Below are 61,171 nucleotides of genomic sequence, written 5' to 3'. Positions count from 1 at the left end.
GTAAAGGTTTAGTTTGTCATATCAGGTATTATATAGGATGTTGTATGGGGTGTTTGGCCATTAATAAAAAAACTAGTTACATATTCCGTTAGTAAATAGCAAGACGAATTTATCAAGCCTAATTAATCTGTTATTAGCACATTTTACGGTAGCATCACATTATCAAATTATGGAGCAATCAGGCTTAAAAGATTCGTCTCGTAAATTACTCGTAATTTGTATAATTAGTTATTTTTTAGCCTATATTTAATATTTTATGTAGGTGTTTACATGTTCGATGTGACATGGTGAAAAATTCTGAGGTGGGATATGAACGGGGCCTCAGTGAGCGAGTGCATGTATGGATGGTGGATTTGTGGTGGCATGATGAGATTAGTTGACTTTTGCCAGTATCAAGAACAGTAGGAGTATATATGTGTTTGTGTGTGATGCTTTCAGGGCAATGCAGCAGAATGATGCTTTTGATTGACATACAGAAAGTGCAAGCTACCTATTGGCATTTTAGCTGTAGTAATCTTGGCCGGTGTTTTTTTTTTCTTTTTGATTAATAAATCGACACAGATGGCATAGTTTGGAAAAAAAATATCCTCTAAGGGAAATGAAAATGGGTTGCCGAAGGTGGCCTATACGAGTATACAACTTCCCCAGGCCGGTGATATTTTGGTTGGGTTCGAAACTCATGATGATAAAGATAAAGTTAAAACAAGAAAAAGTTATGAACATATTATTAATTAAGTTTTAATTATTACAAACTTCATAAATAAATATATTTGATATTTTAAAATAACTTTTTTATAGAAAGTTTTCGCACGAAATATACCGTTTAGTAGTAATGGAAACCGAGGTAAAATCTTAATCTTTATGAGAAAATAACAGGACCAAAGTTTATGGCTAAACTAGTGGATTAGACTAGTTAATTTTTCTTGGAAGAGAATCGATCGTGGTAGATTTGCCGTTGAGACGTAGGGAAATAATTATTCCTTAGTTCGTTGTGCTAGAAAACAAGCGTGCTTTCCACATGTGAGTATAGTTGATTTGATCACAAGCGAATAAGAGACTTGGGGTTGGTTGGCCCATGTACTACAGTAAAGAGTCATGCCGTACCATGTGCTTAATAATTATTAATTTTTAAACTAATTTTAGCGCTAAATTACATCTCATTCTACGCATATGTAAAAACAACACCTACCGCAGGATTGCGAATTTTTTTTATTGAGTATCATATTTTACAATAAAGTTATAAGCCACTAAATTCTAAAACTCAAGATACCACATCATAATTCATTAACAATTGTTATATTTTAAACATTATACAAGCATGATATATTATTTATAATTCTATAATTTGTTAAATTTCAGAGCTTTAAAATACAAGCATGTTAAATCATCGTCACACATAATTCACACAATATGTCAATATATCTTTTCATTATCACTTAGTTAATGATATTTCTCTCTTCTCCCATTAAACCATATCATATTAATTATTTTTAGCCCTTAGATGATTAATCTATGGTCCAAACTATCTCTCTTTTTTCTTCTCCCATTAAACCATATCATATTAATTATTTTTAGCCCAAACTATCTCTCTTTTTTCTTCTCTTATTAAGACATATCATCTCAATTGTTTTAGCCCTTAGATAATTAATTTGTGGTCTAAATTATCTTCATCCTTTTCTCATCTCATAAAACCATATCATCACAATTATTTTTAGCTCTTAGATGATTAATGTATGATCCAAACTACCGTTCTCTTTTTTTTCTCATAAAGCCACGTCACTTTACTTTTACATTTGAGCAACATTCTATATACTTTTTAAATTATTGTAAATTACATCGACTTATGTCAACTTATGTCGTCTAGTTCTCCCATATTATTTGTATTTATTGCTATTATACTAAACTCTCATAATAACACGTGGGTTTTATCTAGTTATGTAGTATAAACTATATAAATCGAATTAGAGATGTATGGAGTACACGGTAGTCGTGTCGTCCCTGCTAATATATCCTTTTGTCCACGTGTAGGCTAGTAACGTCATGACTAGCACAAGGATGTGATCAACCGTGTCGTAGTTCCGATGACGGCTATTAAAGGTTACCATAGGGATGCGGGGTCCATGCGGCAACGAGATAACCAAAACTCAACATAACATATATCTATTTATGACGTGCAAATTAACCTTTTATGGTTACGAAGAAAATACATAACAATAAAAAAAGAAAATTTAATTAGGACACAATCGAGACCCAGAGATAACACGCGAAACAATAGATGACATGACAAAAAAAAAACAACACATCGCTCGTACACCCAAATACATAAAGCGCGCCCATTTACACCATTTCGTGACGTCAGCGACACACATTACACATATATCACCTTTTTGTCACACGAATAAGCAAAAAACAATGGATGTCATAGCACATAAAAACAACACATGGCCTCTACTACACACAAACACACAGCCCGCTCGCTCGTGTCCACTATTTCCATGATGCCAGCGACATGCATCACACATATATCACTCTTTCGGTCACGCGAATAGGATAGTCCCAAACATATAACATGGATTATGGATACCTCGACGTAATTATCACATAACTCACCTCCTCCACACCCCACACTCAATTGCCATAAAACATCCTAGCAAAAAGCAAATGAAGCTTAATATAACTCCAACCGTTACCGCCTCCATCCCCCCCACATTTATGCAACGAAGAAAGAGGAAAAAAAATCACCATCAATCCCCACATGTGAAGTGAGTGATAGATCCACCCCTTCATCAGGCGTGGTCCTTTGCACCCCCATCCCAACTCCCATTAAATTTAAAAGAAAAACAAAAAAAAGATACTCACCATTTCAGGTTATAAGACGTTTTGAACTATTTTAAATTTAACTAAGTTTGAAAAATAAAAACAATAACATTTTCAACCTAAGATAAATTTATTATGAAAATATATTTAATTATTAATTTAAGGTATTATAAGTATTATTATATTTATATATAAAATTAGTTAAACCTAAAGTAGTTTAACTTTGACCAAAGTTAAAACGTTTTTTAACCTTAAAAGGAGAGAGTAGTATATATACTAATAAAAAGTGAATTCTTTTTTTTAAGAAAGAAAAAGAGAAAAACAGAAGAAACCAACCCCGTGTGAAACCCGGACAGGTGCTGCAAAAAACCAGCGGAAAAAAAGGCAAGGAAAGGGAGGAAAAAAAACGAGGAGAGAGAGAGAAAAGAGCAGTAGCCACACCACACCAGAGTGGTGGTGGAAGGAAAGGAAAGGAAACGCGAGAGAGAGAGAGAGAGAGGTGAGAGAATAAGAGGAAACAAAACCTCACCCCCGATCTCCTCCTCCTCCCACTCCGATCGCTCCCCGCCCCGATCGCCGCCGCCGACGCCGACGAAGGCATGGAGCAGCCGCACGCCGCCGCCGCCGCAGCTGGTGGAGGGGAGGGGGAGGGCGGGGCTAGCCCCGACACCGGCCTGGAAGGTGCGTGCGTGCGTGCTCGTTGTGTGCTTTTTTGTGTTTGGAGCTCGAGGATGTAGATCTCGGCGTCCGTACGGGGGTGGCGCGGGATCTGTGTGGCGGGGGTGGTGGATGAGCAGCTGCGTTTTGGTTTTGGTTTTGTTGGTTGTGGTTGCAGGGCCGATGTGGAGGATGGGGCTGGGAGGAGGAGGCGGGGGAGGTGGAGGTGGAGGAGGAGGGGATGGGGACGCGGCGGGGAGGCTGCCGGAGCGGCCCGGGGAGGAGGACTGCGTCTACTACCTCCGCACCGGCGCGTGCGGCTTCGGTGACCGCTGCCGCTACAACCACCCGCGCGATCGCGGCGGCACTGAGGTGAGTCTCCTAATTCGCGCTTCCCTTCCCGATCTGGTTCGTTGCGGCTTGCGCGCGCGCGCGTGCGTGGATGAGGCAGCTCTAGGGTGGATGGATTAACCATGTGATCAGCTTAGTGCCCAAGTGAGGATCGTGCCATGGGGAACATTGATTCGGCCAATGTAAATGTAGTTCTTCTGTAGCTTGAAAATTGGGCATGCCACTACCTAGATCTTGTCCGGCGCATCGGTAGCACTCATCGGGTAGCAGCATTAGAGTTTGGGTTCGCGGTGGAGGTGCACCTCTGCAAGTTAAAGCACTTGGATATCCCTTTGAAAGCAGAAAGCTGTAGGTTGCCTGCTTTATTGGCCGCTTCATGTTTACTTATTCTGCTTTTTTGGGTGTTTTGTGTTTGCTAATTTTGCTTAATTGGATTGTATTGTACTGGGTCAGACTACATGCATCTGCAGATGGCAAACTTCTGTGCTCAATCTTTCTTTAAGTAAGATCAGTTGTTGATTCTGATAACATAATAAAAAATATCCTTCTTTTCCCATTCCGTTGTCATTAATTTGGTTGATTAAATCAAATGTGTCAACAAAGACATCTAGGATCAATGATTATTGACATGAAAATCTTTCTTGCCTGTTTTCTTACCGTTGGTTAGCAAAGTCCTTTGTTTAGTATATTTGGCTTTTGGCTGATAGTTTACCCTCTATCCTGATTTTGTGAATTTCTCACTTGTTGGGTTTGCAAAAGATATAGCAACTATTCAGTAGTTCTTGTTATAAGTTTACATTCTTCTGTTGCAACTGTGATCTTTCTAAATGATTTATGAAACTGTCTATTGATAGCCTATCTACTTTCCATGTTTCTGTTTTCGTTAAGAAATTGATTAGTTTGTCTGTGCGCATGGGATGCCATATTTGCCTATGCTAGTCTATAGGTAGTAAAGCTTCGCTTGAATTTGGAACATCAAAAATTAAGTAGTTGCTATTTTTTCAAAATGTAGTTTGGTGGAGGTGCAAGGAATGCAGCAGCATTGGATTATCCAGAAAGGGTGGGTCAACCTATATGCGAGGTACTCAAACTAAACAGCTTGGTGCTTGAATTCAATTATCTTTTATGCAACGAAAAAGGCACCCGCCATCACTTAAGCTTGCATTAACACCATGTGTTCTTTGCTTGCTAACTGGCAGGCAGGCAGGGCATGCAACATAATACTCAAATAATAATTGGCTGAGATTGTTAAGCACATAACAATTTTAATGTCATGTCATATGACATGTAAATGTTGGTCCTAATTCTTTTTCCTTGTTTTACAGTATTACATGAAGACTGGGACTTGCAAATTTGGTACCAATTGCAAATATCACCATCCTAAGCAAGATGGAGCTGTGCTACCTGTTATGTTAAACAACAGTGGATTCCCTATACGCCTGGTGTGAAATCTCTCGTAAAATATTGCTTATTCATACACTTGTTTTTCCTGTTTTGAAAAAGAGATGTTGGTACAAATAAAATGCAGGGTGAGAAGGAGTGCTCCTACTACATGAAAACTGGGCAATGTAAATTTGGAACTACATGTAAATTCCATCATCCGGAATTCGGTGGTGTTCCGATGACCCCTGGAATATACCCACCATTACAGTCTCCATCTATAGCTTCCCCTCATCCATATGCTTCTCTTGCAAATTGGCAAATGGGGAGACCACCTGTAGTTCCTGGATCATATATACCAGGCTCATACACCCCAATGATGCTCTCATCTGGAATGATCCCATTGCAAGGATGGAGCCCTTATCCGGTAATTGATTTGAATTACATGTTCTATTGTGGAAAAATAAACAGCATACCTATAAATGCAAAACTGATAAACAAATTGGACATGACAGCCAACTTATACTATGAAATGCAAAGTGAATCAACAAATGAGGCACGACAGCATACTTGTGTCATGATTTGTGAAGCAGGTTCTTTGTAATCTAGACTGAAAGATGTAGAATGTGCTTATTGTCTTTTAAGCAAGAGCTGGAAGGCACTCACTGATGTGCTGCCTGAATAACCAGCCAGTGTTTAAGTGTTAAGCAAACAATCAGATGGGACAAAATAATTGACACATGCCATGATGGAGTCTTCTCATTGTGGTTTTAACTCTTCTATTTTATACAGGCTTCGGTAAACCCTGTAGTGTCAGGTGGAGCTCAACAAAATGTTCAAGCTGGACCTGTGTACGGCATGGGGCACCATGGATCTTCCTCTACAATTGCTTATGGTGGTCCTTACGTTCCATATGCTTCCTCAACTGGACAATCAAGCAACAATCAACAAGAACATGGATTCCCTGAGCGGCCAGGGCAGCCTGATTGTCAATATTATATGAGAACAGGAGATTGCAAATTTGGAGCTACATGTAAATATCATCACCCCCGAGAGTTGAGTGCACCTAAATCAGGCTATATGGTCAACTCCCTTTGTCTTCCACTTCGTCCGGTGAGTACCCTGAAACCTCTAATACGTACCGTAGCATCAATGTCCTTGGGAGTGGGGTTGAACTTCCATAGTCCTAATGTCCATGTTTTTTCTTTTTTTTTTAAAAAAAAGGCTGCACATATATTTTTGTTTTGAAAAACAGGTTGTAGGAACTAGTCATATGATTATGTCCACTACTCGTTGAAGCCTCCTAACGATAATGTTCTCTATGTGCACTTTCACTAGGAATTTTATTGAGGTTCATGGATTTATCCTTGGCCTGTGTGTTTGAGTATGTGTTAAAAGGAGGCGCACTTATGCACGTGCTCATGTTTCTGTGTGTGTGCACATGTGCATCTTTCTTGTAATCGCAAAAAGAAGAAGCAGATTATTGGGCAATTAGGCATTGTAAGCTTTCTTATGCTGAGTATTTAGGGATTATGAGATCATGGAACATAGTTGATTACTTAATAATTTTGGTTAGCTGATAAATATTAACTGTGTTATATTGTCATCTACTAGTATATAACTTTTATGGGCCAAAGATTGGTTGAAACTTGAATGTATCAAGTAAGATACATTGTTCAAACTTAGCTCCTGAGTTTTGAAGCTATTTGCAGCTTAAATTGTTATTGGATGAAGCATTCATAATATTTTTTTTTGACTTAATAAGCATTTATAATATTTCAGAGGGAAAACTTACTCAATAACACTGAGGATATATAAATTGAAAATAACATTGAATGTGAGGATGAGCCATGTTTGGCCCATACGTCAGTGTAACTCAGCAAGTTATAGAAACAGGGGCTCCCAAATATTCCCATAAATCAGAGATCACTATCTGAGTGAAGCGCAAACTTCAACAGATACATGGACTTTAAATAGCCTAATACGCATAATTTCAAATGCTAGTGTCTGATTTAACTTGCTTTGTAGGGAAATATGTCCTATATTGTTAAAAATATCCATTGGTGATATTACTTTCTTTTCTATACTGTGCAAACTAATTGTTTTTCAGTGTGATATCCTGAATTAGTTTGCACTGCCCAAAAGGTTTACACAGTTCTTAAAATTTATGCTAGGAGACAGCACATTCGTGCATTAATCATCTATAGTGTCAGGCTTGCATAGTATGTTTGGAAGAAGTTGATTGGTGATTGCACATAGACCTATGTTTTTGTCTTTGCTTTTTTGTAGAGAAAATGCTCCTTGGTTTCTTGCTAAGCTGCTTGTGTTATCTCAACTTGCAGGGGGCTCAGCCTTGTGCATACTATGCCCAAAATGGGTATTGCAGATATGGAGTTGCATGCAAGTATGATCACCCAATGGGCACGCTTGGCTACAGTCCGTCTGCTTTGCCCCTCTCTGATATGCCAATTGCCCCATATCCTATTGGCTTCTCTATTGCCACATTGGCTCCGTCTTCGCCTTCCCCGGATTTAAGGCCAGAATACATTTCGACCAAAGACCAATCTGTCAACCAAGTAACATCGCCAGTGGCAGCATCCGAGCCTGTTGGATCAATATTGCCGAAAGGGGTTTTCCCAGCAGACACCATGATGCGTGCTCAGACTAACACAACATCTGGTGGTAGCTCGAGTCCTGGCGGTGGTCGCTGATTTTTCTGAGCTGAGAGATCTCAGCACAATTTTTCAATCACTTGACACAGGTTGGTTTGAATTCTCCTTGATTTCCCCCTTATTATACTATATGTGGCGCCGCTAAAGTGCTAATGCAATCTATTCTGCACATTTCCACATCAGTTCTGATAGGCCCCTCCAATGTGAATAAAAAGCTGTGGCCTCTGTAGAGAAGGCTCGGCGAGGGTGGTGTTTCTCTGCCATCTCAATAAAGCATTCATAGGTTACAGGCAAGCTCGATTCACTTGCAATTTTTGCGTTCTTCTGTTCTCTGAAACGGGAAAGAAAAGGAAGGTTTTTGAATGTCAGGCTCGATAGTTCTCATCGGCAGTTCGCGGCACTGGGAGACTCGGATCCATTCCCTCGGTAAATAATTCTCAGGCAAGGAGGTTTATACATGCAGAAGCTACTGGATTTTGCTCGTCCAGCTTCCGGAGTTCGTCTTTTTCCCTTTTTTTTTTTTTGGTTCTGTATATTGTCATATATTATATATCTATATATTCAACGGACATGAGACTCGAAACTACATAAGTACATATGTGTCTATACTGGGAGCAAGGCACATTGTAACGGACAAGAGATGCTTATTTAATGAAAGTCTTGCTGGAATACTGAAATGGTAGTATAGATGAAGTCATTTTCATGCTTCTGTTATCCTTCATTTAATTACTGCGAATTGTCCGTTGTTGCTTGAGATCAAGGGTCTGTTTGGCACAACTTCAGCTCCATCTTAACCTTTCCTGTAGCTGGAGCTCAGCTAAACAGTTTTAGCTTCACCTAAAATGAGAGCAGAGCTGGGTGGAACGCTCTCATAAAATAAACAACACTTTAGACTTAAGCTAAATTTAGAAGTTGGAGTTCTACCAAACAGGTCTTTGAAGCTGAAGCTAAATTTAGGCTGTGTTTAGATTCAAAGTTTGGATCCAAACTTCAGTCCTTTTCCATCACATCAATCTGTCATACACAACTTTAGTCACATCATCTTCAATTTCAACCAAAATCCAAACTTTGCGCTGAACTAAACACAGCCGGAGGAGCTAAATTTAGAAGTTGGAGCTCTACCAAATAGTTCCTTGAAGCTGAAGCTAAATTTAGGAGAAGTGGAGAGTGCATTTGGCAGCTCTCCTGTAGAAATAGTCTAGTAGTAGCGAGTAGTGACACTGGGAGATGCTGCTGGCTTAGTGCAAACTGCTTCTTCATTGCCAGTGTGTCCTGATATGTGAAGCATTAATCAGTGAAGCTAATCTGGACGTGACGCTTGAAAAGCTTCAATGTTCTGCTGTAATGCACACAGTTTCATAATGTTTAGAATCTAGTACAGTTCTGTTTTATAATCGCAGTTTTGTTTTCATGAGGCATGCGTCTCTAGCTGCCCTTTGTTTTGATCTATAGGATCCATTTTTGTTGAAAAGAAAAATGTTTTTCTATTTTTTTAGATAAAAATCGGACATTCTATTCATTAGCAGGCAAGTTTACATTCATAATCAGAGTACGGGAAGGAATTGAGAACCCCCAAAAATGTTTACTAGCGTAGATACGCTGGAGGCTTCCTCATACAGATATCAAAATCTTTTGTTTGAGCAGAGAGCACACTTCATAACTTTGTAGGCCAAATGATTTTTGATATTTCCATCAGAGCATGTAACTACCACTGTCCACACAATCAATTAATTCGTACAACTGATAATGCAAACAGAAATGGCTCATTCCGTAACACCGTTATTTCTGATATTTCCTGTTACACCATACTGTTATGCTAGCATTCAAAATGAAACCAGAAATGTAGATGTAAGGCAGTGTCATACATTAGAAAGGATAGTTTTACTTTGTCTGGGAATCAAAAGATAATCAGAACCAATATAGCTAAGATTATTTCTGAGATGCAGCTTTAGCAGCTGAACACGAGCAAGGAGAACTCTTCAGAGGTAGCAATCAAATCATTTGCCCATTTCCCAGACAATGGCACTGTCCTCTGCATCAGCAAGTAAGAAGAGTAAGTATATGTACAAAAATATACAGGCAACAAACAAAAAGGTGTTACATGCTTTCAATTGTTCAACCCAACATTATCCAAGACAAAAGAAGAGTAATGCTTTCAATTGTATAATACAACATCATAAGTTTTCAAGAAAACAGTTACTTTGCAAGAGGGATGGATTCCATGGTCTTAGAGGGATGGCCTGGGAGGCAGAGGACCGGCGGCGGCGGCGGCGGAGGGGCGGGGCGAGGGGATGTGGAGGAGGAGGAGGAGGAGGAGGCGCGGAGCTGACCTGGATCGCCTCACCGTCGGGGAGGTCGAGCTCGTCGGCGTCGTCAGGAAGGTCGCCAGCGTTGTTGCGTTTTTTTCTCGCTGTGTGGCGTTGGAGAAGCGAGAGAGAAAGAGAGAGGAGGAATGTGGGCCGTGGGCCTGGGCCGTCTCAGCAGCAGCGCTGACAAACTGTAACAAAGAAGGCATAAGTTCACTTTAGGTCCCTCTATTTGTCTCTTAGTCCGATTTTCGTCCCTGCAGCACAAAACCAGATACAACGCATCCCCCAACTTATAGAATCGGTGCTAAGATCCCTCGGCAGTATAGTCCCTGGTTTTTGGCTGACGTGGTGTTTGACGTGGCAAAAAAACCTAGGACCCACATGTAAGTGACTGTTTGATTAAAAATAAATTATTTATAGTGGGACCCACGTCTCCTCCCCAATCTCGCTGTCTCTTGCCGTCTCCTCCTTCTCCCAATGCGGCGACCCAGCGGCGGGATCCATGCGGCGGCGGCCAACCTGGCGGCGGGACGATGAGCAGTGGCCGGCGGGGAAAAGGGGCAGAGCGCGCCGACTTGGAGACGCTTCGGCGACATCGTCCACCTCGACACGAGCGGTGGACGCGGCGGATACTCCTCTTCCTCCTCCCCTCTCTTGGTCACTGGCCAGTGGTCACCGCTCGCCGGAGAGGAAGACAAACTTGTGGTGGTCGTCGGCCGATTGGCAATCATTCGGCAACGACGACCGATGCTGGTTCAGCCGCCGAACGCCGACGCCCAGCACACTGACATCCCCGACGGCCGCTCCTTCCTCGGCGTCCCCCGCTACTACCGCCACAGCCTCACCGTCCTCCAGAGACAGAGAGCCGTCCGCTCCTGGAATGCCCACAACCACAAGCATCCAATGACGGCGGCGGTGGCGCCGTCCGCTTTTGTATCAACTTCGGTGACATCGTCGACGGCTTCTGCCCCAAGGACAGGTCGCTGCTGGCCGTCCAGGCCGTCGTCGCCGAGTTTGACCGCTTCCTCGACGCGTACGACTTCAACGCCGTGGGATGGTCGCGCGACCACCCGATGGCCGCGGCAGCGGGGAGATTCTTGGACAAGAGGAACCCGAACACGGACAAGAACAACCCGAGCGGCCTTGCCGGCGTGGACAGGCGGTTCGTGATGTTCAACGGTGCCGTCTGTGAGGTGCAGCTGCGGTGGCTCGACGGCGTGCTGCGGGGTCGGTGCTGTGGCGGGAAACTGCGGTGGTGTGCAGGCACCTGCCGCTACACCTCGGCGCGGCATCACTGTCAGGGCTGATGTGGAACTATGAGGAGGTGATGCGCGTGGTGCACCGGTACGGCCGCCGCTCCGCCCACGTTCCGCCGCCGCTCCGGCCGCCGCCCGCCCCGCTTCGCCCCTCTCCTCCTCCATCCCTCTGCTCTGCCGCCGCTCCGGCCGCCGCCCACCACGCTCCGCCGGCTGGAGAAAGAGAGAGGGAGAGAGAGAGAGGGGATAGAGAGTAGTGAGGATGACGTTTGGGCCCACGTGGGTCACACCATGTTTTATTATTTTGTATGTGTAACTGACATGTGGGTCCCGTAGGTTTTATTATTTTTTCGGATCTAATTGACACGTAAGCGCCACGTCAACGACATGTCAGATGAAGACCGAATCAAATTAGCCACGTATGCGCCATGTCAGCTAAAACCGCTATCAAAACCGCCGAGGGACCTCGTTTGCTCGGTTTTTATAAGTTGAGGGACGTGTCGTACCCGGTTTTGCGGTTCAGGGACGAAAATCAGACTGGACGACAAATAGAGAGACCTAAAGTGAACTTATTCCAACAAAGAAAGGGGAGAATCTATATAAATTGGCAAAGTTTGCTACAGGACATCTAAAAAAACGTGTAATTAGTTAGAAGACACCGCAAGAACGCGTTTTTGCTGTAGGCACCAAAAAAACTGGTAATTAGCTAATGGACACCCGTGTGATTATTTTATTATATCGGGAAGAATTGGAGAGAGAAATAACTGTGTAATTATGTTTCTACCCTTTGATTTTTTTTCTTTTCCTTTTTTTCTTCATTATGTTTTTCTCCCTCTCTCATTCTTTCTTTCTCTTTTTCTCTCTCTACACCCAACCACTACTACGTTCTCTCCTTCCGCTCCTTCCGGGAGGACGAGGTCAGGCGCCTCATCCGCTCCATCTCCGCCGAGAGCAGTGGCGGCACCGCCGCCTTCAACCTTGCCCGTCGTCGCCGCCGCTTCGCCCATTGTCGCGGGGCTCCAAATCCACCTGTGTAGCTCAAAACCAAGGCCGGTCCTGGGGTTTTGGGGGCCTATGGTAAAAACTTATATGGAGTCCCCTATATATACATAAACTAATATATATATATATATATATATATATATATATATATTTATATAGTCTTATAAAGAGAAAAAAAAGATAGAGAAATTCATCAGATAAGATGAATTGGACTTGGAGGAGTGTAGGACCTTGAAATCTGATGAATTGGAGGAGTGTAGTGCAGGCAGCAGGTGGCAGGGGCAGCGAGCAATGAGCAGTAGCGTGCATGATGTGATCGAGGCGAAGCGACGGGAGTAAGATGAAGATCGCTTCGGCTTCGCTGAAACAAACCTGGCGATGGACTAAAATTCATTTTCTGTGTTGGGCTATTTAGCTGTCTAACTTAATATAGGCCCATGTCCCAAGAACTAAAATTATACAATACATAGTATATATACTATATGTGTACGTATAAGGGCCCCTAGATTTTGAGGGCCTCGAGCGGCCGCACAGCCTGACCCCCCCTAGGGTCGGCCCTGCTCAAAACGACGCACAGGCAGAGCAGCTAGCAACCAAAAGCAAAGCAAACAATGGAGCTGCGACTGCGAGCAAGAGGGGACATGATGCGGTGTAGCTGCCGCCTCCTTTGCAGCCTCTTCCTCGCCATCGCAGCGCTGTGCAGTGTCGCGTCGGCCGCGGCGACGACTGGGACATCAGCTACCAGTTCACATCCTGGACTACGTCCGCAAGCTGGCCGTCACCATCAACGGCCACACGTTGGGCCCCACCATCCACACCGTCCAGGGGGACACCATCGTTGTCAACGTCAAGAACTCGTTGCTGACGGAGAACGTCGCCATCCACTAGCACGACATCCGGCAGATCGGCACGCCGTGGGCGGATGGCACGGAGGGCGTCACCCAGTGCCCCATCCTCCCCGGCGACACCTTCACCTACACCTTCATCGTCGACCGCCCCGTGACGTACATGTACCACGCCCACTACGGATGTAGCGCTCGGCGGGTCTCAAAGGCATGATCGCCGTTGAGGCTGCCCAGCACACCGTGCTGCTCAACGACTGGTGGCACCGGAGCACGTATGAGCAGGCGGCGGGGCTCGCCTCCGTGCCCATTGTCTGGGTTGGCGAGCCGCAGTCGCTGCTCATTAACGGGCGCAGCCGGTTCATGAACTGCTCGTCCTCGCCAGCGACGGTGGCGGCGTCATGCAACATGGCGCACCCATACTGCGCGCCGGCGGTGTTCGCCGTGGTGCCCGGGAAGATGTGCCGCTTCCGCATCGCCAGCGTCACCTCCCTCTTCGTGGTCCGTTCGCGCTCGTCGGGCTCATCGACATGTTCAACGCCGGCGACGCCATCGAGGAGTGCGCCATCGACGCCACCGCAGCTGTCGTGCCGCCCAGGGTGTGCGGTTGCGGCCGTTTTGGCGCCTACTTCTCATGGAGGCCAGCGAGGTGCACGCTCGACGGCGCCGATGTGGGGTTCACCTATGACAGCGACACGAGGAGGACATGCTCACAGTGGGGCCCACATTGGATTAATTTGAGCCAAGGGCAAACTGGTCTTTAATGATTGTTTCTCTCTCCTATTTCTCCAAAAATAATAAAATAATCCTGCCTATGTCCAGCAGCTAATTACCAGATTTTTGTGATGCCCTAGAGCAAATACACATTCTTACGATGTCCCTAGCAAATTTTGCCATATAAATTTGGACAATTTTTTTGGATGAAAAATGTCTAAATCTAGGTGAATTGACTTATATTTTATTACAATGTAAGTTCTACTTAACTCGTATAAAATCTTTATCTATTATAAAAATTTAAGATGATTTTTATTAATCTTCTCTTTCGTCCGTTTTCTGAACCGCGAGACGAATTTATTAAGCCTAATTAATCCATCATTAGCAAATGTTTACTGTAGCACCACATTATCAAATTATGGAGCAATTAGACTTAAAAGATTCGTCTTGCAATTTCCTGATGAACTGTATAATTGGTTTTTTTATATATTTAATACTTTATATATGTGTCCAAATATTTAATGTGACAAGATGAAAATTTTTGTTTTAGAAACTAAACATGGCCTTAGTTGGAGTACCCGCCAAATAAAAAGCACCCACTGTCAAACTGCTGCCACCAAATCAGGCAGTCTGCCACTTACCACTACTAGTAATCGTGCACGTGCAATGCACGTTTTCACAATTTACATTCTTTCAATGCAAAATTTCTCAATTGTCAAAATATATCTAGTAATCGTGTACGTGCAATGCACGTTTTCACAATTTACATTCTTTCAATGCAAAATTTCTCAATTGTATCAAAATATATTCTCGAGAGCCACGTGAAATTGGTTGTTTCTGTTTCCATCTAAAAGGATAAATTGAGTTTCATTTTCACTTTCATGGTTTCTAATTCATTCATTTCAACACGCCAGAAAGATTAAAAAATAATTGAGAGATGTCTATTACAACCTCATTTTGTGAGACAAGATGCAGAAGTTCATGAGAATATCATGGAGATAAATTTAAGGATAAATTCCTTAATGCCGGATCTATTATCCCACGGTTCTTCAAATGACATGGGCAAAATCTCTTATATTCTTAGATGGAGTTAATAAAATATAATCCATTTGAAACAATATTTTTCTTTTCCTAAGTGTAAAAAAACATGGCCAAATATTCCTTTAGAATCATCCAAAGCATGTGGTGGCACAATTCAATATTAGGAATTGCTATTTGTGGCAGCAAAATCTCAATCAAAAGAGTAAAAAAAAATGCTGCTAATCTCATCCCTTTCCTAAAAGGATTATATTGAGAAGCCTGATCGGACATGATTGCTATTATAATTACTTGCATCACTTTCATATCCTACTTGCCTGCTTGGGTTCTTTTCCAATTCCCATCGTTGATTCATCGTCACATACAACTTGGATTTTAGCCCCTTGGTTCATCACTTCATCACCAATGTACTTCTATAGCAAGTCCATCACCAATAACATGTCGAAGGGCACTTAGCAGTAGAATAAATCGAGGATGACAACATGGGAAAGGATAAGGCACTCTGGGATCATGGATGGATTGCTTACCGTAATGGCTAATTGTGTCAACCATTAAAAAGCAAAAAAAAAAGTAAAATTGGTTGTCTGAGAAAGTGTAGTTGTTCAAGATCAAGTACATGACCATCTAAGCTGATTAGGCACTACAAGCATTTGGGCATAACTACAGAGTTTAGTTTTCTAAGATTCCCTAACAAGTATAAATTGGCACAATAGTAACATATATACAGGAAAGCTTAGAAGACTTCATAACTTGGTTTTGCATACCTAGTTAAAAGTAGTACCAACTATTTGGAGGCAATACCTCTGAGTCCAATTTTGTATTTTTCATTTGCCCAAACCAATCATGTTTAGAAGATTCCTAATGCTTATAGCCCTTGGAAGATGACGATGTTCTACAAAAATGAAAGGAAAAGTTGAGTTCCTGTTAATGACAACGATACCTTGTTGCCTTGAATCACAAATAATTTATGAAACTTTATGAAACCTCATAATCACATAGGTGACTCCGAACAGTAGCATAGCCATGACCATTGACCATATTAAAACACTGTTGAAGTGTGTAGCAACAGGAAGAGCAATTGTCAAAGCCTGAAAACATTAATATGCTGAAGTATTATGCTCCTTATGGAAGCACCTCTGCAAGTGAGCATGATACACGCTATAGAGATAAGCGGTTAAGATGAACTTACCTCCTTTGTAGTCCATGCAAATTTTAATCCTGTAGGTCAGCAATATACACGCATCAGGTAATAATAATTAATACATACACCCAGCACCAGCAGACCATTAAAACAAATATGTGCCTGAAGTAATTATAAATCTGCACAACTGTTCTTCCATGTTGTTTCCAATAAAAAGTATTTAGGTTGCACTCAACATATATTGAACTACAAAGGGGAAAATTTTCTAACCCAGATCATGTAAAAATATGAGCGACACCATGTTCTAGCAGATTGGAATATAAACCATCGTGATTCGTGAAAGGTCACAAATTACCAATTGGAAAGACTCATTCTTACCCCCATAACGAATTTATCACATGACATTACTACTGCATATTCATGGTTTCTAACTGGCTTATATTAGATTACTTAAACCCCGTGGGATCTTTGGAAGGTTAGGGGCGCCACGTCATCAGTTTGGTTCGGATAATTAAAGCGCATATGCATTTAGCAATTAGGAGCGATAGTGCACAGCGATATATTAGATTATGTTTTAATCGGTTTTAGTAGCACAGGATTAGATGCGTTCCTATTGGGCCATTTTCCTGTGCCGGCCCTTCCTTGCACATGGGCTTTTCCCTTTCTCATTGCTCAGCCCACGTTCTGTTTCCGTGTTTCCGTGCTTCTGTTCCACATGGAGCGGCGCTAGAAACACCGCTTGCCGTGTACAGCGCACGCCAGATTGGCCACCGTCTCCTGCCGCCGTACGTGGTAGTGGAGGATGCTTGGTGAAGTCTCTTCTCGGCTGCTGCGCACATCCCTCCTCTCCCCATTCTCTCCTCTTCGATTTCTCCTCCTTTCTTTTTCCTCTTTCTTCCTGCCGAGTAGCAGTCTAATCCAGTGATTTCTCCCTTTTTTTTCTTCTTCCCCAGGGTTTCCTTCACCGTTCGGCTGCGCATTGCCTTCCCGTCGGAGCTACTTGCCTCAACAGTTTGGTCGGCCGCGTGCGCTCGGTCGGGAGGCCCTAGGGCCTCCACTTTATCTGCGAAGGTGATCCAATGAAAGCCTTCTAGATTACCTCCGATCCCATTGCTCCAATCCCTATTTCCGTCCGACCTCTCTCATCTAGCCTTCGCCTCCTCCAAAATCCACAATATGGTGTGCCGCTGATATGATTTTCCCCTCCCTCCTCACTAGAAATCCTTTCTTCCATTGGTGACCATGGTAATCCTCACCTCCTCCACCCTTAGGTACCTTCCTGGACGCTATCCTCGCATCTTTGACCAATAGCCACGACCAGGGTCTGCATCACGGCACGGGGACCTAGCCTCACAATCTGAGGTGAAGCAACAGCCATGGCTGCTATTATGCGAGAGGACCATAGGTCAGTACGAGTGGGGCTTCTCTCCCTTCTGCTTGTGCCATGCTGATTAGGTCTTTGTTCTGTTTTGGTCGTATGCTACCCTCACCCATCCTACTTTTGTTGGCATCCTATTCTATCTCTTTGTTAGTTATCTTTAATGTTCTATGTTTACTATGCTAATTTGTGTGTGCATGATTTTATTCTTAATTGTAGCTGTAACTGCTGAATACATCACTGCCTTGCCTTTTCTGGTATGGTAACTGCTCTGGTAATCAGGTATAATATTCAAATCAATGATTCTATAGTGTGTTCGCGTTTCCTGCTTTTTTCTGTCTCAATTAGCCATATCTTTTAGTGAGATCTGCTTCCCCCTCCATTGTTTAGTTTGGCATGGAATACATTTGGTTCTAGCTTCTCATACACTATTTCCTTTTGTTAGAGAAAATAGGATGCAGACAGACTCAGAACGCCATCTTCTCGAGCACATGATCTACACAAGTAGCCAATTCTGCACAAAGTTAAGTAAACTCTAAACTATATACATTGAATTTTGCTTCCCAATAGCAGTGTAGAAGATAATAGATTTTCTAATTGCTTTTCTTTGTATATGCTCATTACTGTCCTTGGTTTGTGCTTATTCATAACAAGATTGTTTGCCCATCCTTTTTCTCTACAAGATGGGCACATTTAAATGAACTATTTATCATTAATCCATGATGGAGATAATGCGTTGAAAGCTCAGTTAGTCTGTTGCTTATTAATTTAAGTTAACCATTTTTCTTAGGTCAATTATTATCTTACATTAACATAATAGAGAAAAATTTTCACTTTTGAGAGGATTCAACACAATGTTTCATTCAAACAAGCGCCTTCAGCAACTGTTCATAGAAGTGCATTCTTCTTCCAGAGCAATGTACAATTATTTAGGATTTGACAAAGTAATTTTCAATTTATCAGAACTGATTTCTCATAATTACATCTTCATTTCATATTGGCCAGAGCATTGCCAGTGAGCGCGCTATAACTGTGGTATCCCAATCAGTGGCACTAAGTTTTAGGTTGACTGCAATGCTTTTTCTCTACAGTTGCTCCTAACTGCAATTTCTTTTTGTCAAACCTCATTGATGTATTCAACAAGTATCAGTCGCTGAAGCAAGTTCTGCTGCAGCACAAATCTAACAGTGTTAGGTTCTCATGTTCTTCTGGTTATACTTAGCATTCTTTAGTGTCAATTTATCACATTTCTGGTTATAGTTTCTTACTCTTTTTTTACAGCATCTGTATGAAACAACAATAGTCATTTCAGCATTCTTTCCTGCTGGTAGGAAAAATGTGGACTCATAACAAATGTCCAAAATTGGCGTGTTTCATTTGACCTAAATAGTAAAAAGATAGGCATTAGTACAGTTAGACATGGCTTGTGGGTAATTAGGCTTACCTACATGGTCATTAACTTAGCTATAAAGTTGTTGTTACTTGACAAGATCAGTTAACAGTTAATTGCCAGAACTAAGGCTTACAACTAGTACATCACTTCAGAGAACATACTTACTTAAACCCGCAATTGGCATGTACTTTATTCTTCAGATACGCTGGTTGCCCGTATAAAATGGGGTCTTAATTCCTTTACATGCAATAATTCATAAAGTCTGAATTCATCTTCAACAGTGCTTTGGTCACAACCAATTGAAGCAGTAGTTGTAGATATTTCTTACCACACACATTTTTTATTGTAGTGTTCAAATAAAATAAATTCACTCTAAATATTTGCTTGACTAAAACTCAGTTACCTTTATTGCATTTCAGGATTCTGTTATAACCTGAAACATATTTATTCAACCCTTTATAAAGTTACATGTCCATATTATATATTCATATTAATATTAGTTTATTCCAAACTGCACTACAAATAAAGAATTTAACCATTTGGTAGTAATCAGTTGTTGAGCAAAGCTCCCAAATAGCATGTGTAATCAAGTTCTATTGTGTTGTATTCATGCTCTCAAATGGTGGTTACATCTTTATGCCACATTAACTTAGCTAAGCATTGACATTTGACAAGTGAAGTCCTTACATGATTACATATGATTTAATCTTTGTATAGATAAGTTATATAGCATATCCATAGGTTTTAGTTTTGACTTACACAAAGAAACTGCTATATTTAGTCACTGATTAATTCATTTATTTGTTGAGTTATTTCTCTCCTATTGACTGCACTAATAATTGGTGCTTTATTCACTAGCTCAACATCTTCTCTGTTTATATATACCTTACCTTACCCATCTTTACGGAATCAGTCACTGCATTGCATCTTTCCCTTTTCTCCATTGATACTATCCTCAATCTATTAGTGTGGTAACACTGGTATATGTTCTATCGAATTGTATGATAGGTGATGCCTTGCTGAATGATATTGGCACGATTGGAAGGATAATAGAGCAAATATTTACCTTTTGTTTTTATGGTGTCCTGGCCATGGCCAAACACGGGAGCTCTCCATACATTAGTTAATTCTGCCTAATTCTAATACCAACGTAATTGCAAGTTGACATTGATTTCAGACACCACTTTGTGTAAAGATATTTTGTAGAAGTTCTTTTATCCTACTTCAACCATTACATGCCGAAGCAAACATGTTTATGTTCTTGTGCGATCGATGTGATTCGGGTGAATGAAATTCAGACATTTGTCGGACCAATTACTTATAATGGGTATTCCTTCAAAGTCAATGGGAACGTCAACCGGGCGCCGCGTAGCGCGCCAATATTTCTAGTTGTATTTAAATATATAGGAGAATAGGGGTATTTTGGCCTGTAATTTTGCATGTGCATGATTTCTTACTGGTTTCTCTGTTTAAATCAAAGAAAATAAGCTTTTCTGTTTAAATCAGAAAATACGGTTGTTTTGGCCTAAAACTGAAGTTCTTGGTATTATCATTGCTGCAAACGTTAATAGGTACATGAAGTCTTGAACAAAAAATAGTCTCCAAACCTAAACCATCCTACCATGTTCATTTCGGAGTTAATAGGTACAGACATCTGAACAAATAGAAAATTTGATTAGATAGGGTATTCAATTGAACCTGGCTTTCTAGCAGCAAAATGAAAAGGAAATGACATTTAATTGAATATGTACTTGCAGCTCTAGAATGAAAATATATTCAATTGAACATGTCTTTTAGCAGCAAAATCGAATCGTTGCATCAAGTGCAAGTTGGGTGAGCTGTTCAAAAGCAAAATGGAACAGCTGGCCTCCTTGATTTTACATCCTTACTTTCCTGAAGAAAAAAAAATGATCCTTTTATTTTACTATATATTCATAGATCAAGCCAAAATTTGGTTAAATCAAAATCTACCTTTTTAGCACACAGAATTAGACCTGCAGTTGTACTCTCTCCAACAGAATTGTACAGAAATACTCGGTGAAAAGTGGGATGTCCAGGCTTTTACAGCAATTGTAGAGTAAAAAGATCACCAGGATAGTGAAATTTTATACTTCACTATATATTCAGATAAAAAGCTATATTTACAGCAATTGTATGTATGTATGTACGTATGTATCAACCCAAGTACTGACTCATGGGCATCCAGTTCATGAATAGAAAAGATTAATGTTCCAGTTAAAGGATTGGAAGAAATTATGCTAGTTACCTTTCGAAGCAAAAGGACCAACTTTGGGATTGAATCTGATGCCTTTACTTATAGGCATCCCTCCTTTTAAAATTGAAGGTAACAAAATGAATCATTGAAGCATCAAAAGAACCACTTACTCCATGTACAGACAAAATAGAGAGCATTTGATATTTATTTGATGTATTCTTCCATAGCTGGCCAAAACATGTCCAGCTGGATACTATATTACAAAGCAAAATAACAACGTGGAATATCACCAACATGATTTGAACCCCAAGGAGTTCGAAACCAATACCAATCTGTCCTTGGGAATGCTCCCAATCATCACGATGTGGTCGATCCACATTCCAGCCTGCAACTGCACCAAAACACATAAACACAAGAATGAGAGCAGAAACATACATCTTGAATCATGCCGGACCAAACCAAAACCAAAAGTAAAGATTTCCAATAGTTGTACAAAATCAGTCGCACGGTGCAAAGATACCGGCCGCAGGTTGCTGGCTGCTGGGTACCTGGCATCGGGCACTGGACAGAGGCCGCAGCAAGAGGTCGAGCCATCTACACTAGATGTCTTCTCCCAGAGTCAGCACCACGCCAGGCTCGGCTACAGAGGCAGAAGTGCACGCTGACCTCAGGTCGTGTATCCCGGGCTTCGGGCTCAGGCGGAGAGGGTATGGACAACAGCGCGGAGGTGGCGTGGCCACAATTCCATGGCAGGGAGTCACACAATGACGGCGGCGGCATGAGCGTAGATCTGAGGCTTCGGGCTCGGGCAGAGAGGATGTTGACGACGGCGACAAAAGTGGCAGGGGTGTGGGGATTGCCGGCTTGCCGCGGAGGATCCGAGGAGGCGCGGATCGAGGACTTGCTATAGAGGATTGAGGAGCACGGGGTATAGGGAGAAGGCGGCGGTGGAGGCATCCGACGGCGATCCGCCTCTCACACCCGCGGCGCGAGTACGGCGGAGGCGAGCGCGCGAGGAGGCGAGGTAGGGCGAGCGGTAGAGAGGGAGAAGGCGGCGACAACGGTAGAGGCGGCCGACGGCGACCTCGTCTCTCCGGCCTCTCACGCCCGCGGTGCGAGTACAGGGGAGGCGAGCGCGTGAGGAGGCGGCAGCGGCGGGGTAGGGCAAGCGGTGGAGAAGAGGGAGAAGGCGGCGGCGGATTACGGCTCGTCGCACATGAGGGATGGGGCCGGCCGCGACGGATGGTAGGATCCAACGGCGGCGGAATGGGACCTGCTCCGGCGGCGGACGGAGAAGAAGCGGCTCCGGCGAGGATGCGGCGGCAGTAATCCGGAGAGAGGAGGATGCGTGGCGGCAGTAATCCGGAGTGAGGAGGAGGAGCGCCGGCCGCAGCGTATGGAGCTGGCCACGGCGGATGGTAGGATCCGGCGGCGGCGGAAGGGGACCTCGGATACAGTACAGAGGAGCGAGGAGTGAGCGAGAGAGGAGGAGGAGCGATGTCTTCGCGCAATCGCGCGTGGATGGAGAGTAGTCTTCGCGACAGTAAATCGGGCGGTAGTGAAATCGTGCGTGCGGATGGACGGTAGGGATTGATCCGAATGATTTCACATGTAGGATTGGAGAGGTGCAACTCCTCCTTTTTATATTAGTATAGATGATTCCTTACGCGTGTCCTTCAATTCCGAAATTTTCACCAGCCATAAGCTGTAAGGCATTTACATTTAATTTAATTAAACAGCTAATTACTTGGTTTTTATATATACCTAATAAAAAATACGCAAAGCTTTATGTTTATTTTTGTCTGTTCGGTTTTTTTATGGCGCCGGTATTTTTTCCTATCATTTTTTTACACGCGAAAGAGTTTCTTTTGTGCGCACGCTCTAAAGCTTTTTATTGGAATTTAATTTTATTTTAATGATAATTTTTAGTAATTATGTGTGGTTTTTGGGTGTTTTCTGTTTTTAGATCCGATCCGATTTGTTGAACCCCGCGCCTCCCACGGGCCGAACCCTAGTGCCGCACTGCCGTCATGTCAATCGTGCATTTCCTCCTCCAATTGATTATAAAAATCGATTCCCCATTCGTCCCTCATCATTTTCTAAATGATTTCCCCTTTCGATTCAGTTTTAATTCACTGGATTTAATCTTCATTTTAACAGTCGCGATGATGACCGATGGGCAATCTTCCTCGATCGTTTTTATCCCAAGTTTTACGCTCTGATTTTGGGAAGAACGGAAAGAGGATATCGAAGGGATCAAAAGCCCTCAACCAATTTTTGGAGATCGAGAAAGGTTCGACCGGATTTGATGGGGAAGATCTGCTTTGGCATCATACAGGCATGGGACCATGTTCGAGAGGTTGAAGACGGTTGTCGGCTGTGCAAGTTGGACCTGCAACTCCACTTGTGAGCTGGGCGGAAGGGAGGCAGGCCGAGCAAAGGGAGGTAAAGGTCTGGCTTAGGGCTGAAAAGGAAACATTGAATGGGTTTTCGGTCCAAAACCAAGGATGAATTCTTATTAACTTTTTTAATTGTAATGTATAGCAATCCCAGTTTTAGGATTTTTATTAAATGTTTCAATTCTAATGTATATCGATCCCAATATTTCAATTTATTGCTCGGCTTCTAATAGTTGTTGTATCGCTGAAAAAATGACTTTTCCCATTGCAACGCATGGGCATTTTTCTAGTTTGAGCCAATCATAACCGTCATTTCTTTCAAATGGACTTGATATTTCTTCCTCGTATCACTAGTTGACCACTCGAGCAAGAGCATCCCAATGTCCGATGCAACCTGATACACTTTGTGGTATCATCATTCTCGATCTCATCGTGTAGATCATTGGCAAAGCACATCTCATAGATGCGACACATGGCCATAGCCCCCGTACCAGTGGGTTGGTCTAATGGGCAAGCCCAGCAGCCCAGCCCAACTCTCTCTCTCTCTCCACCTTATCTCCTACTCTCGTTGTCTCGCACCTTCCTTTTTCTCTCGACCGCGAGCGACAACGGCGGCTGCAATGACAACAACCCTCCGGCGAGGTCACTCCACATCCTTCGGCAAGCCCCCTCCTCCGGTGAGCTCCCTCCAATGAAAAAGAAGGCACACAGTGGAGCGGTGCTCCTCTGGTGATGACGATGGCGAAGGCCTCTCTCTACCGAGCTCCCTCTTCCTCCCTCCGGCGAGCTTCCTCTAATGAGATTGTCAAGCAACAAGGTCAGCTCCTTTTCCACTGCCACCCCCTACCGTGTTGCCCTTCGACCTCATCAGTCCTGAAAGGCAACTTACCAGAGCGGCCCCACTTGGCCAGCCTCCTTGCTCTCCTCATCGCCTCGCTATGCCCCGGCCACCAACGTCGGCCCACCGCCTGCTACCGACCTCGTGGCGCCGTCGCCGCCTCGCCCTCCACCCTTGTTCACCACCCATTGTCAGTCCGCTGCCCCTAGCCAATCCCTCTAAGTCTGATTCCCCACTGTCCCCTCCCTAGTTCCACTCACTCCACCACCAAAGTTCTAACGCTAATCTTAAGTTGGGGCTTGTCGTTATGTGGATGGGACGCGTTTGTGAGATGGACATCTCGCGAGTGTTTGCGAACTAGTGTTTCCGCATGCCAACAATTCAGTAGAAGGCAGAAGTAAGAGGCAAAGTGAGAGTATTTGCTGCTACCCAGTGGTCACTAGCTAATCGATCAATCGGTTGTGCCTAATTTCTAAATAATGAATATGAATTCAAATGATGATGGAGGCTTCAAATAAGAAAAGCAGTGATGCGCTACCCGATACGTTCCTTCATGCTTCAAGCTTGGCCAGTGTTTTTTTTTCTTGGCAAGTTGTCTATGACTCTGTGTGCTACGCCGACGGCTATGATGATTGGTCGTCTAGGTCATCGTTGACCCCCACTAGTAGAGGATAACTTTTTCCATGGAGCTATTGATGGGATGAAAACAGATATAGCAAAGATAGTGATGTTTGATTATATCTAGACCGTAGATAAAAGACAATGGTTGATATTGGCTCAAATCCACATTGTGAAGTTACCAACTCTAGGGGATCCGCACCTATAGTATTACTCTCGGCTGATGGAAACACGTGGTCTGTGGCCTCGATTGCATCAATTATGAGTGGATTGTCTATCTAGCCATTTGATTTTGTTTAAAAAAATTACTTTTTGAAATTTGAATGGTTAGAAATTCTTTAAAATTTTGGGAAACTCTTATAAACTAAGGGTGCACCCATACTATAAACCTAACCTAATCCCTCCTTTATCAGTTGGCCACTCCCTTTGCCTGATCCGTCACTGCCGCCGCCGGCCTCTCTCCCATCTTTGCACCCCTTTGCCTAATTCATCGCTACCCCTTTCTAACCTCCTCACTTCCCTATGCCCGATCTGCTTCCCTCCTCTCTTCCCACCATGCTAATGCACACCGTTGCCATATGTTTCGTCTCCTCCTTCCCGCCTCCCCTATCTCTTGTCCTGCCCTCATTTTCCACTCTAGCACGATTCTCCCTATCCCGCATCTCCCCCATCTCTAGCGGCTCCTATCATCAGGCTTGCTATGATCACCAGTCCAACACCCTCCTCCCTCATGGTTGAGGTGATCTCTGCCTCACTGCGGTGTGTAGTCGGAGAGACGCCAGAACTATGGAGGGCGACAAAAGCATGAATCTTGTGCATGGTTCGATGGTGAGTATATTCGACCGGTGTTTTTAATATTTTCAGTCACCTGATGAGTAGCAAAATGATTATCAATTATTGTGGCTTGTATTATTGTATTTACTTAACATAAACTACCTATATAGGCTCTAAGTTTCCTAGTATGAAAAGATACACTCTAATTTTGCTAGTCTGAAAAGACACTTTCTACAAATTTAATATGTCTAAAAAATGTATCTACGAGATAATTTTTCACATATTTTTAATCCGATTCAAAAAGCGCCCCTCAAATATGGTTTTTTAGTATATATGGATTGCAAGCCAGTATTAGATTTACTCACAAAAATAGAAAGCATATGGAAAATTGATTGTGCGGTGGTATCATGACACAAGGTAGTTCTTATATATGCAACTACAACACAAACATCATGTAGAAGCATTTTTCTATAACAGTAGGGGTGTGTGTGTGTGTGTGTGTGTGTGTGTGTGTGTGTGTGTGTGTGTGTGTGTGTGTGTGTGTGTGTGTGTCAGTGTGTGTGTGTGTGGTGTTGTGATGTGTTGTGTTGTGTGTATAGTGTTCTATAGTCATTTCCAGTACTATCACATAGATATCTTTTCTTGCATCGTTGGTACAACCAGAGAGACAAAATGCCTAAATACTCTTTGTTTTCTAGTTTCCAAGGAGTGGAAGCATTTTATAATAACACTAGATTAATTGTGCTACTACTGTAATAAAAGATCATGATGAAACTGAGATAAATAATAATCATGTGTCTATCTTGGTATGACCAATACTTAAACTCAATACTTTTTTTTCCTAAAAAACCACTACCTTCTTTTGAACAGATAAAGAACACAATCTTGGTATTCACCGGACTTATTAACCATTTTATCCTCACATCATGGTTAATCTTCATGTGTTTTACATTATCCCTAATTTACCCATGGCATGTTGACCTACATACCATCGAGAGAATGAGGGACAAATAAGGGACATGGTAAACTTTTAAAGGCAAACAAAGATATATCCTTAGCTGCTTACTCAACATAAATCGACCCTCTAAACAATGCCTCTAGAGAGACAAAAATGTATCGAGAAAAATGTCTGTACACATATAGAAAAAAATTAGAAATTGTCTAAAAAATGTCTACCACATAATTTTGCACATGTCTATAAAACCATCTCTACAATGTGTTCTATACTACAAATATTTAGGTGATTTCATAGTGTTTCTAGGGAGTGCCTCTACACTAGGGGCTTTTTTTTTCTTGAGACAATTAGATCTTCTTTACATAAACTTAAACTTGCGAAGGATTGTGTCAGTGGTAGCTAGGACTATGTGGTTAGCTCTAATGCTCTATCTCGTTACATCTTTCCTTATTCCATCTTATGTGTGTTAAAGAGTAGGGTTTCAACTTTTTCACACTGCCTAAAATAATAATAGAGGACATTGCATGACCATTGAGTCTCCCCAACACAATGTACAACAAGGTGTCATAAGTGATTTTGTGCAATGACTTTACAAATAAGACCATGGATTACTACACATAAAAAGAACAGATACTAGAAAGAAAGAAGACAAACAAATTAATGAGTCCTTATCAATACTCCACGGGGATGGTGGATTCTATGTGAACCCAAGTCACACAAGTACTAACCATACACCATGTATGGCTATGTGGCTCATGTCATTGGTCAGCTTGTCAACAGGGTTCCAGTTCCATCCGACAGACGAGGAATCGATTGTCAATTACCTAAGAGGAATGGCACAGGGTTGTCATTCCTCATACACATCACCACCGATATTGACATTTACAACTTTGACCCATGGGAGATTCCTTAGGCTTTCAGTTCCACCCAAGAAATGAGGAATAAGGAATTGGTTGTCATTCCTCATACACATCATCACCGATATTGACATTTACAAATTTGACCCACGGGAGGTTCCTCAGGCTTTCGGTTCCACCTAACAGACGAGGAATTGCTTATCTCAATTACCTAAGAGGAGTGACACGGGTTTGTCATCCCTTGTACACATCATCACCAATATTGACATTTACAAATTTGACCCATGGGAGATTCCTCAGGCTTTCGGTTCCATCTAACAGACTAGGAATTGCTTGTCAATTACTCCACTAACAAGAGCGACACAGGGTTGTCATCCCTCATACACATCATCACCAATATTGACATTTACAACTTTGATCCATGGGAGATTCCTCAGGGTTCCAATTCCACCTGACAGACGAGGAATTGGTTTTCAATTACCTAAGATGAGCGACATAGGGTTGTCATTCCTCATACACATCATCTCCGATATTGACATTTTACAACTTTGATCCATGGGAGATTCCTCAGGGTTCCAATTCCACCCGACAGACGAGGAATTGGTTTTCAATTACCTAAGAGGAGTGACATGGGGTTGCCATTCCCTCATAAACATCATCACCGATATTGACATTTACAAATTTAACCAATGGAAGATTCCTCGGGCTTTCGGTTCCACCCAACAGACGAGGAATTGCTTGTCAATTACCTAACAAGAGTGACATAGGGTTGTCATCCCTTATACATACCATCACCAATATTGACATTTACAACTTTGATCCATGGGAGATTCCTCAGGGTTTCAATTCCACACGACGGACGAGGAATTGGTTGTCTCCCAAAATGTATCGAGAAAATGCCTTTACACATAGAAATATTAGATAATGTCTCCCAAAATGTCTTTGCCACACAATTTTGCACATATTTCTAAAATCACCTCAAGCCATATCTAAAATGTCCCTATGCTACAAATATTAAGGTGATCTTTATCATGTTTCTAGGCGAGGCGTCTAGATTATGAGACTTCTTTTAGACCATTTGAAATTGTCTCAGCATGGAGAGTTGCCCTTTTTGTGTGTTTCCTTGTGTGTTTGTCCTACCAAAGCTCACATTTCTTGGTGGCACACTGTGGCACACTTAACATTGTAGCACACATGCACACCTTTTTGCCACCCCTTGAATAGGCCACTACTTGACAGCCTCATTGGTTGGCTGTTGCTAAGGCTGATTTTCAGCAACAGCCCATCGGTTGGCTCCTTGGACTGTAGCATCAGATGATAGAAAAACTTATGTTGATAAGCATCAGCCTGGTTGTGCTGATATACAACAGCATATGCCAACCGATGGTGGCTTGAATAGGCCGCTATAAAAGACCATCCATCCTTGACCACCATCACACTAAAGGAACTCAACAATAGTGAGGATTCTATCATATTCTCACTTATGGTGATGTGGCTCATTTTCTTGGCCAGCTTGCCAATGGATTTCTAGTTTCATCCGACAGATATCGTCGATGTTGCCAAAAGATTGCTGATCACGACGGGAGTGTTGTCATCTCATTAACATCATCATCGATATTGACATATACAACTTTGACCCACGTTTTTTATTGAATATCCATGTTTTGGTCATACATACTTTATTATTGACTGGACAGATCCACCGGTTGTTGACCTTGAACCACTGGCAATGGAAAATTCTATTATTGATGACATTAATGTTGCCTTTATCAATGAGGCAACGACCAAGGCTATCCTAACGAGGATGATGTTAGCCACAAAATTGATACAAAAATTCTAAACAATAAACAACATGTGTAACCAAGAGATTGATGCTCATGGATCGTAGCTTCATTTGCGGCCAGAATCAACACCGAGCATCAGGAGTGAATTGGTGGATGGTTTTCATTTCCTTTAAAAATTAAAAATAATTTATTCATCGTAGAGAGGATGGCCAAAGGCTTTTCACTCTCTTTTTGTTTGTGGAGTGGCATAACAAACTAAGTTGGGTTAACCAGTATAGCTTAATCGACAAAACCATAATAAATCAGTTTTAAGTTTGTGGTTTCCTTGTTTGCATTTATTATAAGGCTATCAATTTGTACTTATGTGCATGTAGTTTATGTGTATGTAGTATACCGCACAAACTCAGAAGATAAATCAAAATTCAACATGTAAACAAAGTTGGAGAACAAAGGAGGTGATGCTTGAATTTATGTAAAGAACACGGCCCTGTTCTTTTCTCCAACAAAAGTTGGATTAAATTTTGGATACTCGGGGCACATTTTTCAAACTGCTAAACGGTGTGTTTCGTGCGAAAGTTTTCTATATAAAAGTTGTTCTAAAATATTATATTAATCTATTTTTAAAGTTTGGAATAATTAAAACTCAATTAATCACAGGTTATTATAACCTCGTTTTGCGTGAACACTTAATCTTCATCTTCAGGACATTCAAACACCACCTAAATATAGAGTTTGGGTAATAAACAGAATCAAAAGGGAGTTTGTGTGAAAAAAAATGTGTAAAGAAACACTTTCAATGGAGTTTGTGCGAAAAGGAAAAAAAGAAAACCCATTCCCTTCTCTCGCAAGAAATAGCTACAGTACCATCACCACTAGGCTGCTACCGCTAGTGCTAGCCAGCGTCGTCCTCCTACTACTCGTGAGGCGAGAGGGCACGTGACGCGGTGGGGCCCACCTGCCAGCCAACCCAGCAGCGGCAGCAGCAGCAGCAGCAGCAGATGGCAGCGACCGTCACGACGACCGCGCATTGAATGCGGGAGGGAGACGCGTCTACTCTTTCCGTTTCGCCCCCTCCTCCCCCCTCCCCTCCCCTTCGCTTTCCTTTCCTTTCCCTTCTCTGCCACTTTCCCCTTGGCGCCTACTCCACCGCCGCTTCTCCGCCTCCTTGTCCCACTCACGCGGAGAGGAGAGGAGAAAGCCACGCGACTCGAGGCGACCGTACGGCGGCCGCGACGAGGAGGAGGAGGAGCAAGCCACGCCGAGATTTTGGTGGGGAGGGAAGAGGAGGCGGGCCTCCGATTCTGTCTCCGATCGCCGGTCGCGGGAGGAGCGGCGGCGGGGGGAGGGCGGAGAGGTTTGGGGTGGTGGTGGTGATGGAGCCGTACGCGGCGGCGGAGGGGGGAGGAGGAGGAGGAGGAGGAGGTGGAGGCAGCACCGACACCGGGCTCGAAGGTACGGAAGCGGAATTCCCGACCAAACCCCGTGCCCTTGCGGTTTTGGTTGGGGTTTGGGTTTGGGGGGGTGCTAGGGTTTTGGATCTTCGTGTGCTCGAGCTCGAATGTGTGCGGCGTTGTGAGGTTTTTGTGCTTGTTTGCTGCAGAGTCGATGTGGAGGATGGGGCTGGGCGGCGGCGGGGGTGGCGGAGGGGAGGCGGTGGCGGCAGGGAGGCTGCCGGAGCGGCCGGGGGAGGCGGACTGCGTCTACTACCTCCGCACGGGGGCTTGCGGCTACGGGGAGAACTGCCGCTACAACCACCCGCGCGATCGCGCCGCCGCAGCAGTGGTGAGCACCAATTCCCCCTCTCGCTGCTCTACTCTTTTTTTTTTTTCACCTCCTGACTTTAGCTACGGTGACAATGACCGCCCTATTGGATTACGTCCGGTTGATTTTGAGGTGGGGGGCTTCAAGCTGAAACCTCTCGCCGAGAATTAATTCTACTTATGGCCTGTGGGATCTTATCTTGTGAGCATAGAAGTGAAAGTTGATTGCGCCTTTGCTGGTAGCGATGGTTTGCTTGATTAGTTTGGTGTCTCGGTCTTATGGTTGATGTGGACAATTCTGAGCTCCACATGCAGGCCTAGCCACTTGTCTGGTCCTTTTTTTTTTCTGTTGGCAAACGCTTCCCCTTTTCTTTTTTAATCTATGTTGCTTATGGATCAAGTAGATGGACCATGTGCTTTGAACTGGTGGTAAAGATTAGAGCCTTAGGTAGAGTGTAATGATTGTGAATTCATGACAATGGATTGAAATCGAGGTATTTTATCCTGCTTTTGATTTAAACATTCATATTGTTATTTGTTTATTAGTTAAATGGAGGTGGGAAGACCACACATTCGGCAGAGTATCCAGAACGGCCGGGGCAACCAGTTTGTGAGGTAATTTATCTGATTCTCATTTTGTGCAAGCTCTCACTCATATGATCATATCAAACCCAAAAAAATGTGCCTATAGAAGTGGGCAACCTATTTAGGCTACAGATGATTTTTTTTTTGTGTGTGTGTCATGTGCTGGATACTCTTCGGGTTAACATTTTGTGATAAAAAATGCAGTACTATATGAAGAATGGAACTTGTAAGTTTGGCTCTAATTGCAAGTATGATCACCCAAGGGAAGGCTCTGTGCAAGCAGTCATGTTAAATTCCAGTGGATACCCTCTACGCTCAGTGAGATAATTCATTCGATCAATTCTTATTAAAGTAGTGGCCTGCCTTTTTCATTTTCTGATGAAATTTCTTATGTGCAGGGTGAGAAAGATTGTACCTACTATGTCAAAACTGGCCATTGCAAATTTGGATCTACATGTAAATTCCATCACCCAGAAATTGGTGGAGTTTCAGAGACACCTAACATGTATCCACCAGTTCAGCCTCAGCCTATCTCTTCCTCTCATCCATATCAACATCTTGCTGGCTGGCAAATGGGGAGGCCTCCTGTTTTGCCAGGATCATTTTTATCAGGCTCATATCCACCAATGATGCTCCCGTCCACAGTCGTACCAATGCAGGGATGGAACCCTTACATTGTAAGTTTGTCATCATTTTCTTCTTTGTACCACATGTAGTGGATCATCGAGCAAGGGTGTTATTATTATCTCTACTACTTTAAAAGCACAATCGTTTACCTTTCCTTCCCTATCCCACCCTCCACATAAAAAAAACGTACCATTCCCTATAAAACCGCTTCCATCCCCACCTATAAAAAAACGTTATAGAAAAAGACCGAGAAAAAACAGGGCCACCTATGTTACGATCAAACTAAACCATGTTTCTTAGATCCCATTGCGACACAGGGGGCATATGACTAGTAAATTATTAAATAGATCTTCTAATCTAGTACAAACTATCTAGAAAGAAATTTATTTTTTCTTATTAAGGATGTACTTTGAACATTTATAGTCATCACAATAAAATAAGAGAATTGGCTGGTAAGAGAATTGGCTACAGAGTGACCCAGAAAATTTAACGTGATTCATACTTTGTTGTAAGAACAATTCAGGATGACTTCTTAATTTTGTGCTACAAATAATGCTGATGTAAGTGTCAGAAAAAGAAAAAAAAAAGCTGTATTGACCTCTTTACTATGTTTTATGTTCTTAGTCACCTGTGAACCAAGTTGCGTCAGCTGGGGGGCATCAAACTGTTCAAGCAGGGCCGTTTTATGGCTTATCGCACCAAGGGCCTTCTGCTGCAGTCACTTATGGCAGTCAGTATGCACCGTTATCTTCTTCAACCATGCCTTCAAGTAGCAGTAAACAAGAACCTGCCTTTCCTGCGCGACCTGGGCAACCTGAATGCCAGTATTATCTGAAGACAGGGAGTTGTAAATTTGGATCTGCATGCAAATATCATCATCCTCAGTATTTGAATACACCTAAGTCTAACTGTATGCTGAGTCCTCTTGGTCTTCCTCTTCGGCCGGTGAGTAGCTCCAACACATATCTGCTTTTATATGCTTAAACTATGTGTAGCACGCTGTTGCCAGGATAGTCAGTCCAAATGTATATCGCTTGAGTCTGGATTAGTATTTGATATGTTGTCCCAGATAAGTTTGCCATATAGTTTATTGTATTGAGAGAACCAAATTGACGGGTGAGTTTTGGTGTACACATGTAGGCTGTGTTTGTTCCAGCCGGTTCCCAACAGGAACAGTACGCACGGAAAACAGACCGGTCCATTAGCGCGTGATTAATTAAGTAAAATGGATCAATATGATTTTTTAAGCAACTTTCGTATAGAAACTTTTTGCAAAAAACACACCGTTTAGCAGTTTGAAGAGCGTGTGCGCGGAAAACAAGAGGGGAGAGTTGGGAAAATAGAGTGCCGAACACACCCGTAGTTTAGTCTAGTTGCCTATTCATGGAGGCCTAGAAACTTTGGAGATTCTTATGCCAAAACTACAACTGTTGCATCTAGTAAAGTTCTGCCATAGAAGAACCTACGTTGTTGTATGTTTCCTTTTTTTTGGCTGAAACAGTGATGAAGCCAAGCCACCTTCACATTTTTAAAAAACTGTTCATTTACTGCATTAGCTTTTATTTACTGATCCTGTGTGACTTACTTGGCTCTGCTTGAAATTCAATGTCAACTGTAAATTGCATTTGAGTTGAATGTTTTACAGTTTCCCCGCATCGACACATAAATAATTAATAATGTTAGGTGGCAGGAACTCCTGAACAGTACCAAATGCAAATGTGATCCATTGCGTTCTTTTAAATCATTCCGGGTTGCAATTTAAAGTATACTGTTAAAAAGTAGTGATATATTAGTTGTTAATGGAATATATAATTCTCTCATGTTTTTGTATTTAACGATGTTTAAATGGCATTATCTTTGTTGGGCAACGCCCTTTTGTTCCTTTTGATGTTTATTGGAGTCAATGTTTTGAAAAGTGGTGTGCGGTTTCGTGCTGTCAACCCACTTTGTAGCGCTTATGCAGCATAATCGGATGCTTATGCGGCTTAAGCGGTGCAAGGTTGGGGCACCGGTTCCATGAAGTCGGCCTTGTACATGGCTTTGTAGACCTTTTTTAAAAAACATTATTTGGAGTCAATCTCCTAATATGTGTTCTGTTCTCTTGTTTCTTTTCAAAATGAAATACCCTTGATTACTCACAGTTTAATATTTTGTACCAATTTATGAGTGCTTGCTTGTTTGCTTGCACATTTATGTCCTCTACTGCAGGCTGAAAAATGGTAGTAGCTAGTATGAGACAAATGGTAGAACTTGAAAAATGTAGGATTTTCTGTTATGTGGTACTCTACATATTTGCCTTTATGTATCTATTATTGCTAAGGAAATAAACTTTTTATAGAACTCAGAAGATAAAATTCTTTTCTGCATGGCATCACAGTCTCAGAGAAGGGCAGAAGACTGGAAGTTATTAATAATCTGACCAACAGTTGATGCCCCCCTTTGTTGTGACAGCATATTGTGCTGTCAGTAGCTAGTAAATTTCATTTAGTTTTATGTTCAACCTTGCAATGGTTGCAGTGGTATCTTTCTTTTTTCCTTTTTTTTTTTTGCGATTTGCGATATATTTTCCTGGAACTACCTGTAGCATTTTGTTGTCTCTTTAAGCGATGACAGTCGAAATAGAATCTAGTGTGACTGAGTTCCTTCTGATAAAAATATGGACATTAATACCATGTCTTACGAACACAAGCTATTCTTGTATATGGATGATACATTACACTTCTATTTGTTTCTGTTTGCACTTGTTCAATTATTCATATGAAGTTTTCCTTGATTTGCAGGGTAGCCAACCATGTGCTTACTATACACAGCATGGATTTTGCAAATTTGGTCCGACTTGCAAGTTTGATCACCCAATGGGTACTCTAAGCTATAGCCCTTCAGCGTCATCGATTACTGATTTGCCTATTGCTCCCTATCCCCTCAATTACGCTGTTGCTCCTGTGGCTCCACCTTCATCTTCTTCTGATTTGCGGCCAGAATACCTTCTAACCAAAGAGTTTTCAGCCAACCAGTCAGCGTCACCTGGTACTACATGCGGACCTGCTGGAGCAATGTTAAAAGCGTACGCTCCACACATGCTTATCCGACCTCAAACTTCTGGAGCTGGTGGCATGGTTACAACTCATGGTGGAGAGCTCTAACCACCTTCAGCAAGCTTCTCGGGACTTTTTTGGCATATGGTGAATGAGATCTCGTCTCCTTTTTTTGCGTCAGTTCGACTTACCCTCTCAGCATCAGTTCACTTGGACCCCCACTCATTGTGAATAAGGCTTCAACTGACTTTGACAAAGGCATGGCCAAGGTGGTAATCTTGCTACCTGAATAAATTCATCATAGATAGATAGGCAGTGGCAAGCTCATTCACTTGCCGTTTATCTCTTCATGTCTGAAATGGAACAGGGGTCATTCTGAAGTCCAGTTAACTGTTTGACTGTCATTGCACTATGATTCAGAGCTTCGAATCCATCTCCTCGGTACATAATTTTATCGGCGGAGCAAGCCGTTGAGTGTGCACCACTGCAGAGAGTTTCATGTCAGAAAGTTATTTGGTTTGGTCGCTCTTGCCCAAATCTCTGTTTATTTTTAATCATCATATATATATGCAATCTCGAGTTCAGCTATATGCATATTCATATATATACTGGGATCAAGAAACTGTAATCACACACTTGGAAACCCTCATCTGAATCGCCCCAAGCTAACTTGCTGCATCATCATTTTGCTCATTTAGTCGATTGCATCCGACTTATGTTTGAACCCTGCAATACCTGTCCTGTCATTAGCTTATTCTGATTGTATATGCTCATCTTTTTTTGGTCCGAGTTTGGATGTTTGCTGCTTTCGATATAGATGGTCCATGAAAGGAGACTTTAATGGGCTGTTTGGTTAGAGAAATCAAATCATCTATTAGGATGGTGTGGTCCATTATGAAATCCTCCCTTCCTCGTCTGATAGCTTAGCATGGGCCTTTGAGAAATGAGTTTATGGACAAACTTATTCCATACCTCAAACCAAACTAGTGGTGAATTCGTAGCCCTACTCGTCAAACCAAACATGCCCCTAGTTTATGGGTTTCTTTCCAACGTATCTTTGAAACTATTCGACAAGCCATTCGAGATCGAGCTGATCCGGATTATATTCGTTCAAAGTATCACTCAGAATGCGCATAAATGCATCCATCTATGCATGCTTGGTGCAGATGTCATGTCAATTGACAAGAGCAGATCTAGGAAGCTACAGCTACTAATAACACTGAATTGACTTGAAAGTTGACGCATATATGCTTGGGCCTTGTTTAGATCCTAAATTTCTTTTGCTAAAAACGTTACATCCAATGTTGGATATATACATGGGGCCTTAAATGTGAAAAAATCAATTGCACAGTTTACATGTAAATTGCGAGACAAATCTTTTGAGCCTAAATTACGCCATGATTTGACAATGTGATGTTACAGTAAACATTTACTAATAACAGATTAATTAGGTTTAATAAATTCGTCTCGCAGTTTATATGTGGAATCTGTAATCTATAATATAATTTGTTTTATTATTAGTCTAAACACACGGTGAGACGTAGAATGGTATGCACGAAATGCATGCATTGCCATGGCAAGAGTTGTGCCCCATGAAGCTTGGTAAAACTGAAGTTGATGCGCACATGATATAGCGACGCGCACCGGATCGATTCACCGGCTAACCATCCTATATATATATCAGCAGGTTCGATATTTATTCCCTACACATATACGTTCCATCGCAGTCGATTTCCAGGAAGAGCAATCGGTTAACCATCCTAGATTGGAGGTATATTATTAGCACGTACGTTTCACAATTATAGACTACAGGAGATTAGCACGAATCCATGATAGGATCGAAGTTCAGTCTTAACTTGTGTGCGCCTTTTGCCTTGCCCGTTAGTGGCTAGAGTAACATGTGTTGAGTGGAAGCGGTGGTATCTTAATGTCGGTATTTAAGGTGGTAGTATAAATAAATATGATTCATTAAGTTATTAAATGAGAAAATATTAAGGACGCTTTTATAGTCCTCTCTTTATCCTATAATATAAGGCGTGCATATATTGTAAGATTCATCTTTAAAAATATTTAACCAATAATTAGTGCAATATAAATCGAATATTATTTTCTAAAAATAATATCTTTGTATTGACATTTGAATATACTTTCGTATGGTTATAATTTTGTTGCTACAAAATTTATAGCATGTGAGAAGTTATGAGCTAAAGTTTAGTTAGTTTTGGAGACCGTATCGAGTTTGATCATATCTTATATTATATATTATGGGATGGAGGAGTAATTACAAAATTGGATCATTTGTAGGATAGTTGAGGCCATCCTAAAGTAGCACACATGCGTGGTCTTTTTCAGGTGACGTATCAGGCTATCAGATGTGCGTTGTAAGGGCAGTGTGGTGTATGTTTATGGTGGTTTACGTGCGTGTACGTTTTACACGTAGTCTTTTAAAATTCTTTATTGAATTTATTTAAGAAAATATATGTTGTATATCAAGAAAAAAGAGAGATTGTTTATGAGTTATAATATTACCTTGACCTACCAAGTAAGTCCTTGGATAAATTGAGTACTACCCCTGTCCAGAAAGATCGCAGTTTTACACTATTTATGTTCAATGTTTGACTATATGTTTTATTTTTTTTAAAAAATATGATTAGTATTTTTGTTGTTATTAGATGATAAAACATAAATATTACTTTATGTGTGACTATTTTTTTAAAAAAATCATATTTTTTTCACATAAAACAGATGATCAAACATTGGACAAGAAAACCCACAAGGGCATTTAAAATGAGAATGTGGTAGTAACTAAATGAGGATCAATTTATGTCTTATGTATGGTGTTTTATTGGCCTCGATATGGCTTGCATACAACTTAATTATGAGTGTACATTTTTACCTTTTTTTTGTCAAGTACTTCCTTTGTTTCATATTATAAATTGTTTGACTTTTTTCTTAGTTAATGTTATTTATATTTAGTTAAGTTTATAAAAAAAACAACATCTACAACACCAAATTAGTTTCATTAAATCTGGCATGAATATATTTTTATATGTTTGTTTTTTTATTAAAAATGTTAGTATATATTTTTTATAAACTTGGTTAAAAATTTGATAAAAAAAATCAAATAACTTATAATATGAAACGGAGGGAACGGAGGGAGTAATATATATTTCATTGATGACTTAGTTCATCTCTGCCGTTCTTCTATAACTTTTTTTAATGAAAATTTAACCCAAGTCAAACTAAAAAAATTCCCTGTCTTCTCCAATAATATGAATCCAATAAAGCGAGTGAAAACCATGGCAATATATATTTTTCTGCCACAGGCCGTTGATCGTCAAAACGAAATGTGAAACGTGGAGAGAAGCCAAGTTTTGAACAAAATGTCACATCAGCCTTGTTAATTGATGATTCGTTTGAGAGGCATCAGCAGTATAGTTAATTAATAAGTTAATCTTTGTAGTAACTTGTAGAGACTTGTCCTAGTCAGACTACTAATCAGATCGAATATAATAGCCTGAGTTTGTACATTGTTAGGCAACTAAAAACTTGTACTTTAACTAGCAAAATAAGATCGATGACTCGATCTCATATATTCTGAACTGAAAAGGGGAGAATATCAATCACATAAAAGATATATGATTCGATCGATCGACGACTAGCTAGCTCCATCAACATGCCCATGCAGGAACATATCAATTATATACGTATGAACGATGAACTAGCGCACGTGTTTAATTCATCAAATAGTTAGGCACGAGCTCAGCCCTGCTAATTGCATGCTAGCTAGCCGCTAGATTTTCAATTATTTGCATGGTTAATCATGCGATATCGATGGATGTACATCACACTAGCTACCACATACTCCTACATGAAGAGGACGTACGCTTTAATTCTTTTTAACACTACTACAGAAAACGAAATCAGTGCCGGACCTCTGAGTAAAAAAAAGGTTCGGCTCGAAGCATCGGCTCTAGCGTCCCGCAAAAATTCACATGCACTTAAAAGATATGATTCTAATGATAAATCTCGTTAAATTTCTGTTAGAAATCATATATACACTGCACATGCATGTTGCATTTCTACTAAACGCAACTTTTTATGTGCGTAACTTTAAACGCTAGGATTTAAACCTGGTAAGTGAAGTCATATATGCACTAGGGGTGAAAACGGTACAGAAACGGACGGAAACCATCTTTATCATTTTCGTTTTCATATTTTTTTTTCAGAATCGGAAATCCCGGATAAAAAAGGGAATAGAATATTATCGAAACCGAAAACGGAGCGAATATGGTAACGGAAATTTATCGGAATACAAGAACCCCTCAAACTGATAAATCCAATTCTCAAGTCTCAACGATCAACAATTCGTATGTAACTTTAGATTTGCATAACAAATATTTTTTTAAAAAAATAAAGGCCAAACACTATGGTATTCACTATTCAGTGCTAAAAAAGAATCTAGAGTATTTCAGTCACAAAATTTCCGGAAATTCCGAGAAAATTTCCGGAAAGTTTCCGACCGATTCCGAGTTCCGACAGAAACTGCCCTTATTATTTTCGATCCCGTTTCCAAGAAAATATTTCCGAATTCGTTTTCGTTCCAAAAAAATTCTGAAAAAATTCTGACCGACAGATTCCGTTTCCAAAAATAGGTCCGGAATCCGGAAAGTTTCCGTACCGTTTTCACCCATAATATGCACGCCCAACTCGCCACCACACTAAATTAAAGTACCGTGTTTTTCCACTGAATGCACATAGTTTGCTACAGTTTCATATAATATAGTGAGAATATTTGTGGACACATGCAGCTGCATGCATGCATATACGATCGACCGAATACGATTCCCCGTCTAGAATTTCTCCATCTCAATCCACAGTCTACAAGAGTGTACTGGCGACAGCTCATGAACGAAAGGTGCCATTCACAAATTAGAAAGTTGGTGATGACCTTAACCAAAAGACATGCGTATATATATCCAATTGGTAATATATATAAGTCGTTTTGAGCAAGCTCATGATCAAAATTTTCTGGTATAGGTTATTCTTCTACCACTTAGGGCCACACGTTTATCTCATTTCCTTCGTCGATCATGTCCTACCATTGCTATTAGCTTGTCAAATGAGTGATGACCATATATTCTCGTGGATAAATGATGCATGTCTCTCTCATGATTAATCCCTTCATTCTCCACACATATTCCTTCATATCATTCTTTGTGAGCAAAATGTGCAGTTTTTGTTGAATTGGCTAGAAGAGGTAGAGATCGAGCTAGGTTTCTTAATTATCAGTTGTTCGATTGCTTTGGTTGTAGTCGTAGCTTTGTACAAAACTGTTTCTATTTCTCACTAATTTCTAATTTCAGGTGCCTGGTTATATGAAATAAACTTATAACTCATAAAAAAATGCAAACTTACATGCGAAACAATAAATAAAAATAAAGTAAAACAATATATAACAACAACATTACAGTTCAAATAACTAAAATTGCATATTGTATAGCACTGCAATTGTAGCAGTGTACAATTTCAATTACTCAAAATTTATAAATTTTCAGGCATCTGAAAATTAATCTAGCAAATCACAAACTATAAACATTGGCCATTAACAAATAAACAAAAATAAACATATCCATAGATTTGTCAAGAAAACATTTCGATCATATACACCATGATATATATTGTAGGTGCTAGTTATCCAACAATATTATGATTTTAAGCATTGCGATAATTTTAAAAAGCTGGTGATTATGTTTATTTAACTTAGAACTTGTGGTATATTTATGTGTGATTTGTCACAACACGGAACCACTGTACTGAAGATTTTAAAACAGTACTATGTTCGGCCGGTACCTTTTGCACAAACAAGCAGTGGCGCCCGAAAGCATATATATGATGGATGTTTAGGTTAAGTCATTGGAACCTTTCTATTGATTAATCGGTTGATTGAGGAGCAAGATTAACGCCAACTTTTAGCATATATATATCGGCCAGACAAATTTGAAAAGTAAACTTTTAACTCTGAAAAATATTTCTTAATTATGGGGCGTTCATTTTTCTGCCGTACAACACAACCAAAACAGGCCTCGATTAAACAAATGTGTGCCAAATTTTAGGGACAGACGTGCACCAATATTATCACAAAGGGAACGAACACAATAACCAAATTAATGCGCCATTGCGTGCGCACTATGGGAATAATTTTGTTACATATATATATAAATAGATGTGGTATTCTAAGATAAACCAAAATCTTTTTAAATTTTCTGCAGAAGATGCTAGCTTGAGCTTGTCAATCAATATAGCTAGAGCTATAAAAATTAAAGAAAAAAATTATGTCCTGCCGTACACAAAATATATACTTGACAATGAGCTAGGAGAATCGGTTTTGTTCCTGATAAAAGGTGATCTTAGCTCTGTCGATCGGCCAGAATTCACTTTCACTAGAAAAAAAAATTGTTCGAAAAGAGATGGGCATGCACGTACAGCTGAAATTCTCTTGTGTGATGGCTAAGTAAAGTAGTAAACTATGGGAAGTGAATCATATTCCCTTCTTTGATAAATAGACCCCTTTTGTTTTCGAGAAAAGAAAGTAGGTAGGATTCCTCGCACAGCATCACAAGTTATTTTCGTTACCATATGAAAATTCTTATCTATCTATATATCAATCCATTGTGAAATCAATTAGCTTTATGGGATATATAACACTAATTTATCATTGTGGTCCAAGTAAGATGCATGGATATTAGGATTTAACCGATTAATCATGCATTTTATATACACAACCTATATGGTTTTTATCTCTCTTTTTCTACGCGTCATGGTCACACGATAACACGTGTTGATAATCGAGAACCCTTGATGTCATGCATGCATGTATATATTTCAATCGACTTTGGTTTGTCCCAAAAATTAGAGAATAAATACTAGTTTATTTTTCTTCTTTTTAGAGATTGTACGATCACTAGCTAGCTAGGTAGCTAGCTGACGGATTTTTCCAATTAGGTATATATCCATGCACACACACCGATCTTTTCATTCATTCTTTTCTTTCTTTTCACAGATATATTCCAGGTAGCTTATCAAGCACATAATGTTGGAAAATTAAACAAGGAATCCTTAAGTAACAAATGAAACACAGGGAGGGAGGAAGAGAGGGGGCAGAGCTAGAGAGCTAGCTAGCTATTGCTACAGCGCATCTTCGATATCATGACCTAACCTAACTACGACCCCACGTATACTCGATACTAAACTACTATAGACGAACGAACGATCGTTCGTTCGTTTTGCATATATCTATAAATCCTTTATGATATCGATATCTCTATTTCTTAGTATATCTAATAGCATAGTAGTAGGTTAGTATATCTGCTATAGCTAGCTAGCAGTACATGCATGCATGCACACATGTACATACTACCATATCTCTGTCTTGTCTCCCTTTCACATGTCACCTCTGACCCACAAACAAACCCTTTCCAAGCTCCTAACACTAGCTTTACCTTCTTCTTCTTCCTCCTCCTCTGTATATATACACCCCCTCACCTCCCTATCTTGCACCCATCCATCCACCCATAGCTATCTCTAGCTAGCTTGCACATTCTTCATTCTTCTTGCAATCAGAGCTAGAGAAAAAGAGTTTGAGAGAGATCTAAGAGATGTCAGGGGTTTGGGTGTTCAAGAACGGGGTGGTGAGATTGGTGGAGAAGCAGCAAGCGACGGCGGGGACAGCGGTGGCGGGAGGGAGGAGGAAGGCGCTGGTGCACACGCCGAGCGGGCAGGTGGTGTCGTCGTACGCGGCGCTGGAGGCGCGGCTGACGGCGCTCGGGTGGGAGCGCTACTACGAGGACCCCTCCCTCTTCCAGTTCCACAAGCGCGGCTCCCTCGACCTCATCTCCCTCCCCGCAGACTTCTCCGCCTTCTCCTCCGTCCACATGTACGACATCGTCGTCAAGAACCGCGACTCCTTCCGCGTCGTCGACGCCTAAATTGACCTATGTATAGGCTCGCATGCATGCAAGGTAGACGACCGTCTACCTTGCATGCATGCAGGCTATCATTCTCTCTTCGTCTCCGTCTTCGTCTTCGTCTTTCATCTTTGTTGTGGTGTGTGTGAATTTATTATACTTCTTATGACTGTGTGTGTGACTGTGTGAGAGTTCATGGAGAGTGATGAGTAGTGGTATACATATGTGTCGTCGCTGATCGATTTGGTTTATTACCTTGTGGGTGGGTATTAATTATCAGCAGTGTGTTATATCAATTGCTTACTTGTATGTGTATCATGTACATGAGTGAGTGTGGCTGATGCATATATATAGAGGTCTTTAATAATTATGTACTATATATTTGTGTAGCTAGATATATGTACTACCTGCTCTGCTATATGTAATAATGTACGCATGTTTTTGCTTATAATTAATCATATGTTGATCTGTATATGCAATGAGTCACATTTTATATGCAGGTGCGAGTTAATTGCCATCGATTTGAATTGTTCTTAAGTTGCCTAAATATATGTGAACATGTTGATAGAGCATTAATAAATTTGTTAAGTGAACTCGGGAGTTCTTGTCATCTGTCTCGGCTCTCGAGTAACCAACAAGGCGATGGGGGATTACAAGTGGGCCGGAGACCTCTGTACTGCTGAAAAATGGGCCGGAAATAAACTACACACCGCTATACAGGCCGGGAGTTGTTCTTTGTTAGGCCCATGATCTATTGGCTTCATCAAGCAACGTTGCATTCCTTGATGGAATAAGTTTTACTTTGGATCCCCCATCTTCACGTGCAGTTTAAATCGCATCATTGAACCATAATATCATATATAACACATCTCTCAACTCTCAAAATCAGTGCAAAAGATGTCCCAAAATGGTTTGAACGGCGGTTTTGACTGACATGCCATCGACGTGGCTAGTTTGGCTTTGTCCTCGTCCCACATGGCGCTCACATGGCACTAGGAGCATAATTAAAAAATATATAGGCCCATATGTTAGTCAAACGAAGAATATAAAATAAACAGTGGGTCCCATTTTCCTCCACATCACCCTCTCTCCTCTCTATCTCCTCTGGTCGGTGGTGCCTCATTGGCTCATTCCCCTGCCCTTCTCTCCCTTCGGACTTTCTCTCCTCCCTCCTTGAAGGTAAGCAGCGATGGAGGATAGAAAGCACAAAGACCGCTGCGGTGCGGGTGTGGCTGGTGGGGGAGAAGCTGGAGGGGCGCGCGAAGGAAGGCCAGCGAGCTACGTGCCCTTCCCTTGTTCCCCTCCCTCTCCAAGCGCTGTTGGCAGCGGTGAACACGACGACAATGATGACAATGGCGCCGGTAGATCCTGCTCGCCATTGTTTGGTTCGATTTTTTTGCTAAGGTTTGGGTGCGGGCTTTCGTTGTGGGTCTTACCGGGGGGTAGGGGATTTGTGCACAGCAAGGAAGAGGAAGGCGAGTGCAAGTACATCCGATTGAAGTGCCACGCATTGCCAAGGTCGTTCGCACGCAAGTTCTGTCTGCCAGAGGACTCGGACACCGGCGACATCTCCACACATTGTGAGAATGGCTTGCTCATGGTCATCGTCAAGAAACGGATGCTGCCTGAGAAGAAGACCACGTCTGCAGCCCTTCTCCCCGTCGGCCGCCACCTTGGAGGCCTAGACAAAGATGGGGAAGAGAGAAAGAGAGAGGGGGAAGAAGATTGGTTTGCTGACGTATGAGGTCCATGTGGGTCTCACGCTGACTCGGCCATGTTGAGCGTAGTCAACTCACCACATCAGCTAAAGCTGGGCACATTACTACTATTGGACCTTGGGTACCTTGATATTACAGATAACCGGATGCGATATATCTAATATTACAGTTTAAGGACACTAGTTAAACTCGACGTCGAGCGACGGATCTAAAGTAAACTTATTCCTTCCTTGATAGCAGAGTTGATGTGAAAAACAAATTTGTGTCATGGGATTGGAAAGAGTAGAGTGTGTTGACAGAGTATTTATGCCTTTATGGAGACATTTTTCATTAGAAAACCAGTCATTTTTATGATACTGTAAATTATTTACATTTATATTGTAATTACAGTATAAGTTTTAAAGCTTACACTATAAATTCCAATACAAATATTTTATTTCATTTAATACACGGTATAAGAGAACTAGGATAAAAATGATTGATTACCTACTTGAAATAGTAGATAGGAGTGACAAAAACATATTTACATATAAAAGAGAGGGGGATAGCAATCCTATAATAAAAAAATGACTAAAACCGAGTAAAAAGTGTGATGACATATTTTTAGCAAAACCAATGACTATATTATGCTGGGCTAAATTGACTACATGATATTCTCTCTTTTTCTTTACTTTTTAGAAAATATTGTAAACTCGTAGTTTGTTGTAGTACGAAAAAAAAAAACTTGTGAATATTTCTCCCTTACATCTCCTGCTGAACTAGGAGAGGGTTTAAGTTGCTAGGAACCAATAATGGGTACTGGGTGTTTAACTTGGTCAAACGTATCTAATCTGCAAGACAATATGTATCAGCCCTAATCTGCAAGACTAACACATCGCCTAAACAACTAATTATTGGCAGAAATTTGTGTCTGCTTAGCCTTCATCCATAGTATACAAGTATAATAATACATGATGTCCCTGTTGCGACCAACCGCGTACAAAGGTGACCTCTCACTTTCATTTTCAGTTTCTCTTTTTTTAAAAAAAAAAAACGAATTGACCGAACACGAAATTAAACAACAGCTGATCATCAAAACAGATGCCATGACGATCTCTCAATTAGTCGATCGATGGCGACGTATGATCCAATATTAGCTCGCAAAAGATCACCCAAATCTTGGTCCTAAAAAGATTATCAGTGTAATCTGCAACAATTAGTAATTAATTTTCTCGTGTATATATGAAGGGACACTGCAACGACAGAACCGGATACAGAACAATAGAACATTGTTTAGACTGACAATTTTCTTGCGTTGATGCTAGTGCGACCCCAAGTCACCCAACAGCTAGCATTTGTTTAGACGACAAGATGATATTAATTAATTATAGATGCGATTAATTATACAAACCAGAACGGTTTGAGTTTTTCAATCTGGAGAGTGCATGGTGTAGGGTAGGCCTTCCAAGGTAGTATCATGGGATATCTTAAGGTTTGTAGTTCAGTTTATGGTACCTATTGCTTAGGGAAATGATAGATTTTAGGTCACTGAGATTTGGGGAAATCTTAGTCACCTACTAGCTAGCCGTAGGAGTCGTTTTTAACCTCTAGCTAAGGAAAGAAGAGGGGAAAGCAGTAGCCATGGCTTACATGCAATGGCGACAATGACAACAACGAGCTTCTTGCCGATCCTTTCATGTTTTTTTTTATCACCGATGAAACCGGCTCCGTTAGAGGACCTACGGATTAGAGTCAGGGCTCAGGTAGGGGTTGGAAACAGCATCAGAGGATGAGGTGAGGGAATGGGAACATTTTCTCTAAGCTTAGAGAGATGACGTTGAGAGCGGCTGGACTAATGGTGGACGGTGTGGCGATGAGGGCTCCGGATCCGCGGGAATGGAGGCCACCATTAGGCGGCGTTAGCAGTGGAGGCGAGGGAGGCCCTGGAGATGAGGGCCTTGCCGGTGCCATTGATGCCTTTTGGCTAGCCGGCGAGGCTAGGGACTGTGCGGTTGCGTAGATAGCATGGTCAGGCGTCGTCCTAGTACTGGCCGGGTGGAGGACAGAGAAAAAGAGCGCACGAATCTCGTTGTAATTCTAGTCGTCCAAAAATTAATTGAATTTTAAAATTTTTCAAGCAACTGTTAGACAGTCCATATATCTTATATATTACTGTATGGTATAGAGGCGGTAGAAAACCATGCCCATAGCCAGACGGTGAAAGGAATAAGTTGTTTCACATATTTGGATTCGAATGCTAGAATTGGTGTGCATGTGCCCCTCTCTCTTTTTTCCTCGTGAACTAGAGGAATTTTGCTCATGCTAGATAAAATTGAAATTATGAATTTTTATGATACTGAAAATAATGTAAAATTTCATATACAGCTCTTACTTTTGATTTCATATATATTACTGTATTTTGTGAAGAATTTATCAATCAAACTACACCACTGTAACCTGGATTCATCGTGATCTAACGATAAAGTTATATACATGTCAAATTAATAAAAAATTATCAGCATTTAAAGTGAACGTAGAGCTATTTGCAGGTAGGTACGCAGATAGATAAAATACAAGATCTCGAACCATGACTTCAACTGTATAGTATAAGATTAAACAAAATGTGGTCATATTCTTTTATCTTTTGCAAAGTTGGCAAGATTTAATGGGCTCCTCAAAATTGAAACCATCCGAAATCAACAATCATCTATCTCTAGCAAATGCACTTTGAAACACGGTAAATATTTCAGGTAAAAATCATACTACTACAAGGCCATGTTTAGTTCCCCCTATTTCCAACTTTCCATCACATCATATCACATCAAAAACTTTCCTACACACATTAACTTCCAACTTTTTTTTCTAAACTCCCAACTTTTTTAAACTTTTAACATTTTTCAGGAATAACACGCCCCAAATTAACCTCGATTTCGATCGCTAGAGGACAAGTTTGTAGCTACTACGGTGGGGTCGGCTTGTCGGCCAAAGTGAAGACAGGGATGTGTTCAAAGCGTCCCTTTGGCTTCTACCAGCGCAGCACGTACGGTGGGGTATACTACAGTTTTTCTTTTAATTTTTCTTTGTGAAGACGAATAAAATAAATTTGACGCGTCGGATAGATGGCCGTACCAACCATTTCGTACAGTACATTGTAATTCTTTTCTTTTTCCAAACAAAGTATATACTCACCTCTAAATCTGTTGGTGTAAGCACTACAATTTTCTCGTTTCAATCCATCGCCTATAGCACGCATATATAAATTTTCTTTGAGTATTTCTTCGGTTGTAAATATTTGATGTGTATAACAAGATTTGATCAAAATTCTAGACTTCTGACCATCGGCATATTCTCGAGTGCTCGGTTCAAATTTTAAAGTATGCATGGTAACTTATTATATACCCCCCCCCCCCGGTCCTAAAATAAGCCCAACCATAAGTTTATGCATTCAACTTTAATCGTCCGTTTTATTTGATTTTTTTGAAAAAACTAAAAAACATAAGCTACGTATAAAATACTATTTATGTTTTATAATCTAATAACAATAAGACGGATGATCAAAATTGGATACGAAATGTCAAATGGTTTAGGACAGAGGGAGTACATTATAAATCTATTCTCATCTAAAATCAACGTCAAAGTTTAAAAGTTTGACAATTATTACCGTAAAATGTCAAATGCTTTTTATCTGATTGAGTAGTTAATTATTTCACACCAGTGGCGGAGTCACCGACCGGCTAGCCCAGAGCCGCCTAGGCTCCTCTGCAAAAACTCCATTAAATTTTAATATTGATAAGTAAATTGATGATAAAATTTTTATAGTAAATACTACTTCTATTAAAGTTTGTCCAGACTCAAAAATCTTTCTAGCATTCGCAACTGTTTCACACTTCCTTTCTCCTTTGAAACAGTTATTTTTTTTTGCAGAACAACTAATATAGTTCAAGCCAGTTCCTTCTACTAATATGTTAACGTGTAATTCTTTTACACGTTCGAAAAAATATGTAGTTTAGGCCAGCGCTGTAGTTCCACATTGAAAATGATTAAATTCACGCACCAAGTATATATGTACGTGTGTTACATAAATGAATATATGATGTTGGTTTTTAATTGCCAGCGGCCGGCCGGCGTCCTGCTCTGCTTCCATGCAACATTCACTATACTTGATTGATTAATTATTGGTAGCTCTCTTTAGCTGCTCTTTTCTTATTCTCTGCTTCCATTTTTTTTCCCCTTAAGACTACTACAATGCCTTGTGTACGATAATCTTGACTTGTTGAGCCGTGTTAGTAGGAGTAGTAGTGTCAATTGACCCATCAATTCGTAGCTCACGCTTTGCTGTGCATTGCGTGACAGTTACTAAGCAAAACCTATCGATGAAGATAAGCTAGCTAATGTTGTGCCGATAACTGCGTGGTGCGTGCCATTAAAAGTTCAGTAGGACGTTAAGTACCTGTGCCAGCCAAGCCCTAGGGTTTAGCGGCTAAGCTTGGATCATATTCGATCTGTTCTAAAATATAACCATTTCTAAAATTAAATATGGATATTAAGATAATGTGTGAGAATAATCAAGAGAAGTTTGTGATTGGTAAAAAAAGATTAAGTAGGTGAAAAAAATTAAATAGAGATTGAAAGATAGGTGTAGAAATAGTTTTATTCTGGAACATGCATTAAATGCATGGTAGAAATAATTTTATTTTGGGATGAGAGAACATGACCAAGGTTATCAATTATGTTCTGGTATCAGCTGGAATGGCTGGTACGTACCATTCGACCCCTTAAAAACGTTACGTAACTAGCGGCGGTACTGTTCATTCCGGTCAAATGCCAACAAATATTGAATGGAATAGTACGAACTGACATATCACTTGTTCCGGTACAATTTACCTACGAGTGAACGTTCAGTCGAATTTAATATAATTGGTTATTAAACTATATTTAGCTACAAATTATTTATTAAAATGGAGGTCCAGAGTGCGAGACAGTAGAAAGGATGAGTGAGAGATAAAGACAGAGAATGTTAGGGAAGGGGGATTATTGGGCCCGTGGGATTTAGATAAGGAGAATTGGCCGGAGGATTCACTATTTATTCACTAACTACTAACTAGTTTAGACATGAATTCGGCGTGAATCGATAAAGATGGACTATCGAGGATGATTTTTTAAAGTGATGGTAATTGTTGTATGCAATAATCTGCACGTCGTTTCTTGTAAAAAGGCGACCACAAATCCAGGATGCAAGCAACCGGTGAAATACAGAGCAAGCTTATGCATTAGAAAGAAGGAGATCACACACAAAGCCCACGACACATGCATCATCAGCAACACGGTTGGATCAATATATAATAAGTTAATAACTGGTAATTAAGCGTGTGGGTAGCCAAGGCTGCATCGTATCTAGAGTTTTTAAGTGTGTGTTGGCAAACAGCAGATATGTGCAAGACAAGCAAAGTGCCACAGAACAGTGGGTGCGTACGTGTACCACATGCATACTTTAATTTGATATACTGTTGTCAAGCTAATTATGTAAACTAAACTGAGCAAAATTAATTATATTACTTCCTATGTGAGATCATTAATTATTTTGATAATTGATACTCCCTCCATTTTATATTATAAGGCTTTCTAGCATTGTCTATATTTATAGAGATGTTGAATATTGACAATGCTAAAAAGTCTTTTAATATGAAAACGGAGAAAATAGTAACCAAATTAAGGTCATATCAATTCCATCACTTATCTTATAGTGGAGTACTAATGTACTATCGTAGAATTCAAGTAAACCGTAGGATTGGAGGTCGTTTAATTAGTAGGTCTGACAGTACCGGTCGATAATGTACCATCACGCCCAATTAATTAGGTATAGTGAACATTATATTGCTGGAGTAAAGCCTTATGACCAAGTTATCAACAGTACCGGAGCTAGTTTTGTCCTTGAAGGAAAAAAAAAGGGAAAACTGTAGTGCAATATTGAAGAGCATGTGCCTATCATGTTACACGAGATGAAACCTTTGGCATTTCTGTAGGATTATGTGACAATGGTAGAAATTAGTTACAAGCTAGATGGATTGCTTTGTAGCTAAACGACTTCTTGATTTGTGTATGCACCATTGATCAATAGTTCAAAAATACCATAACAAATGAGAAGATGCAGTTTGGAGAGAAGTGAGATATATAATCCGAACAAAGCATTAACCATCCATCTGAACTCGGAAGGTAAGAAATAATTGAGGTGATATTTCTTTGTGATGAAACGGGAGAGAAAGAAGAGAGAGGCCATATATAAATTATTCATCAAGGGTTTATAAGCAAAGTAGCGTGGCTTACTGATAAAATAGAGAAATGACATTAACTACATTTATTTGGTGGATTGCTATTTTTATTTTAAAATTATTTCTTGCCGGCATATGCACACAAGGTGCCATATGCATTGCATGGAAATCACCTTATAACCAGCCCTATATATTAAATTTAGCCTTTGATTTCTTCTACAAAATAAATTTCCTTAACACAATAGGAGTTAGTTAGGAGACGAAAATATTTAGTTGGCACAGAGAAACCCCCATCATCTGATGTCACACTCCCAATGAGTGAAGAATAATACTGCTGCTACCTCGCTCAATCATTAGTATTCGCTTACGACCGCAAAAGATCATCGACGGCAAGAGAGAGAGAGAGACCTTGATCTTGATCTTGATCTCGATCCAGACCAACCAACGGTCGCTGTTACGCCACGTCACCTCACCGACGCCGACGCGCCATCGCCTCGCGCGCCACCTACTGCCTCGTCCTCCTCCCTCTCCCGCCATTGATATAAACCCCCACCTCCTCCTCATCTCTCACACCAATCTCCACCTTTCTTCTTCCTCGACGAGATCATCGACATGGCGGCGGCGGCGGCGGCGAGGCTCTCCTCGGCGGTGGCAGTAGTGTTGCTCGCGTTCCTCCTCGCCGCGGCGTCGGCGTCGGCGGCGGCGATGCTGGTGGAGGGCGGCGTGGTGGGGCGCGCGGCGGTGGTGATGAGGCGGGGAGGGAGGACGTGCCGTGGCACGGTGGGGGAGTGCATGGAGTACTTCGGCGTCGACGGTGAGGGGGAGGATGAGCTGGCGGCGGCGGCGATGGGCGGCGGCAAGCGGCGGGTGCTGCAGGGCGGGTCGGGGTACATCGGGTACGACGCGCTGCGGCGGGACAGCGTGCCGTGCTCGCAGCGCGGCGCGTCCTACTACAACTGCCAGCCCGGCGCCGAGGCCAACCCTTACTCCCGCGGCTGCTCCGCTATCACCCAGTGCAGGGGATGATCGATCGATCCATCGACCGAGCTAGCTAATTAATGAAATTAAATCCAATGCCATGTAATTTGCAGCAAGAAACACACGCACAGTACTGTGTCCTTGATCATAGCTGAGCTTATATGCTATAGCTGTCAAGATCTCGGTGTTGTCCTTGGCATCCTTGCATGCCTCTCTCATATGCTTGATTGATTAGATGTGTAATGGTCCTAATGGATGGATGGTGTTGTTTGCTATGCTGCTTGGGTGAAATTAAAGTGATCAAGATTATGTTTTTCTGTATCTATATGCATGCAAATTAACTGGCGTTTGCAATTTTGCTTCAGTTTTTTTATTTATCTGCTTTATCTGCTTATCTGCATGATTAATGATTTTTGTTTGAATATTCCAATTAAGTTAAGCAGATATGTTTGATAGATTTTTAGCTTGAATATAGTTTCTGTGGGCGGAGGCAGATGATCATTAATTTTAAGGGAAATTTTTTTTGTTTGATTAATTAGGTTGTGGAAAAGAATTTAGTACTAGCTATGATCTAGGCCAAATTCATGCATACAAGCTACTCCAGCTTGTAAGAAAAGAAACATCGGCGTCTATCGAGTTGAGCTGTCATTTCCGAGTTGATTTTATTTTATTTCATTTTATTTGGGTCAGATCAGGCACTATATGGTGGACAGTCTTTAATCAGTATTACTTTGGAAAAAAAAAAGAACATTTTTGGGCCCAAAAATAAAAGATTGCATATTTGGTGAAAATGACCCATGTTTGAGAGGATCAATTCAAGGTGGGTTAATGGAAATGGTCTTTAGCTACCTATAACAACACATGTTATGTTCAATTAGTAAAATAGTCATTTGGTAATGCCACCAAACTGTGGTTGGGCTGTCATTTTTCATCTTTGTGTGTAGTCAATGTACCTAGGAACTTTTTGCACCAAGGAAAGGGGACATGATTAGTTCCCCTTTTTAAGAGAGGATAGGTAAAGTCTTTGAAGCTAGGACCACACACTGTACAAAATGGTCCCTTGAAAAATATGAATATGTTTTTTTTTTAAAAAAAAAGAGTCCTAACTGGAGTACTGTTGTTTTGATTTTGTAATTAAGTCATATCAAATGTTACACGGTTTGCAGTTTACTACTTAACTTGGCGTCATTACTTTCTTTCCATCTGTTCTCACTTCTGATAGTTTAGTGAGTGGATCACACAGTAAAAGTTACAACCGCCATGCAGCATTTTTCACTATTTGCACAATCAATGGCCAGCTATATGAATTTCGGCTAGTCCAATTTCTTGATTGTCCCAACGAGTACAATGCTAAGATTGTGTTGTGCCTCTGTTTGAATTGGTTCACACGTATGCGGCATCAAGATTGTGCTACCTTTTGAGTTGGCTCACACCTGAACCCAAAGGACCATTCTGAATCAAAGGGGATTTTTGAATGGGCTTTGGTGGTCAGAATGCAGTGTCAACAACCCATGACATGTAGTATAAAGTAGTGTGATATCACCTAGACATTTATTTGCTGATGTTGAAGGGGGAGAAGGAGACGAAGCACAAAAATTTGACTCCTGTCTTTATGTGATGATCAACAAAATCTTATAACAAACGTCAAATATTTATGATCAAGAGAATCAACTTTTATAATTTTGATAAACCGAAATGATATATTTTGAACTATTTCTTTGTTTCGAAATATAAGAACCACCAACATTTGTAGTTTGTACTAAAATATAAACACCCCTAGCACTATAAGTATAAAGTACTACTTATTTTAATTGTTTTCCATTAAAATTTCTTTCCATCTCTTCCCTAACCACCTTCTCACCCCTAACCATATCTTATTTAGGCTGCATTCGTTTCTTCAACTCTAAAATGCAACTTTCTCGTTTTTTTAACACGTTTTTTTAAAAATTGTTAAATGTTTTCTTTTGCAAAAACTTATTATATAGAAGTTATTTTAAATCAAATAAGTTTAAGTTTAAAATTTACAGTAATTAATACTTAATTAAATATATGATATTGGCTTACCTGTTTGGAGTGCCTCCGAAAAGCTAAACCAAATTGAAGATTCAAACTAGGCCTTGATATTGGACATCAAAATTTTTTCTCTTTAACCTTAATCTCCATGGCTTCCAACTCGTAAAATCAAGTCGAGGTATCCCTGGTCCAATTTGTCGACTAGTCCATCACTAGCTGACAACTTTCTCATGCAAAAACAGGGATGCGATATATAGTCTTTACTAATATTATACTATAATAAACATTTTATAAAGTATAAATTATGATATATAGTAGCACGACAATAAATCAACAAGAAATAAAACCAAAGTATTAAACACAATAAGCCAATTAGCATGGCGAATTAATGATTCGTGACTGACTTTTTACGATGAACCACGACTTGCTGTTTGGACGAGTCGTGGCTCTCTAGTCGATTAGCTTGACCGACTTTACAACTAATCTAGCACTAAAATCGTGACTAGTCGAATTACTTGATAACAATTATTTTCTCTGTACAAATAAAATTTTGGAAATTCAGTACTAGTATTTTTTTTACAATTCCCTTAAAAAATGATTATGAGGGACTTTAGTTTTTCTCCTACAGGCAATACACCATATATGCCTAATTTCGAAAAGGATAAAATAGTCGTTTACCCATATCGGAATTGCTAAAAAACCATCGCAAGTATTTTGGGAAATTTTTTTTCAAATATATCTATAGTAAGTTGTAGTGTAACTACAATGTTGTTACACTGTAACTATATTGTAATCTCTATATAGAGTACATTGTAACTGCACTGTAACTATATTGCAATCTCTATATAAATTAGATATAAAGTTACATATATTATTTAAATACTTATATACAAGTTATATTATAATTACAGTAAAATTGTATTACAATTATACAGTAGTTAGATTTGAAAGTTATATTATATAGTTACAGTAAAATTATATTATAATTATAAAATAGCTAGATTTGCTACTCGTATATAGGCGGTTTATAACAACTTGAACTTTTATTTAGGACACGTGTACACAACTCTTTCGGTCCGGGACCCTCTCTTGTTTTTCTTCGTTGCTCGCGAGCTCTTCCCCCTCTCGCCTCGCCTCCCCACCCAACAAGCCCGCGGCGGCGACTAGGGTTTTGACCCCCGCTCCTCTCGCCGCCTCCGCCGCCGCCGCGCCTCCTTCCTCCCCGCGCCGGCGACGATCTGCTCATCCTTCCCCGCCGGCATCCCGGTTTACGGATCTAGGGCAAGATGGTTCGTCTCCCTCTCTCTCTCTCTCTATCTTTCTCAATCTGTACCCTCTCGATCCCCAAATTGATGCGGCCGTGTCTGATTCCGTGTTTGTGTTTGTGCTGTGGTTGCAGCTTCCGCTCTCGCTCCTCAAGACCGCCCAGGGGCATCCCATGGTAAGAAGATCCGCCGCTTCGTGTTTGTTTTTTTGGTTTGGTTTCTAATCGGCTAGGGTTTGAAACTTTACTGTGATTTCGTTTTTGTAGCTCGTGGAGCTCAAGAACGGCGAGACGTACAACGGGCACTTGGTGAACTGCGACACGTGGATGAACATCCACCTTCGGGAGGTTATTTGCACCTCAAAGGTGAAATCTCGCATCCCGACCCACTTCGCTTGTAGATTTTAGTGGAGACAAAAGATTAGTGGCATTGTTTGGATTTGGGGAAAATAGGGAGTTGCCATTTGTTAAAGTAGACTTCATATTTTTTGGAATTTGACGTGGAGATAGACAGATAGTAGGGACTTATAGTTTGAATTATGTGTTTTCTTTTGGGTCATTTGGTTCCAATTAATTTGATCGTTTAGTTTGTGATGAATGCTGTTTCCTCATTGTTTATGGTTGTGATTGCAGGATGGTGATAAGTTTTGGAGGATGCCAGAATGTTACATCCGTGGGAACACCATCAAGTATCTCCGGGTTCCTGATGAGGTATGGATTTTTAACATGTTGAACCTTGTTTACTATGTGCTTGTGGTTTGCTGGTTGTATGTTTAGACATGTATGTTCTCCATCTGCGTAATCAGCCTTTTTTTTTTCCTGTTAGCATTCATCACTATAATTGCTAGCAAAATCACTATGTCGTGTGCAATTTTTTTGTGATATTTTAAATCACTATGTCTCTTGTTTTGTCTGAGTAATCTCTCACGTTAGATTTATGTAAGTTATTTTATGCCATTTAAGATATCTGCCTTATGGTGTTTTTAAGTGATTTGAGCAAATGAGGACCTCTCTTAAGCTAAGCAGAGCATTTTAATATGATTACGTGCAAATCATTCTGCATTATATCTGTCAACTATCCACGAGGGGCTGATAAATTTTCTTGATTTCAAATCACTGATATATGACACCAAACAATTCTCCTGCTATGAATTGTGACAAAACTTATGTTCCAACTCTGCTGTATGCAAAGCTAATTTCCCACAGCCAAAGAACATTGAGAATAGTTCAGAACTTCAGATAATGGAGAAGTAAATATCACATAACCGTGACCTGGATAGTAGGCCTGATTATATATGTCTTCTAGGCCACATCATATAGATGTAGCTGAATTTACATCATATGGATATAAATGTTATTAGTACTTTTAACTTGGAAATCTATAAGCAAAGCACAAATGGGAATGTATTGAGCCAGGATATGCCCACACTTGTTATCAATTCTGAATTTAACCAGTCTTTCAATCCCTATTCTGGAAGTACAATCGAAAATTGATATGGTAGAGGTAGAATACTTTTTACCCGATCTTCTGGAGTTAGACAGCCTTTTTATCCTTATTCTTAATCTTAAGCTGCATATTTTACCACTGAGATTAAGATTAAGAAACAGACATAAATAGGACTATTGTACCACTGAGATTTGGATTGCATTTTCCTCGTGCTGTTATGGGTTGTGTTTGGTTTGAGTAATCAAACAATCCTACGCTGAGTTGGTCCATTGTGGGACCATCCCACAATTTAGTTGGTTTCCTTATTTTTCTACAAAACTTGATACTTTTGAGGGATGAGATGATGGAGTGGACCAACCCATTAACATTCCCAACCAAATAGTTAAGTTCAGAGTTAGGATCGTATGGTTCATTCACCAACTAATTCCTGAAATAGAACAGGGCCATCAGTTCATCTCTTGTTAGATATCTCTTGTGTTCATTTTGTTGTATTACTCTTTATTTTTATTTTTAGAGGTCAAATAGCTAATTGGATGTTCTTGATACTACCTCCATCCCATAAGTTTTAGCGTTGGGCACGGGTAATAAGAAAGTTGGTGGAATCAAATGGGGAAAGGTTGTGATTGATTGATTTCGATTGATTATTTTTGTCTTTCCATGTCATTCCAGCATGTGTTCTGTACTCTTGTTTTATCTTCATGATGATGATGATGATACACCAGCGTTGTCATTGTTACCTGTGCTTTCCAATCCTAAATGCATGAATTTATTTCTATGACAGGTGATTGACAAGGTCCAGGAAGAGACTTCAAAGAGCAGATCAGGTATGCACCCAATGGTTCCAGCTGTTATAAATCACATTTGTCCTCGTAATTATTTAGATGTTTTAATATTTTCTATGAACTGATGAAATATTTAAATCATAATTTTGTGCAATTAGTTGCCTTTGCTTGAGCCTTATTCCAGTTCATTATTGGAGAAAAAATTGACCTTATTCAGTTCCCAAGAGATGTCTTTTGTCATAACCCATAATTTTTATTAGTAAGAAGTACATTATATGCGGCAGTGTTATCAGTTGAATGTATCTGGCAGTGCAAATGCGTTTATGCGTGCAAGTAGTAATGCGACTGCAGTTCTTTTCTTGGGCTGGTTCTTAATTTTCAACAAACATAACGTAACTTATACTTTAAAAATTAGCGATGAATACTTGCATGTTTACACTTTACAGTGTAAATAGTATCAAATCAATCTGTAAATGCACATTGATACAGGGCAGTATCCTACATCTATAGTGTTGTTGATGTGATTCATGAAACCATCGTGTTCCTCTTTTCTTGTATTTGGTGTATTATGGTTATTCTGATTTTCTGATTACTGGAGAATTTCACCTTTTTGAACATCTTTTGAAGTTAAGTTCAACGCTGAATTGCCTATGCTCTTCTAAATGCAGATAGGAGGCCACCAGGTGTAGGCCGCGGAAGAGGAAGAGGTGATATAGGTGCTAAGCCTGGAGGCAGAGGCATTGGGCGTGGCCAGGATGATGGTGGCAGCAAAGGCGGTGGTGGCCGTGGAAGGGGAGGAATTGGAGGTAAAGGTGGCATCAAAGGTATGCTTCTTGCTTGAATTTAGACTCTACTATACCGCCAGAGTAGTTTGTATTTTGTTTTGAGGGGATAACCAATCTGTTTGTACTCTATGGCAGGTGGGGGCCGCGGACGTGGGTGAGAGGGAAGGTCGCTTGTGGGAATGCCGCTTTTTTAAGGCTTTGTGTCACATAGATTGCTTTAGGAGGGTGAAGAATGGACTGGTGGAGTTAGCATTGCTTTGCTTTATCATTTTGTGGTATGACCGGAAAATGTTTCATGGGTTCAGTAGTTACCAGTGAAGAGGCAGCGGTTGGCTTGTCTCGAAACAATTTGTTTGATGTCTGGACCCTCGGCTATATTGAATATTATTGTGGTTATTACTTTGACCTGTTCATCGCAGAGAGCCAGGTAATGTTCTTGATTGTTCAGCAATAGTATACCTATATTGTGCTGCTTGGAGTGCTCTTTTACCTAGGCACATATGCCGACCACGAGCATTCTCTCTGCTTCAATGTTCTCACTATTGAGTGATACTCCCTCAGTACCGTAAAAAACCAACCTACACAAAAAACCAACTCTACACAACCTAGTACTACTGTGAATCTAGACATTACCTCTATCCAAACCAACCTACACAATCTAGTACTATGAATCCTATCTAAACCAACTTACACAACCTAGTAATATGAATCCTATCCAAACCAACTTACACAACCTAGTAATATGAATCTAGATATTATCTCTATCCAGATTCGTTGTACTAGAATGTCTAACATGTTCTATATTCGTTTTTTGGGATGGAGGGATTAAGTCTCAGACAGTCGCACCATTTTACCATAAAATGGTGGTGTGTTTGCGCAGACGTTTTTCATATAATTGGTTTCACAGCAGCGCGTCATTTTAATTCGATCCGCACAAATTATGTCGTGTGATGGTCACACCTTGCTTGCTGTCGACCACTCTCGCAACTGCTGCCCTGATAAACGGAACGGCCAGCCCGAATAGTAAGGGAGTGTACGAGAGGAGCGGAAATGACAGGATAGTAAAACGAGAGGTAAATCATTTACATATAACTAATTATAAGAATTATTTTATTTCTTTTAAAAAAATAGATTGTAAGAATTATTTTTTTAAAAAAATAGATTAATATATTTTAAGTAACTTTTGTATAGATTTTTTTTTAAAAAATGCAACGCTTAGCAACGAGACACTTTTTCTCTCAATATTCCCGGTAATTTCTCTCCATTTTCTTGACGAATCAAACAGCTTCGAAAAAATTGCGTCGAGAAGGAAAAAAAGAGATACTAAGAGCATCACCAACAGTCTACCTATATGATTCCCAAAACTAATTTGGAGAAATTTTAGTCCAAAAATTAGCTCCAACAGATCCCCTACCCTCCTACCCGAGTTTTGGAGTTCCCTTCCCTCGGTTCCTCGCTCCGTTTATATGCGGGCGCGAAAGTCGCTTCCAATCACGCAATCCCGCCTCTCTCCTTCGTTCTCGTGCGTGGGAGATAGCCGATCTTTCTGCGCGTGAAAAAAAAAGGGAATTTTCTCTTGGTGGTTTAACAGAAGTGCCTACTTTTTTAAGTTTTGGGGATTGAATTTAGGCTATCTGTTGGAGGGAGGGATGAGTTTTTTCACTTCCTATTTTCAGTTTAGGAAACCCAAAAATAAATTTTTAGGAAAAAAATATAGATAATCTGTTGGTGATGGTCTAATAACCACCATTAACGAAAGAGATGAATACTCCGTATATTCTTTTATTTATTAGGAGTAACAGATTACACGAGGATTATGCGTGTGCACATGTGGAAGCGTGGATCAACCAATTTAAGATCCTGTTTAGATGGGACTAAAACTTTTAAGTCTCTATCACATCGAATGTTTAGACATTAATTATAAATATTAAACATAGACTATTAATAAAACCCATCTATAATCTTAGACTAATTCGCGAGACGAATTTATTGAGCCTAATTAATTCATGATTAGCCTATATGATGCTACAGTAAACATTCTCTAATTATAGATTAATTAGGCTTAAAAAAATTGTCTCACAAATTAGCTTTCATTTATGTAATTAATTTTGTAAATAGTCTATATTTAATACTCTAAATTAATGTATAAATATATGGACTAAAGTTAATTAGCTGGATCCAAACACCACCTAATCCTACCTACGTATACACTGTACACAGGTGGGCCCTCCAGTCAACTCGACTTGAACATCTGGGCCCACCTGTCAGCCTCACACGAGACCGTCAACCGAGTCACTCATGGTTGACTGACTGACGATGGGGCTCTCCCTCCATTCGAAAGACGGTTTTGTCGCCAGCTGCGAACGCGAGAAAGGAGCCCCCCCGGTGGGGAGCGCGTGGAGCCGTGGACCCGGTGTTGGTGCACCGCCCACTGGACCCCACCGCATCCGTGTGCCTGTGTGGGCCCGGGTCCATGCACCGGGTCTACGCGGCAGTAGCCATCTCCCCTTCAAAAAAGGAAACCAACTCTCCTCTCCCCCTCTTCTTCTGTTGCGGAAGAGGGCGCGAGGCG

The 61,171-nt window shown here is 40.8% G+C and overlaps 6 protein-coding genes and 1 pseudogene across 7 annotated transcripts in view; all 7 read left to right on the top strand.

Moving 5' to 3' along the window:
- Positions 1-3,253: 3,253 nt before the first annotated feature.
- On the top strand, positions 3,254-8,586 carry LOC127783912 (zinc finger CCCH domain-containing protein 6). The gene is made up of 8 exons (XM_052311071.1): positions 3,254-3,498; positions 3,653-3,846; positions 4,838-4,906; positions 5,151-5,267; positions 5,354-5,632; positions 5,998-6,318; positions 7,548-7,966; positions 8,061-8,586. The coding sequence occupies exons 1-7, from the start codon at positions 3,417-3,419 to the stop codon at positions 7,914-7,916; spliced, it is 1,431 nt and encodes a 476-aa protein (XP_052167031.1). The 5' UTR covers positions 3,254-3,416; the 3' UTR covers positions 7,917-7,966; positions 8,061-8,586.
- A 1,555-nt stretch (positions 8,587-10,141) lies between these two features.
- LOC127759961 (manganese-dependent ADP-ribose/CDP-alcohol diphosphatase-like) lies at positions 10,142-11,699 on the top strand (annotated as a pseudogene).
- Positions 11,700-30,465: 18,766 nt separating this feature from the next.
- LOC127782314 (zinc finger CCCH domain-containing protein 5) lies at positions 30,466-36,046 on the top strand. Of its 2 annotated transcripts, XR_008019163.1 has the most exons (8): positions 30,466-30,842; positions 30,991-31,172; positions 31,697-31,765; positions 31,940-32,053; positions 32,134-32,412; positions 32,987-33,307; positions 35,143-35,666; positions 35,765-36,046. XR_008019163.1 is itself a non-coding variant. In XM_052309470.1 (7 exons), the coding sequence occupies exons 1-7, from the start codon at positions 30,764-30,766 to the stop codon at positions 35,503-35,505; spliced, it is 1,407 nt and encodes a 468-aa protein (XP_052165430.1). In that variant the 5' UTR covers positions 30,466-30,763; the 3' UTR covers positions 35,506-36,046. The 2 variants fall into 2 exon arrangements, 1 of the variants encoding a protein (XP_052165430.1); XM_052309470.1 differs by having other exon boundaries at positions 35,143-36,046.
- Positions 36,047-42,941: 6,895 nt separating this feature from the next.
- Positions 42,942-43,863, top strand: LOC127782325 (flowering-promoting factor 1-like protein 1). Its single transcript, XM_052309485.1, has one exon. It carries the CDS (start codon positions 43,056-43,058, stop codon positions 43,383-43,385), a length of 330 nt encoding a protein of 109 aa, XP_052165445.1. The 5' UTR covers positions 42,942-43,055; the 3' UTR covers positions 43,386-43,863.
- Positions 43,864-51,888: 8,025 nt separating this feature from the next.
- LOC127769170 (rapid alkalinization factor-like) lies at positions 51,889-52,629 on the top strand. Its single transcript, XM_052294793.1, has one exon. The coding sequence runs from the start codon at positions 51,943-51,945 to the stop codon at positions 52,354-52,356; it is 414 nt and encodes a 137-aa protein (XP_052150753.1). The 5' UTR covers positions 51,889-51,942; the 3' UTR covers positions 52,357-52,629.
- Positions 52,630-55,388: 2,759 nt separating this feature from the next.
- Positions 55,389-59,004, top strand: LOC127764269 (probable U6 snRNA-associated Sm-like protein LSm4). The gene is made up of 7 exons (XM_052289469.1): positions 55,389-55,610; positions 55,721-55,762; positions 55,853-55,951; positions 56,219-56,296; positions 57,814-57,856; positions 58,483-58,638; positions 58,735-59,004. The coding sequence occupies exons 1-7, from the start codon at positions 55,608-55,610 to the stop codon at positions 58,755-58,757; spliced, it is 444 nt and encodes a 147-aa protein (XP_052145429.1). The 5' UTR covers positions 55,389-55,607; the 3' UTR covers positions 58,758-59,004.
- Positions 59,005-61,162: 2,158 nt separating this feature from the next.
- The window catches only part of LOC127760599 (zinc finger CCCH domain-containing protein 4), an 8,825-nt gene continuing 8,816 nt past the window's right edge, over positions 61,163-61,171 (top strand). The window contains exon 1 of the mRNA XM_052284881.1: positions 61,163-61,171. This exon is cut by the window's right edge and continues 238 nt beyond it. The gene's annotated coding sequence lies outside the window, so the exon portion shown is untranslated.

Source organism: Oryza glaberrima, chromosome 1 (assembly GCF_000147395.1).
Source record: "Oryza glaberrima chromosome 1, OglaRS2, whole genome shotgun sequence".
Lineage (NCBI taxonomy): Eukaryota > Viridiplantae > Streptophyta > Magnoliopsida > Poales > Poaceae > Oryza > Oryza glaberrima.
The sequence above is the reverse complement of the archived record's forward strand: the minus strand, read 5'-3'. Positions and strand labels throughout refer to the sequence as shown.

Excerpts from the sequence above, each read along its gene's own strand:
- LOC127782314 (XM_052309470.1), top strand. The coding sequence starts at position 30,764 with ATGGAGCCGTACGCGGCGGCGGAGGGGGGAGGAGGAGGAGGAGGAGGA. Across the intron at positions 30,843-30,990 it reads CACCGACACCGGGCTCGAAG|AGTCGATGTGGAGGATGGGG; the intron begins GTACGGAAGCGG and ends TGTTTGCTGCAG. Across the intron at positions 31,766-31,939 it reads CGGGGCAACCAGTTTGTGAG|TACTATATGAAGAATGGAAC; the intron begins GTAATTTATCTG and ends TAAAAAATGCAG.
- LOC127764269 (XM_052289469.1), top strand. Across the intron at positions 55,763-55,852 it reads CCGCCCAGGGGCATCCCATG|CTCGTGGAGCTCAAGAACGG; the intron begins GTAAGAAGATCC and ends TCGTTTTTGTAG. Across the intron at positions 55,952-56,218 it reads AGGTTATTTGCACCTCAAAG|GATGGTGATAAGTTTTGGAG; the intron begins GTGAAATCTCGC and ends TTGTGATTGCAG.
- LOC127783912 (XM_052311071.1), top strand. The coding sequence starts at position 3,417 with ATGGAGCAGCCGCACGCCGCCGCCGCCGCAGCTGGTGGAGGGGAGGGG. Across the intron at positions 3,499-3,652 it reads CCCCGACACCGGCCTGGAAG|GGCCGATGTGGAGGATGGGG; the intron begins GTGCGTGCGTGC and ends TTGTGGTTGCAG. Across the intron at positions 3,847-4,837 it reads GCGATCGCGGCGGCACTGAG|TTTGGTGGAGGTGCAAGGAA; the intron begins GTGAGTCTCCTA and ends TTCAAAATGTAG.
- LOC127769170 (XM_052294793.1), top strand. The coding sequence starts at position 51,943 with ATGGCGGCGGCGGCGGCGGCGAGGCTCTCCTCGGCGGTGGCAGTAGTG.
- LOC127782325 (XM_052309485.1), top strand. The coding sequence starts at position 43,056 with ATGTCAGGGGTTTGGGTGTTCAAGAACGGGGTGGTGAGATTGGTGGAG.